The sequence below is a fragment of the Pelodiscus sinensis genome, chromosome 1, assembly GCF_049634645.1.
Source record: "Pelodiscus sinensis isolate JC-2024 chromosome 1, ASM4963464v1, whole genome shotgun sequence".
NCBI classification, from domain to species: Eukaryota; Metazoa; Chordata; order Testudines; family Trionychidae; genus Pelodiscus; species Pelodiscus sinensis.
In genome coordinates, this window is record NC_134711.1 from 217,965,622 (window position 1) to 218,037,710 (window position 72,089).

Below are 72,089 nucleotides of genomic sequence, written 5' to 3' on the forward strand. Positions count from 1 at the left end.
CCCCCAAAGCATAGTCAAATTCAAATTTCTTGTAAAGGACCAAATAAAATCAACAAGATACATTTAAAATGTATTCTGATCTAGATCCAATGGGCAGAATATAGATAAGAAAACTGTAACAGTTAAAAATCAGTAGAGTGGTCAATTTGTCTTGTGTGTAAGGACATGTCTACCCAGCAGCATTATTCTGGAATAACGTCAATTATTCCAAAATAATGTATTGTGCGTCCACACAGCAAGCCTGTTCTTTCAAAACAAATTCAAAATAATGGGTTCCTCATTCCAATTCCTGTAACCCTTATTTTACAAGGATTAAGGGAAGTTAGAGGAAGAGTGTTTTATTTTGAAATAAGTGCTTTGTAGACATGCCCAAATTTGAAATAAGCTATTTCAACTTAAGTTACACAATTAGCATAGCTCAAGTTGAATAGCTTATTTCGAGTTTAGCCCTGCTGTGTAGACACGCCCTTAGAGTCCAAGTTCTCAGTTCATAGTTCTCCCTGAGCCTACGCAAAGTTTTATCTTTGCTTTTCCCACAGAAGCATGTGAATCAGTAAATGGTCTCTCCCAGGTGCAGACCCCCTAATTCACAACATCACTGTGAGTCTGCTCCCCTCATAAGGCATTAGAGACCAACAGTTTATGGCGAGGAGGGGAATACCTTAATGTAAATGTTTCCAGTTAAATCTAGAGAATAAGGCAGAAGGAATATTGCAGGGATAATTGCCCAGTGAGATTTGGTCTTATATGCCTATCATGTCAAATGAAGCCTCCATTTTAAAATGCCAATGGATACCAGTGAGGGAACTGTAGCAGCAACAGCTCTGGTCAAAGGATATGTGTATTAACTATTAACTATTGATATGTCTATCTACATATCAACTCATTTGGCTGTCATTATTATATGTAATGTCTGTAGAAAAGTGCCTTAGGCAATGCCTAGACAAGCTATCTCTTTGGCCTTCAAATGGCACTTTTTTGACAGAGCAGAGCATTGAAACTGGAGCTAAATTTTAAATGTTCACCAAATATCTCCACAGGCATGTGACAAGTATCCTATTGTGAATTATTCTAGTTTTGAAAAGAAGAAAATGCCTCTCAGATAATCAGCTTTATTTTAATTATTTTTTAAAAAACTTGCCTACTTACACAAGTCTGATGAAGTTTCTTGCCATATACCCTACTATATGATAAGGTTTTTTTTATTGGGTTGGAAAAACCTAATCTCTTGGGCAAGGAGGATAAAACTTAAATATAAAAGGTATTCTAAGCATTGTTGTAAGAAAAGAAAAGAAAAGAAAAGAAAAGAAAAGAAAAGAAAAGAAAAGAAAAGAAAAGAAAAGAAAAGAAAAGAAAAGAAAACTAAACAGCTAATATAATGGTAAGGATGAGAAATTAAATTCTAAAAATGAAATTCAGAAGCAATATGCTCTGTCTTCCAAAAGACTATATCATGTCATACGTACAGTACACAATTTAAATGTAAATGTAATACAGTGTATTACTACTGACTGTCATCTGACCCTAATTATTTTAAAAAAGCTACTCCCTTTGTTTTGTTAATGTTTTTGCTGTTCATCTTCACATAATTTAAAATAAAATATTGAGTATTTGACATAATACAATACACATGTACTTTTGTACTTGAAGAATTCCTTTATTTTACTAGCAGCTCTTCATTTTTATAACCTTTACATGGTATTAACCTTGTTCTTCAATAGATACTCTTATTTCATCCTGTTGTTATTTGAAAAAATAAGAAACCATTATATGAAAATTACTAATCGAAACAAATGACTTGTGTGATAAAAATGAGGACTATTTACCAGATGGAGACAGCTTTTAGCTTATGGGCATTTCTCAGCAAAAGTAGTTCAGGGTCCCCAATGTTCTAAGTCAATAAATTTTTAGATCACTCATAAAATAATACAGAAAAATGCGACAGTGCATGCCACAAAAATGTTCAATGTGAACACTTGATCCTACTTAACCAGATGTTTTCCAAAAATGAAGTACTGCTTAGATTTTATTGAGATTTTCAAAATACTAAGTTTCATGTTTCGGTCTGCAGCTCTTGTTAACTGTGTGTCAGAAACTCTGTTCAGAACATCTGGGGAAAGGATGTAACTTGAGTGTACACATACACACAGTCTATTTGTTCAACTTGAAGTCACACTCAAGTGTTCGCAGGATCTGCTGTTCAGTGTTTGGAAGGTGAAATGTTCATGTAGTTGTAATTCTTGGTATAATAATTTTTATTTAAATTCAAGGGATGAAAATATTGCATGGAAAGTAATAATAATTAGCACTTCCATTAAATTTTTCATCAATAAATCTTCACTTTTTTACAATGTTTGGTAGGAAAGTATGATTTTTCTGGTAGGAGAACTGCAGCAAACAGAGGTATAACCTTGACTTTTAAACTCAGGTCTCACTGGTCTGACTCTTACAAGGTCTGGGATTTAAACGGCCTCTCAGCAAGTGCAGAAAATAAATATACCCTCTCATTCTTTGCTCACTTGATCAAGGCCAGCCATAAACTAGTCCTAACTTTTGTATTTATGTAAAATCTTGCTTTAACTGACTATCTATGGCAGAATCCAAGTTAGCCATCCAAGGGATGTTACAGAGAAATATTACAAGCTGAACTGGCATCTAGGAGTGGGTCTACACTGCAGGGCTTAACTCAAAATAAGCTATGCAAATTGAGCTATGTCAATTGCATAGCTTATTTCAAAATAAGGAGCATCTACACAGCACTTATTTCAAAATACAGCACTCTTCCCTCTGACTTCCCTTATTCATTGTACAATGAGGGTTACAGAAGTCAGAAGAAGAAGTTCTCCAGATTGACAGTATTTTGATACTATTTCGAAATAGCTGCCTGCTGTGTAAATGTGGACTAAGTTATTTCGGAATAGTGCTAGTTATTTCGGAATAGCGTTGCAGTGTAGATGTACCCTTGGTGACCTGGGTGAAAGTAATGCCAGTTAAGAATATGTAGCAAACTTGCATTACAGAAAATTAAATTATATTTCAATAAATTACAGTGCTACACCTACCCAATGTGTAATCAGCACTAGGTTTCAGCTAAAACATATTCATGTTTTGCTATCTGCATTAATTTGCAATTTAGGATCAGCACAAAGGGCTTTTTTGTCCCTTAACTGAAAGAGAAACAATATATTCTATTATCTAAGGTACTGTTTTCATAATGTCTCCAGTAAAGTAATGCATACAACTTCGTGTTATTCTGGCTTCTCACTTAAGGTCTCTGGAAAATCACCAACAGTTTGTTAGAACTTTATCTAAAGGCATTTGTCTTTTCTGGGACTGATGTCTGAAAATAAATCCAATACATCAAAGATGTTTCATACTTGACTTGATTAAATATACAGAAGATGATTAGGCTTTCAGGGAGAACAGCTGACATAAATAATATCCTGGTTCTAAAATTTGGACTTTAGGAGTGGGTTGATTCCTTATGAGGAGAGATATGAATGAATATCCCATTGCAGGAGATTATTTTTTAGACTTGATTAATAAAGTGTTTGTACCTGCTTTTCACCTTAAATAAAATCAGAGAAGGCTAAAAGCAAAGCTCATAACACAGACAGATATCTCCACTTTCAGAGTTTCAACTAAACACAGCTCTTGGCTCTCAAGTCAAATGCATTTTCTCAGTGCTCTGTGTCCCTGGAAGCTAAAATGATGGATGGTGGAAGATGTAAGTCATTTCAGCCTGAGTGTTGCAACAAATCCAGTCACAAAGAGTTAACTCTGAATTTCCTGATTTATGTCAGTTTGTTAACCTTCTTGACATTTCTGTACTGATAGAAACAATACCAAATGGTGGGTATGGAATCTATATCCATTCTGTTTTGCTTTCCAGTTAGTTTGCTCTTCAGAGTTGATGTGGTGAAATATTTTCCACTCAAATTCATAGAAGATTAGGCAGGCAAAGATCAGTTGGACAGAACAGTCAAACATACACTGAGACAGAAATACACAAATGCACAGACAAATCCATTTATCCCCAGGGTGTTAATGTACCACAGTCCTGTCCAATGAGCCAAGTGAGACAGAAGTGTTCTGTGCTCGAAAGGTAGACTAAAAACTTGAATACAAAGTCATTAATAATTTATGGACCATTTTGTACATCACAAGGTTGAGCCAGGAGCCTGTTTTCTTGATCTTGCACAGCTTGTAACTAATAGGTTAGAATGATTTCCACTTGGATTAGCCTGTATTGATTGCAGACCTTAAAGCTCAAATCTATTCAGTAGAAGCAGCAACAAAAATCTATTCTGTCAAGGTAACCCTCCATGTTATATAAAATGAAAATGAGTCTAAGCTCTGGATAAAATGCATGACATTTTTAAGCACATGCCTTTATAATTACAAGTATAAAAACTAGATAATCTTTCCCTGCACTACAGGTAGCTGCTAGAAAGAATACAAGGCCCTCTTTTTTTGTTCATGATTAAAATGAGTGTTTAGTACCATGAAATATAGTTCCTGCAAATATGGTCACTTATAGAGTATCATTATACTGGTGTGTTTCACTTGTGGCTTCCATAGTTAGCATTTTTTGGAATAAGTAATGGCTTGGGAATTAGGTTAGTATCAAACATGAAAAATGAGTGCTTTCCAGTAACTCAGAGGCAGCCAAATATCAGTATTAAGCCTTATTCAGACACCATGCACTTACCGCAAAACCCTGCCAAAACTAGCCATGCATCATTTCAAGCATTTAAAAATGTCTACAAAATGGTAAATAATACTGGAAACACTGAAACATTTTTAAGTGAGTTTGCAAGGAGAGAAATATTTCCAGTTTGAATTTCCCCTGTGAGACTATTCAGACTCCTGAACTGTGAAATGTGTTGCTCTTCCAATAATTCTCTGGCCTCCCCTGATTCTTCAGCACTCTAACTTAAAAAAATGCTAAAAGATAAAGGAAAAAAATGTTTGTTACCTATTTGCAGAAATCCATAGTAAAAAGCAGCCATCCTTTAAGTACTGTATTTAATAAATAAAGTTTTATAGGGAAAGCACATTGTTTATTAAAAAAAAAGGAAAAAAAAAAAAGAGACCACCTTAAGCTTGCCAAAAGCTGACTAAAAATGTTATCCTAAGAAATAAAATAGAAAGGTTACAATCCCCACATTTAATGGCTTATAATGTCTTTTACGTGTCTTATTAAATAATTACAAACTAAAAATCGGTAGTTTTTAAATACATAAATAATATATGCAGTTAAAAGAAGCTTTTGCATAAAATTCACACCATACTGCTCAGAGGAAATTAAACAGTAATAAATAGCAAAAGTACATTTTCTTAAGTCAATGTTGAGAAAAAAAGAAATAAATGATTGGCTTAATAATAAACCCCAGGGATAGCAGTATAACTTTGTGCAGTCATGCCAGGTGAAATTCTCAGTAGCCAAACAAATGCTAAGGAACAGTCACGTGGTGACAACTACCAACACAATGCTTCCTCCTTCCCACACTTCTTTTTTATAGCCATTCTAAAAAAAAATATCATTGTTTCTTCACAATAAATCTGTCTATAAATAATGGATTGTGCTGGTTGCAGAAAGTTAAAAAAACTAAACACTTACATTCCCCTCCCCCCCCCCAAAATACAGGTTTAACCTATATAAAATGGAACTCTCTGGTCCAGCAACATCCATGGTCCGGAAAGGTTGTTCCAAGGTCAGAGAGTCTTGGTGCACTGTGCGGGCTGTGGGGGCTAGGAGGCCGGCACAATGCGGCGGGGAGGGGGGAGGAGAGTGGGAGTGGGAGTGAGAGTGGGAGTGGGAGTGATGTACAGACCAGATGGGCTAGGGTCTGTGTGAGAAAGCCAGGAAGCCTAGTGAGTGGCTCAGCTGGGCTGCGGGAGGCAAGGGGTGGCAACTGGTGCGTGGCTCAGCTGGGCTGTGGAGAGGAGCCTGGAAGCTAGCATTCAATTCAGCTGAGCTGCAGGGGGAACCAGGAAACCTGTGGGGAAGGGAGGGGAGGGCAGGAGGTGGAGCCAGTAAGGAGGGGGGCAGAAATAACCTCCCCTGATCTGGCAAAATCACTCATCTCGGACCAGTCAGGTCCCGAGAGTGCCAGACCAGGGAGGTCCAGCCTGTATTTCTATGATTGTATTACTTCCAAATGTACTAGTAAAAAGATAACTTATTTATTTGTAGTACTCAGTTACAAATAATTCCATGAAACAGTTAAACTGTCAAAATTAAGTGTAGCTGTAAACTTATTAAAGTCTCAAGTAGCTAAGATAAACTCCCCCATGCCCTCCAAAAGCAGAAATGATCATTAAAAAAAAACCTCTTTGCTATAATACATCACTGAACCCCAGAGCAAAAAAAAACTATCTCACGTATAAAACCTTTTTCAAAGCATAAAACTGCTATATCTTTGAAAGAGTTTTTCTGTCTGCATTTGTCTGTCTGTTAAAGAACTTCTCTCAAGTGGTAACAGTGAGAACCACCAAATTTGGTATGCAGCTTCCTCTTATCATAATTTAAAGCAAGGTAACAGTTTGGTAGTAGGATGGAAAGTAGGATGTGCCTGGAATGGGACTGCTTCTTATAAAACCTCACAGAAAAAAAGGAAAATCACCAGAAAGATGAAAGAGACCAGTTGGGTTTGTGCCTCCCTGCCCCCTGACTGGGACTGCCACAGCATCAAACCTTCCATCTCCTCTGGTGCCCTTTAGGGAGAGGGAGGACTGAAGGCTTCCTCTCCCTGATTCATATGGGACCATTGTTGGTAGTTCCCCTTCATCAAGAAGCAAGGGGAAAAGGCAGTTTGCTGCATTCCTCATTCTCGCCTGGTCTACACTAGACCAGAAAGATGAGCTTAGGCGACACAACTCCAGCTACGCATTTTCGGTAGCTGGAGTTGGCTTATCATAAGCCGACCATTGGTGGCATCCACACTATGGGACACTGATGGGAACAAACGCTCCTGTCGGCTTTCCTTACTCCTTGCAAAAGGAGTAGTTCCGGACGCCAGTGAGAGCTGCCCTCAGTGTTTGATTTAGAGGTATATACTAGACCCACTAAATCGACCACCAGAAGATCAATCTCTGGAGCGTCAATCTTCCCTCTGACTAGGGAGCGCAAGGGGCAGATGAACCTGAACCTTCCACAGCTAGGGGAAATGTACCCATCACTTGGCTGTTTCCACTGGAGTTCCATAGGAAGACTAGCCCCAAGCTGCTGAGGTAGTCCTGTCCTCGGGGCAGCCTGCATACTGAATACCTCATCCTCAGCTCCAACCCAGAGTAATGATTCAAATGAAGCATGTATATTTTAATTTTATTTTCCATAAAAGAAAAAAATAATTGAGTTAAAGACCCAAGCAATACTGGGTAAATCTAGTACACAAAATAAAAAAAGCAGTTTAAAAATGTAAGCAACTTAGATGTGTCATCATAACTTGCAATTTATTTTAAAAAATCAGGAGTGTAAAACTATTTAAAAAAAAAAGCTCAACAGCTCAGATAGCTAAAACAAACCAAGTAAATTTAAGATCTATAATTTGTCACCCATAATGATTTGTTTACAACATCTGCTGTCCTTCCAATTCTCCCACCAGCTTCCCTTCAGCTGCCAGAACCCTGTTAGTAGAAGTCTCCACATATTGCTTCTTCTCCTTACTATTTACCTTCATACTTAGGACAGGCTGAACATAAGTTTCCCCCAGAAAGCCTTGGTAGTTAGTCACATGGTTTGGAAGGAAAATCAGGCACAGAAAAGACAAAGTTCAAACTCTCTTAAAAGGGCAATGTGGTAAAGAACTAGCTATATGAAATACAGAAATATGGTAATAATGATATAGATGATGATGACAGGCAGATGGTAAAGTGGAATGTGGGTAAACTGATATCAGAAGTAGTAGGAATTGTATGAAAGAACGCTGGTGAAACAAATAGTATGAATAGAAGTAAATTTAGGGGTATATGCAGATCTGAGTGCTATATTTTGGTTTGGGGTCTGGATTAGGGCATCAGTTAGGGTTTAGGACTAGGATCTGCTTTAGTACTTCATGTGGGATTTCTGCTAGGGTTATGGAGTAAGGCTAAATTCAGGGTTAGAGTGGGGTGGCTTGCTTTTGAACTATGAAGGATTGGATAATTAGTGTTTCCTAATGGTGGCCAAAAGAAATGCTTTCAAAGGGTCAGTAGTCATGTTTTTAAACAGGGAGTGAAAAGAAAATGCTCAAGAGAACTTCTTGGTTATCTGAAACTTGGAGACAAATAAATGTAGCATAATGTTGGGGGTTGTAAAAATCAATAGATTCGAAATGGCCTTTTGCATTAGTGGCCAGAGGTCAGCCACAGCATTTTCCTTAAACATGCTTTTTCCTTTGTTTTGTAGTTTGGGATGATAGGGTCCAGTTGAGACCAGTATTATGTTTTGATATATATAACCTTGTTCTTTCTCTGGACTCTCCCTTGGGGGATAAGGGATCGTTCGGAAAAGGCTTTATTTTCCGCAAGATCAGCTTCTAGACTGGTGCTTTTTTCCGACAAAGCTCCGTGCAGAAAAAAAGCGGCAGCCATTTTTATGCTAATGAAGCGGGGGAGATTTAAATCCCCGCTTCATTAGCAATTGCGATACGTCTAATTTACAACATTTTTACGAAAAAGGGATGTAGCCTAGATGTAGCCGATAAGTATGGAGCTACTCTACTTTGTTGTGTCTCTTGCTTCTCCTCATTGGCTCTGCATAACATTTTCAGGGTTGAAGCGCTTCCCCCCACCCCACCTCATAAGCTGCTGAATAAGACAGTATGCTGCAACTAAAAGCCAGTGTTACCCTGAGTGTAATTTCTATGTCAATAAGGGTACACAAAATGGGGTCTGTGAAACCGCCATTTTGTATAAGGGATATCTTTACCACAAGTGCGGCTTCCCGCCAGAAGAGCAGCATTGCACACAATACTCTACCTATGCACTCATCTCAACATCATGTGCACTCGTCACTACAGTATTGCACCCATCACCAAAACTGCACTCATTCCTCTAACTCTCTGCACATCACCCTAAAATCTTGTACTCAGCATGTTGAGCCCTTTTTCCGCAACAAGGCCAGTAAAAGGCCTGGGCTAAGGAGAGTTCAAGTTCCTTTGGTCCCTCTTGCTCTTTGGGTTCCTTAGGTTCCATATCCTTTTTGTTCCTGTCAGATTGAACACCATTGGATTAATGGTTGTGTGGTAAAGCCTTTTGGTTTTGACTTGTGTGCCACTCACGTGTGCAATCATCCCACGTAAGGGTTTTTGGGTTACAGTCATTACTTTTGAATGTGGACTCTATTAACCATCACCACCACCCAACTTCGAGACCGGACAGATTTGCTGACAGGCCATCCATTCCCGTATCCTGGAGAACCACCATCCAATGATCAAGGATCTTCCAGCAGCCAGAAGGCGAGGATACTGCATCGAGGGATCTCCCAGCTGGTACTCCCTCGAGGCTTAAAATTAGCCAAGAGGTAGTAGGTTGCGGACGCCAATTGCCTGACATTTTGTAACATATCACCTTTTTGTATTGGGATCTTTTCTACCTTCTTTATATCTTGGGATAGGGTGGGTTGCATTCATTGCTCCTGTTTTTGCTGTTTATATTCTAAAATACATGGTTTGGCCCTAAATCTTGTGTGTCCGATTATTGGATCAGTAATCCGCCGGTGATAGAGAAACGGATTACCAGGCAAGCCTCGCTTTTGATTCAGGGATCAGTTATAACTAGTCAGAGCGAGTCTAATTCTATTCTAAATTAACATTACATCATTCCCTGGGTAACACCAGAAAACAACAAACGGGGCGGGTATAATTTTATTAATCACTTACTTATTAATAGCCTGGTAGCACTTTAAAGACTAACAAAACATGTAGATGGTATCATGAGCTTTCGTGGGCACAGCCCACTTCTTCAGATGACCAGAGTGTTGGATGTCCAAAAGACATCCAAGTCTGTACAGGATAAACTTAGAAAACAACAAACCATCTGGTAGCAATTTGAAGACTAACAAAACATATAGTCATCCAACATTCTGTTCATCTGAAGAAGTGGACTGTGTCCACAAAAGCTCATGATACCATCTACATGTTTTGTTAGTCTTTAAAGTGCTACCAGACTGTTTGTTGTTTTCTAAGTTTATCCTGACAGACTAACTCGGCTACCCCCTGAAGCTACTTATTAATATTCATTGTATGGGAGTTAACATTACTAAATAAAGCTTTAGGAAAAGAAGTGCCAGACATGTGAATTAACATACTAAAATAGGTAAAAGAGTGTGATTAACACCAGGTTGTTGCCACTTTGACATTGTTTTGAATGTCCGAAGAAAACATGCGTAGGCAATAAAGCAGTCCTTTCTAACCTATCCGCTCCTGGGTTTCCTGTTTCTTCAACACATAAGAGAAGTGTGACGTGGTGTAATTTGTGAGATCACAAAATAGCTGTTGATGAAAAGTATAGTTGGGGTAATTTAAATTAGGGCATAGGGGAGAAGAAAATTTACAAAGGGAACGGAAGCTAAGAATTGGGTTCAGGGTTAGGACTTGTTTTAGGGTTTCTCCAAAGCTCAGAAATTTCATTCCTGGTGAGTAACCAGTTTAGTCAAAGCTCATCTATTCCCAAAGAACTGCATTTCCTGACTGTGCAACACAGCACCTGCAAGACTAAAAATAATATTCTCCAAGCATTATTACTGGACAATGAGCCCACAGATAATTATTTGAATTTAGTTGGCTGCATTGTTTTGCAACTGTATAACTTAGAAATTCTAATTCATGTCTGTCACAAGGTATCTTCTAAATTCAGTGGATTGATTGCATTAATCCTAGGGATATCTACTGTTCTACCTCATAGAGCTGATAGATGCTGACATCTCAGCCTCAGATGAACATTGCCAAGATGCCACATTTTTTCTGCCATTTCCATCATTCCCAATGGGAATTTCAAGTGAACAGAGACTCAAGACTTGACAGCAGAATCAATTTAGTGTATTGCTCTGGACTTCAGGTGTTACAGCTTGAATTGGGATGATTTTAGAAAGCTGGTTTGGTCACATCACTGGTTTCCTGAACCTTTTCTGTTTACAAAAGATATAATTCTAGAATCAAATAATACATATTACTTTCTGCTAAAAGTAGGGCTTTCTGGAGTTTAACACATCTGCTTGGTTTGTCTGACAATCATCTTCAGTAATTATTGGTTAGCTCTTCAGCTTCAATTTTAAGAAAAATGTATCTCCCCTACCATTCCAACAATTGCAAATTTCACAACAGATTGTTACATTTTGTATAAAAGAATGCTAGGACAGTTTTTAGAAATAAATTCTGTAGCAGATGACAAATGTCTGTTTCATATTTATGAATTAATAATTGTTTTCTATCTCCTTTTTTCTGAATTAATTAACTTACCATAGAGAGCATTTTTAATTTCAGCAAGATTTGGGTTTCTGCAAGTTATAAAAAGAATGAGTTCTATAAGGGTAACTACTGGAATCGTTAAAGTGGAGACTGAAAAGTAAGGAGAGGTACTTCTGTTATCTGATGTTGTGTGTGTAATTACAGCACTGCTCTACAAATCCAGGCTAGAAAAACAGCATCACCACCTAGTGCTTGGACCATATTTTTAGAAATGACTCAGGGCTGTGGTCAGACACCCTTGAAAAGATTTTCAGGGGAAATTATATTTAGACAAAGAGTAACTGAGGGCAGTGAGGGCGGGGGACAGCTATACTGCACAGAGTGACACTGCAAGGAGGCATCAGCACCAGGAAAAGAGTGGCCAGCTGAGGCTGGGCCACACCATCTTGCCTGCTATCAGACTAAGTACCCCCCTCGTTCCATCTGAAACCCCTTTCCCTCTCCAGCTCTTGGCCACAGCACTGGAGGAGGGAGAAGGAGAATGTCCTTCCAGCCAGAGAGGCTGGGGGGAGAAAGAAGGCCCCTGCTGGCTGGAGGCAACTGTGGGGGAAAAAGGCCCCTAGACAGCCAGGGAGTTGGAGGAAGAGAAGGCTCCTGCTGGCCAGGGGGGAGAGAAACACCCACCAGATGGAACCCCTCCCCTGCTCTGAGCCCCTCCTCTCACTCACCAACACTCAATCTCATACCCCTCAATGTCCCCAGTCCTCTGCCCTGAGCCCCTTCTCAACCCTCTCCCCCTTCCTGAATCCTGCATTCCCCACACTGCCAGACCCCTTCCTTGAAGGACCTGGGCAATTCCGGGTAAGTTTTCTAGTGTGGCTCTATATATCAGCAACAGCAGTGCACCCACTGAACTTGGATGATTTCCTGGGCTAAAACCCAATGACTACAAAAGGTGGCCACCACATTAACTTTTGTAGATTAAAGACCATGTTTATAACTGCTTCATGGAATAAAATAATATTTGAAAATCACTTAAATAGCCTTCTGGTAACCTATACAAAAAATGTTAACTGGAAAAAAGTCCATTTGAAAATTACCAGTTTACTAACTTTCCAGAGTGTAGTTCAGAAGCGCCCCTGAACTAGGGAAATATAATAAGACTTGATAACCTTTTGGACATCTCTAATGGAAAAGTAAAAAATTGATTGACATTTTGAATTTTTTCCTCTACTTAGTAGCTCATAATGAATGTGAACTTAAATTCCAAGATACTATTCAATGGAAACATTGGCACACACTGTCATTTAGCCCATTAAGGAATCTGTGCAACACAAGATAATTATATAGGATGAAATTCACCACTTTGTAGAGGGCACCACAAGGCCATCACTTGAGGCCACTTTTTAGGACTTAAATGATGTAGAGGCTTTATGATAGCTTTCTGCATAAGGAAAATTTTGAGTCAGTGATTATGCCAGACACTTCACTCCAATTGATAATGATGGCCATAAGTTAAGGGTTTCAAACATTGTACAGGACATCTACAATCAACCAACCTAAAGGGAAATACATGAAAATGAAGTACTGATTAAATAATGTAAAACACTGCTGCACTTTTAGTGGCAATTTTATTTCTGTAAAGTACCAGTTATATTCACTTTTCTCTATCTTCTTAAAATATCTGTAGATAAAGAAATTATTACAATCTCCTCACCTTAGGAAAATATACATTTCACTTTTTAAACTTTGGCTTCAAGTCTGCATCTAGGCCCCCAACCTCAAATTTTTCCTGTTTTTATCTGATTTCCAATTTTGTCTTTTTTATTCCAGTGATGAAGAACCTGAATGCAATGCTCTTGGACCAGGTTCAATTGACCTATAGCTAGAAAGAGATAATGACTATGATCATTTGACTCTGTAAAAGATGTCTTTGCATACAATGCCCAAAATTTCATTGAATTCTTTTGTTGCTTTCTTGCATTGTAAACTTGAGTCTAATTTCATTTCTATTATGGCATTAAGTTTCTTTGATTTATTCCATTTTATTACTCTGTTTTCCAAATTATTTCCCTCCAGAACAGAATACAGGCCAAATCTTCAGTCCTTTCATCTAATATTTCCTTAATATTATTTCTCTGACTTCTTCTGCAGAGAAGAAGAGCCATCAGTCTATTTCTGAATCCTGTCTTTCACTTGCTGTACCACCTGGATCCCCGAGCCAGTCCTGTTATGAGGACAGCTGTGATAGATCTGTGGACATGGCAGAGATGTAATCAATTTTCTATCTCACCTACCTGGAGCCAGCCTGGGAGGAGGGAGCAAAGCTCTGACTGTGACAGCTAAAACCCGAGTTTCAGCCCTTATTTTTATCTATGAACTGAGAGTCCTTGTAGTTATATTTAATACTTAACCTATGTTTATCCTTAACCTTTGTTAATTGTTTTCTAACCAATAAATTCACTCCTGTTTGCACCTTACCTATATAATTCAATTTTGCTGTGGGAAATAAATCCCCTTACTGATAGATGTAGGACAGAGAAAATGATCCTGAGCACTGGTTCCTATGTCAAATGAAGAAAAATCAGTCAACATTTATTCATCTTTTCATATCTTAATATGTTACCGTAAATCTATACACTTTTTATGGTGCTTCAATTTTTAATCTATGTATCAGTATTTTAATCCAAGCCAATGAGTATTAATGTTGCAAGACAGAGCATTTAATCTTTTACTAAAATCCCAACCCATGTATATTACATCCATTGTATGTAGATTTACTATGCAGAGTTCAGAAGTTGTTGCTCAGTGGATGACAATGTAAATGTATTAACTTTTGAATAATGTGTCTAAGAGCTGTCAGTAAAAAAAGGACTTTTAAATTAAGTCTTTCCTCACTGATTTACTCTCTTTATATCCCTCTTGATTTTTTACTTGCAGTCTACAAACGTTTTATAGATCATGCCAGCTCTTTGTTTGAAATTCTTTGAAAACCAGCAAAGGTATTTTGACCAAGAAAACCCTTATACTTAGACCCCACACATTCTTAAAATAATCTTTGCACAAAATATGCCACCTGAGATAATACAGTAGACTTCCGATAATCCGGAACCTATGGGACCTAGGTGGTGCCGGATTATCAAATATGCCGGACTATCAGAAGGTACTATAAACTGGTTATATATATACTGTATACATTATATACTGCATATAAAGTGTTCTTAACCCTTTTTATTGTACATACTGTATACAGTATACTGTAATGTTTTAGTTTTTCTAAGCCTTTTTTACACCCTTTTTGCTCCGTTCAGCTGCTGCCGCTGTTACCTTGTGACTCGTTTTTTGCCGAAGCTCATGAAAAATAGCATAACACAGTTGTACTGCATTTAGAAATCACATAGTAAGGTAATGCACTAAGCCACACAGATCACATTGCAGAACACGATGTTGAATAATATGGCATGGTAGCTTGGAGTGCTGCAGCACCTCTGGGCTCCTGGCTAACTGGAGAGCACAGGTAGTGGCTGCACAGAACTTTTCTTCTTTACTGCTCACTCTTGCTCTTTTCCTGCTGGTGTCCTCTTGCTTTCCTCCATACCTAAGCCTGTCAGCTAAACTCCTTGCCTTAAACATAATGGCTGTGTCTAGACTGGCAAGTTTTTCCGCAAAATCATCTGCTTTTGCGGAAAAACTTGCCAGCTGTTTACACTGGCCGCTTTAATTTCTGCAAAAGCACTGACGATCTCATGTAAGATTGTCAGTGCTTTTGCGGAAAAACTATGCTGCTCCCGTTCGGGCAAAAGGGCCAGTGTAGACAGCAGAGATTTCTTTTCCGCAAAAAAGCCCCGATCGCGAAAATGGCTTTTCCGGAAAAGCATCCTGCCAATCTAGACGCTCTTTTTCTAAAATGCTTTTAACGGAAAACTTTTCTGTTAAAAGCATTTGCGGGAAATCATTCCAGTCTAGATGTAGCCAATGGGTGAGCAGTCGCTTTTGCACAAAAACTTGCTGTCTACACTGGCCGCTTGAATTTGTGCAAGAGCACTGACTTTGTAATGTACAAAATCAGTGCTTCATGCGCAAATACTTTCACGCTCCCGCTCGGGAAAAAGCCCTCTTGCGCAAGAATACTTGCGCAAGAGGGCCAGTGTAGACAGGGAAGAACTGTTTTGGGCAAAAAAGCCCGGATGGCTAAAACTGCAATTGGGGCTTTCTTGCGCAAAATCATGTCTAGACTGGCTTCGGATGCACTTTTTGCGCAAAAGCATCCATGCCAATCTAGACGCGCTTTTGCAGAAATACTTTTAACGGAAAAACTTTTCCGTTAAAAGTATTTGCACAAAATCATGCCAGTCTAGACGTAGCCAATTTTTCGTCTTCTCTGATTGGTTGCTTTCTCAGTTCCAACTAAGGATCCTCTCTATTGGGTGATACCTTCTTAGACAATCAGCTTTACCTATCATTTGAGCTAAGCCTAGCTGAAAACCTCTTCACTTCTTTCTTCAGGCATTTTGGAGCAAGCTTAGCCCCATCTTGCCCTGAATTTTATGTCACCCTAATCTCCTGTATGCTATTTGTCAATTTAGTCAGAATCCTCCATCTTGACATCTCTAACAAAAAATTATGATAACCATTTGGGATTTCTAGCTATGAACTGTCATTTACTTCTTAGAAGCCTTAAACCTCAAACTACATTTCTATGCATATTTAAGCATTATGATACTGTTACCCTCACTGTTGGGAGAAGTGATTTCTGCAATGTTTTCTAATCCTCTTTGGCTATTTACAGTTGCACGGACTGCCTGCTTTCAATAATACCGTTGTTTTCCTTGCAGAACATACCAGCTAAAAACCTCTTGTATCATTGGGAAGGGGCCCAGCCACACCATGTGACCCTACTCCAGTGATCACCAACCAGTAGATCAGCATCTACTGGTATATCTTGGAGCTTCTGACAAGTGATCCCGACTGGTTTGGCCAAGAGGCTATCAAGTCCAATCCATCTTGCAATCCAAATACCTTAATCCAAAACCAGAGCCTGCACCCCAACCCACTTCCCCTGCCTGGTGAAAGTGGATGGGGGGGGGGGAGGTAGGGGGAAGAGATGCAGGATGGAATGAGCAGGGGAAAGGCCTCGAAAAAGGGGAATAAAGGAGGCAAGACCACCAGCGGGCACACTCCTGCCTCCTTTCCCTCCCCCTTTTATGGAGCCAGATGCGGGGAGGGGGGGGGGGCATTTCAATATAAAAGCAGAGCCAAGGTGCCCGCTGGGAGGCACAGGCTGCGAGTCACCAGCCCCGCAGCGCCCCCTGCTGCAAGGCACCTAGTTCCAGTGCCAGCAGGCTGCGCGCGCCGGACTAACACGCACGTTTCCAGCCCGCCGCGGCCAAACGCAACAGAATTGTCCCGAAGATCCCGCCCGCCTCGCCTCGCCCCGCCTTAAATGGTGTTAATTCTGCCCCGCCCCCTTGATGCGTCACAGACACGCGACTCGAACTCCGGGTGGGCGCGCCCTCCCCGGCGGGTGGGAAGCGAGATCTCGCGAGGTTTCGACTAGGTCAGGCGGGTGTCGCTCGATGCAAGCGCGGGGGGGGGGGTATCTTGCGTTTGTACGTCGAACTCTGTAACAACAGGCACGTCAGCGGCCGGCGATTTAGCGCCTGCGGGAAGCAGGGGCGGGTACGTGCGGGCGTGTGTGTGTGTGCACGCGCGCGCGCGCGGATGGGGGGGGGGTGAGATTCCCCTGTGCGTCTAGGGAGCTGGGCCCGAGCTCGCCTCGCGCCGACCTGGCAAAGACAGAGCGCGTGCAGTTCCAGCCCCGCCCCCTGCGTCATTGGCCTGGCGCGTGCGGCTGCGGGGTTGCCCTGGGAAGCGGGGCCCCCTGCCAGCCGGGTTCGGGCGCTGCCGGGCCCCTTGTTGCTTCCGCTCTGACACTGGACCCCCGCAGGGGCTTACGCTTCTGTGCGCCTCGTGGCCTGCTGGGAATCCCGCCCTGGCCTAGCGCCCCAGTCTAGGGCTGTTGTTGGGTGACCCTGTGCGTACGGGCCGGGCAGGAGTGTGAGGCGATAGTAGCTCCCCCCCCCCCCCCCCATCGTTGGCAGACGAATGTGTCAAACACAGAGGCTACATCTAGACCGGCATGATTTTCCACAAATGCCTTTAACGGAAAAGTTTTTCCGTTAAAGGGATTTGTAGAAAAGCGCGTCTAGATTGGCAGGGACGCTGTTCCACAAAAGCACTTTTTGCGGAAAAGCGTCCGTGCCAATCTAGACGTGCTTTTCTGCAAAAAAAGCCCCGGTCGGCATTTTCACGATCGGGGCATTTTTGCTCAAAACAAATCTCAGCTGTCTACACTGGCCCTTTTGCGCAAAAGGACTTTTGCCCAAACGGGAGCAGCGTAGTATTTCCGCAAGAAGCACTGATTTCTTACATGCGATCATCAGTGTTCTTGCGGAAATTCAAGCGGCCAGTGTAGACAGCTTGCAGAAGAACTTGCCAGTGTAGATACAGCTAGAGTGTGTGGGCAGGGGCACCCTAGTGAGCTTTCATTCCCAGTTGGGCTGCCATGTGAAATTGACTCCTGATTTTCTTTCTTATATTATCATGTTTTAAGCACTTAATCGTGGCTATCTCCAGCCAAGGAACGCATTTTTAATGTCTGCATACTTGTGTAGCACTTGTATTTACGTAGCTGTGCTGGTCTCTCATGCAGGGGAAGCAGAGCTGTCCCATAAATAGAGGGCTGGGTTATGCATCCTGCTCCTTCTGCCTGAGGTGGATCTGCCCTGGATGAGGAGCTGTGGGATGGGGACATAGGCCTGGGGTTCCCATGTCTGCCCAGGCTCCTGTCTGGAGGGTCAGGGACTCTGGGGGTAGAACAGGAGTGAGCCCATGGCCTCTTGACTCCCTCTCTCTTCCAAGAACACCTGATCCCAGGATATTAGGAAGACAAAGTAGTTGAAGAGGTATTATTTTATTGGATCAACTTAACCAGAGACAAGGTTACACAGAGCTCTTCAGCTTAAAAGCTTGGCTTTTACACCAACAGCACTTGACCCAGTGAAGGGTATTATTTCACCCATGTTGTCTCTGTAGAGCTTGTATTGTCACTTGCAAAATATGGCCTGATACTACAATGTGATTTGTTAAAGCAGAGTCTTTATGGATCAGCTTGCATGATGTATTACTGATTACATTGTCGGTCTGAAAATTTGTGTGTCCATCTTGCCTTACAATGTTAGGTTTTTCTAAATTAAGACTATGTTGTTCATGAATAGTTTAGTTTAAGTTAATGAGACTATTTGTTTGCATGGCCATTAAGCACATTTTTTAGAACCAAGATTTAAATTGTGGGGAGTGGATATAATGGACACTGGGTGTGATCCACAAAGGATCTTGTTGCTGAAGCCTCATTTTTAGCATCAGTACCAGCCACAGAACTCCCACACAGCTTCTGCCTAACCTTGTAGATTCCTAGTTGGGGAGAGAGTATGTTTTTGCTTGTATGGCTCTGCTGCCTTGTTCTAGGCCTCTAAGTGCCTCAGATTAAGGATTTTAAATATTGGTTAATTCAATAGTCGATTAACCTCATGAATTCTTATCGGTTACTTGACTCGGGGGTGGGGCTGGCAGCCAGTATGCTCTGGTCTGCAAGGGGAGCCAATTTAAAAATCAGCCCCTGTCTGGGGAGGGGCGTTGAGCTCCTGGACCCAGCTCAAGTCAGAACTGAGCTGTGCTTCCTGCCCACCTGTCTCCTAATACACTTTAGAAGCAAACAAACAAAAAACCCTCAAAGACCTGGCTTGTAAGTGAGAAGGGAAAAAGCCCTCCCCCAACTGAAAAGAAAAAAAAAGAGACTTCTCTGACTCCCTTCAAGTTCCTGCACCAAGGGGAGAGTGGAATGCCGAGGCTCAGGGCTTATCCCAGGGAGCTGGGGCTAGTAGAGTCTGTGGGGCCCCTAGGCTCTGGGGTAGGGCCAAAAATGAAAAGCTCAGTGTGTGGGGGAAGGGGGCTGTCAGGGATGGGGTCTGGGTGGCATGTAGGGTTCAGAAGCAGGCTAGGGTGGGGGCTGGGTGGGGTGCAGGAGTGGGCTGGGAGAGTGGGTGTGTGTGCAGGGAGGGTAGGAGTGCAGGGCCTAGGTGGGAGCAAGTAGGAGGAGAGGGTCTGGGAGGGTGCAGAATCTGGGCAGGAGATAAGGTGCAGGAGTGAGCTGTGTGGGGTTTGGGCAGAAGGTGGCAGAGTATGGGGGCACCTACCCGAGGAGGGCAGGTAGCTTCACATGGCTCTTAGCTTGCAGGCGTTGTGATCCCTACTGTCCCATTGGCCATGGTTCCTAGCCAATGGGAGTAATAGAGGTGGCGCCTACAAGCCATCACAAGGACAGAACTTCCCAGTGCTGCTGTGCAGAGCTGCTTCCTCGTGCCAGACAGAGCACGCTGGCCAAATATAGCCCGTGACTTGTCTGGATCCACACTGTGAGGCTCAGAGCATCTCCCCCCAGGAGTGGTATAGCTTTTCCATCTCTGCTGTAAGGGTTAACCATATCACTGGGATTTCACATGGCTCCCATGGGAGGGTCAGGGCCTTGACATACAGCATCTTTTTTGTCACTCAACTTGGTTTTGACTTTTTCTGTTTTCACCAGGTATTTTGAAGATTATTATTGGATGATGGGACATCTCCTTTGCATAGCCTTGTAATGTCCAGCAATAAATTCATCTGGTGGTGTGATAGCTCCCTCATTCATTACAAGTCTATGTCAGTAAAATGCTCCCGCCTTGAGCTCATCCATGTATTGTTACACCACCTGGATTCAGGGGCTACATTATAGAGGAATGTGGGCCACTAAACGCATGTGTAGCACCCAAAAGCAATGGCCTCCATTGAAAGAAGATGGACTGCATGGTTGCGTATTTTTAAAAATTCAGCAGTTTTGGACTGGTGTTCTGGATTACTGCAATCTAAGATCCACACATGTTAAATCCACACACAATGTAAGTAGCTACTTAATTTATTTTTTTGCTGGTGGTATAGGTATTCATGGTGCAACAAGACCAGATTCCTTCCTCTAGAGTTTACTATCTTAGGTTTTAATGAATTGAGGACAATTCACATCAAGGATTGCAAGTTAGGACCCTAACTCGGAAAAATTACCCAACTAAGGAGTGGAGATAGGGAAGTAACAGAAGATAGGTGACTTGCCATATAGGTTTCTTATATGTCTGGTTTTGTTAAGAGAAAAATAAAATCTCAGTGCAGTTATAATGTAGGGAAAATATGATTACAAGCAGAAGACTAGCTGAAAGAAATGAGTGTTTAGGAGAGAATTGCCTGAGGGCATGTACTGAGGTGATTTTATTTACCAAAGAAGGGATCTAGTCCACATGTGGGGGTTGAGGCACAAACACTACATGTAGAGGTAAAAGATTTGATAAGGAATCATAGAACTTTTGTATGACTTAGGAAAATATCCAAAGAGAAAAGCCTACAGTTGTGGAAAGATTGAAGCAGTGGAAAAGATCATTTAAAATATAAATTTTTCTGGGCCTATGCACATCATGTTCTACACAAGCTGTCTGTAAGTGACAGAGTATATTGTACATAGTTTTAGACATCTACTTTGATTAGTTCCAACTTTGAAAATGTAAATTGTTACATGCTATTATGTATCATAAATAGTAGCATATAACATGTTATACAGTAATTCCTCATTTAACAAGGAGATACGTTTCAGAAAATGATCGTGCTAAGTGAAAACGTGTTACGTGGAGTCAATTTTCCCATTGAAAATTATGGAAAAGGTGGGGGTTGCGTTTGTGCTCACGGCTCCAGCCTGCACTTGTTAGCAGCTGGGACAGGGACATAAAGTTGGGGGAGAAAGGGAACTGGGTTATAGCAGGGAGGGGAGGTGTTTAGCTCCGGGGAAGGAAAGGGGAGGAGAGGGGAGGGAGCTTGCAGCCGGCGGCTGTTTCCCCCTCAGCAGCTGCACGGGGCTTCCCCTGCCTCCTTGCAAAGCGGTGGAGGTTCACCGCGCCGTTCCCTGGCAACCCCCTCTGTTCAGATGCCTCGCTTCCTCTCCTCCGCCCCCCGCTTGCAGCCGGCGGCTGGGTTTCCCCAGCTGGCCGGTTGCCGGCAGCTACGCGGGGCTTTCCCTGCCTCTTTGCAAAGCGGCGGAGGTTTGCTGCTCGCCGCACTGTTCCCTGGCGACCCCTCCTCCGCACAGCTGCCGGCAACCGGCCGGCCGGTTGGGGAAATCGTGTTATTGCAGGGACGGTCGTGTTGTTCAAAAAATGTTCCCTAAAAAAAAAAATTTTGCTATTGCAAAAACTTGTTTAGTGGACACGTGTTAAGCGAGAAATTACTGTATTATGGTAGTACGTTAGGGACTATACAAATAGGCAAATGACACAGAGCTTATATTCATCTTTCTAAGGAAAACATCCCCAGCCAGTTTTAAAGAACACATTGTCACTTTTCACAGCATTATCTCAAATATGTCAGATAATAAATAAGCTGAGAATTTCCTGCAACCATTTATTTTATTCTTTCCTTCAAAAGATTAACCTTTGATTGTCTGAATATGCGTGTCCCAGGTACAGAATGAATGGCTGATAAAGGACATGGCAATGGCTGTTAGTGCTGAGGAAGTTAAAACAGCCTATGGGAAAGGGCCCAAAGTAACATACGATGAAAGACAGTTCATGATGGAAGGTATTTAATACTTTTTTCCCCCCTCAGTTAAACCCAAAACAAAATGTGTTTATCATCAAGTTACTGTGTTATAGCAATTTAAGGGGTTTTTTAAAGCCACTTATAGGAATTTTGTATTGGTAATTAAAAAAAATTGTATATTTTTTTCAACAATGCACTAAATAATAATTGTCATGGTTCAGTGTGGTACGTTCTGTAATTTAAAAAAAATAAATCCCAGTTTTATTAACCCCAGACACTACTGGTTCAATCCAGATGAAGTCAGCAGAAGATTTTTATATATAGTTTGGGGCTTGGCTGATTATTCAGAAGAAGCTAGAACAGTCTAATGAATGAGTAGGACTCATTCTGATATTATTTTCTAGCCAGAAAAGTTGACAGTCTTTATGGGCCCCTGGGCAAGGTGAGGGGGTGGCTCTGTGTTCCCAGAAGGGACAGGGCCAAGGGTAGGTGGCCCTCAGCTTTGCCCAAAGTGTGATGAGCCTGTCTCTAGTTGTTTACTAGAAAATTTTAGCTTGTATAGTGGGAACGCAAGATGATTTAGTAATGGAGTCTTTGTTTGTGTTTTGGGTTCAATCCAAAGCACACTGAAATCAGTGGAAGTACTTGTTTGACTTCAGTAGTTTTTTAATCAGAGCGTTTGCGTTTTGGGCTGCCCACCAATTTGGGACTTCTGTGGTTTTGAAGGTAAACCAAGAGCAGACTTTCATAAGTACTTACTCCTATATGATTTCTTGGTGCTTATTAAATTGATAGATATTTATAATCTCTGGAAAGCTGTTTCAATGTGAGTATAAATTTGTAAATACGTTGCATTTTTTCCTTTCATGTCTTTGCTTATTTTCTTAAGATAAATTCTCAATTAAATTATAAGCGTATTTATTCTACTAGCAATGCACTGTAGCTAACCATTCTGTGTGCTAATGTAATATTTTAAGTCTTTTCATTTAATGCCAATACAAGTTGGACATCTCTTATCTGGTTCCCTTGGTACCTGACTGGTCTTAAACCAGGGAATTAGCCTGACTAGAGAAGGTTCCCTGCCACAGCCCTTAGCCACCTATTCTGCCAGGTGGTGGGGGCACTACCTCTAGTCCCTGCAGGGTTGCTTGCTGACCCTACTGCTGCTGGCCCAGCCAGGCTGCCTGCTGGGCTCCAGCAGCCCGTGCAACCCAATGCTGCAGCAGGCTCCAGCTCCGCGCTGTCATGGGCTGCCCGGGAGGCTGGCTCTGGTCCTGGTTGGGTTCCTGTGTGCTGCCAAGTGCTCGGCTCCAGTCCCAGCCCCGCAGCAGCCTACGGGTTCTGGCTCCACTTTCGTGAGCTGTCCAGTGCTCCAGCCCCACACTGCTGGCGGCTGCTCCAACCTGAAGCCAGTGCCACAGGCTGATGGGGGCTGCCAGGAGCTGCAGCCAAGTCCAACCGTGCTGCTTTAGGCTAATGGGAGCTGCCACCAGCCCTTGCCCTGTCCTTCTGCTTCAGCCCGACTCCTCCTGGGTTGCCCTTCTGCCCCTAGGCTACTGGGATTCTCTGATCCAATAAACTCCGTGGTCCTACTAGACCAGAGAATTCTGGTTTGGGGAAGTGCAACCTGTATTTATTTTATCTTACATGTCTGATAGCTCTCATTCAATATATTGCCCATTTGTTGGCAGTTCCTTTTTGTTATTTCTTGTTAAAAATTTTGGTGAAAAAAGTCTATAGCAAAGGATAGACAGTGGGAGGTTATTTTGAAAATAGTATGGGGGCGGTTTGTGTTTTTGTTTCTACTATTTGGAACACAATTATCAGAAGCCCCAATAGAGACTGAGGCCCCATTGTGCTAGCTGGTGTACATATACATAGTAAGAGAGCGCCCTGCCCTCAAATGCTCAGAGTGTAGAATACTAGAACTGGAAGAGACCTCGAGACGTCATCAAGTCCAGTTCTCTGCCCTCACGGCAGGACCAAGTACTGTCTAGATCATCCCTGACAAGCGTCTGTCAAACTTGCTCTTAAATATCTCCAGCGATGGAGATTCCACAACCCTCCTAGGCAATTTGTTCCATTGTTTAACCACCCTTACAGGAAGTTTTTCCTAATGGCCAACCTAAACCTCCCTTGCTGCAGTTTAAGCCCATTGCTTCTTGTCCTAAAGGTTACCGTCATGTAATACAGGCCGTCCTCGCTATAAGTCAAAGATACGTTCCAAAAAGCTTGGACTTATAGTGAAACAATGTAAAGTTGGGAATTGTTTTCCCATTGCTGACTTCCACTTGCACAAATTGGGGGGGGGGGAGGGGGAGGGTTGAGTGACGTAAGAGCAGGGAATGGGAGGACTTATAACGCATTAGTTCCTACGAGCATCAATGCCTTAAGTGCAGAATGGATGCATACCGGAGTGACTTATAGCGGGGACGCCCTGCATATGCATATTCAGTGAGTAAGCAAACATCCTTCATCCACCCACATGTACTACATTGCGGAGTCAGGGATTAAATAGACAAGATAAATTAAGCAAAGTAATACCAACTCTATAGAAATTGATTTCTCTTTGGCTCTTAAAATAATTAAAATATACTTTCAGTCCAAATTAGTTTTGCGCAAATAAGTAGCTGCATCCTCACTACTGGTTCCACTTCATTTAGGGTCTCTGCAAGTCTTGAAACAATTGTTCTATGCAACACTTAAGAAAAGGGCTTTTGTGGCAGTCAGCTCAAGCTGTTCTTTTGTGCCTCTGGCACTAAACTCTCTTATGGGCTTGCCAGCCTTTCACTTCCAGCACTAAGATTTTGAACTAGTGACCACTTTTATCAGTCAGTGGTAGGGATGTTAAAATGTGTTTATTCAGGTAAACGTATAACTGCAGTGAGGGGAGGGGGGAAAGAGGCGGAGAAGAGGCTCCCCAAGAGACCCCACAGAGAATGTGTTTTTAAGCTGGCTCCCCTTGTCCTCTCTTCCGGCACTGCTGCTGCCTCTGTATCAGGCAGGTAGCTCTGGTATGCGGCTGATACAGAGGCAGCAGCATGGGGTGGGGCCTGCGTGTAACCGTGCATGTTAGCCAATTATGTACACGTTTACACTTTCACATCCCTTGTCAGTGGTCCGATGTAATAACCAAAAGCCCAGGTAAAATTGCTGCTATTCTTACAAAGGAAGTTTTAAACAATTGAGGGGAGGAGGGAGAAGAAAGGATAGTTCTAAATTTGAATTGATTTGATGTATAGACAGAAGGACAGAACTTTAATAAACAAAGGCTTATTAATGATTCATGAGTGTTTTTTTATTGTTACTACTCCAGTGCTACAGATTTATAAACCCATGTCGTTTGACTCTTACTCTAACCAGAAGTGTATCCTAAGGACCCAGTTGTGGCTAGGGGTGTAAAATCTCAGTTAATTGGTTAATCGCTTAAACCTTATGTTTAACCAGTTAACCAATTAAGTGGGATTCCACTCCAGCTTCTCTCCCCCCTGCCTTTGGGGGCTTTCGCTGCCAGCCCTTCCTCCCCCTGTTCCCCTCCTCCTCCCACACACAGGGTGGCTGTTTTCTGCTCCCAGGCCTCCCACGCAGGGCGACTGACTCCCAACTCATGCAGGACTGCTCCTGGATACTGGTTAACCGGTTACCCATTCACATTCCTAATTGAGGCACACAGTAGCAGTCTTTATACCCTTCCTACTTGCGCATACATTGGGTGCCAGGTTGTCCACCATTTTGTTTTCCCAGCTGGCTGTCTTCCTGGGGGGTTGCAGCACTTTGATATGGGGCTGGCCATATCAAAGTCTTCCCATGCTGTCTTCCCAGCTCAGCATCCAAAACATACGTGGTGGGGGTGAGGGAAGTGGCACGGGAGCAGATGCTCTAAATTAAAGGGGATGCAACAAAAGTTCCTGGCATGGTGTGTGGTTGTGTGTTTTGGTTTTGGGGTTTTTTTTGCTCAACAAAAATTTTCTCTAGGGATCGTGAATGAAAAAAGGTTGAGCACCACTGACCTAAAGTGCAAAGGAGCCTGTGTAAGACCAACTACAAAAAAGGCCTTGCACAGAAGACCCCCTACTTCAAGGTATAGAGTCTGCTCTTTCTGCTCACGTCTTGTTTAACAGAAGATTCAGGAATGCTTTTGATGCATGGGAAATGGGTTAGCCAAAGGTGGGAAGGGTTGATTTGAAAGTGACCTGGTGTGAGGCCAAAGCAAACTTCTCTTTCTGCCTTTGCAATGCCTCTTAGGCATTCTGTGCAATAGGGGCACCAGTTAGCATACCCCATGGTATTGCCGTACTTTGTGCCATGTGGCAAACCAATCCATAAAAAGTCTCTGAATAGAGAGAAGTTATCTTTTCTCTCTTGTTGAAACAGCACTAATATTAATCTCTACTTGAGTCATGTGTATCTCTTTTTGCGCCCCTTACATGCAGTTATGCTCTTTGAAAATGTTAGCAAGCAAGAAGTTCCTGATGTTCCCAGATACAACAGTCAACATCAAATGTAATATAAATTAAACAGGAGAAATATTTGTTAATTAACAGACAAAACAAAGAGAAAGCAAAAAAAAAGGGGGGGGGTGAAATGCACATACCTTATCTTGGAAACTAAAGTAAAGCTCTGTAAGTTGACATTCAGGTTATGGAGAAATGTAGAGGAAAACAGATGCTCCCATTGAGTTCCATAACAGACCACAGTTTTGATTTTATTTAATCTGTTATCATTTTCATACCTCCTTTTCTGTATCCTGTCATTTAAAAAAGCATTGGTGTCACCTTTTCAGTAAACTCTAGGGTTAGATTATCTTTTACATATACGGGTGTTTTTTTAATATATCCAATTTCAGAATAAACAAATCTTTATTTTGCTCTCTCCCTTTTACATTTGTTATCTTCTTGAAATACATTTTCAATGGCGTTTATTTTGTCTTAGTATTGTCTTAGCAATGCTACATAAAATATTCCTGTATATTCTTCCATTTCTTTTCTCACATATTACATAATTTGCTCGTTATACAGCTAATTGGTTTACAATATATCTCACTTTTCTTGAAATAGATATCTACTATTTTGAAAATTACAGCTTCATACTGGTGTTTTGTGCCACAGAGAATAAAGTTCTGTGAATTAAATATGACAGTTATAACTAAGTTAGTACTATATAGGAAAAATAGAGATTAAAATACAGATAATTATCACTCAGTCATGTTGATTTCTTCCTGTCTGCAAAATTTTGTTTCTGCAGCAAAAATGAAACATCTCAACCTGTCATTTGCAGCTTGTGGATTTCTGGGTATATACCACTTGGGGGCAGCATCTGCTCTTTATAGGCATGGTAAAAAGTTACTGAAGGTTGTGAAGGCTTTTGCAGGAGCTTCTGCAGGATCACTGGTTGCCACAGTTCTGTTAACAATGCCAGAAAATATAGAGGTAATTGAAGAGTAACTAATTCACTTTGACCATAGATTTTTTTTAACTTACATTTCTAAAGTAAGGTTTTTAGATTGGCACTATTTTTATTTGGTGAACAGTATTTTTAAGTTCTTGTCTAGGAGCAAAGCTTATAATTCTTTGTTTTCCCTCATATAGAAAGTGTGTGCGTATATTCCTCATACAGTTTTAAAAACACTTATCAGCTTTTGATGTGCCCAAGTTACATCAGAAGATTGCACTTTAGCTGTATAATAAAGTCATATGGCATGCATACACATATACTGTTTGTATCCTTAGAATTTAAGACAGTGGTTCTCATCAGGGTGCCTATGGTTCCCTGGGAGTCCATGAGCCAATTTCAGGACCGTCTGCAAGCTCTAAGCCTAGTGTCCTATAGAGAAGCCTTGACCCCAGAGGCAGAGATGGAAAAAGGTTTGGGGATGCATTGACTCCCAAGCTGCAGTGCCATAACGTAAGCAGGCAGTCCCAGCAGTAGCTTCATAAACCTCTCCACCTCCAAAACCCTGCCCCCTGACTAGGTGGGCTGTGGGAAGCTGGAGCTGGAAAGTGTGGAATAACTGCTGTTCTAGCTGAGGTAACAGAGGGTGTAGTGCCGCACTCCATCGTTGTGTCCTAGTGCCCAGGGCTGTTACTGCTCCTTAGCTTCCAGCCCCCTTTGACTGCTTACACAGCCAGGAAGAGCCACCAGGGTTCAGAGACTTGGTTCCAGCAGTGCCTTCAGGGAGCAGCAACTGGGGGACAGGGTGGCCTCCTGGCACAATCTGTAGCTGCCCCTATCCCTGCCCCATGAGCTACCCTGGCCTGTATATAGTCCCTAGTAGACCTCTCACTGCACCTCAGAAGTTTTCAGTCTTTTTGAGCTGAGCTCCTACTCTTTGAGTTATATTTTTTGTTTGCGCCTCCCCCTTGAATGGTCAGTTGAGTTGGATGGGAGAGGTGACACTCCCTTCCTGAGGCCTGCTGTGTCAAGGTGGCCCAAGCATTGCCCCCACCCCATATAGAAGTCAGTTTATTACTATGCCCAAGGTCCCTGGCCAGTGGCCAGATGCCATGGCAGGGCAGAAGCCCAGAGGGCCCCGCTGTAGGTGCTTGAAGCCCACAGTCCGTAAGCCTCACCACACCTCTGCCTCAGGCCCTGGAGTTTTTATAGTATGTTGCAGGGGCTACAGAAAGAAAAAGGTTGAGATCCCCTGGTTTAGGAGGTACTATGAAAAGGGAAGAGGTGAGTGAGATTTGTATTAGTTATAGCTTTTAATTTTTTTAATGTTTGATGTAGAAAAGTAATAAGTTTCTTTCCTAGGCTAGTTGTTACAGCCACTGCTGATACTGTTCAGTAAACATGAAGTGCTGTCTTTGAAAGGAAGAAAATATAAGAAACAGATAATATCAGTCAAAGTGATTCTCCATTTTGTCCAAGGTCTACTTTGGTAGAACAAAGGGGGGCATATTAGTAAGAATCCAGGCCTGCACAATTTGCGGCTGTCCTTGAGAACTTATGCCAGTAGAGGATGATGCATACCAGTTGTAGAACTCTGCTCTACCACTCTCCTGCCCCACCCAGGCCTTACCCTCCAAAATAATCCCCTCCTCCTTAGGTTGGAAGTGGGGAGGGAGTGGTGAAGCAGCAGAACTATCTAATGGAGCGTTCTCTGCAGCAGCAGTTCTCCGTGCTATCTAGGCTCATTAAAGATCATTTTGCGCTTCTTATGCAGTCCAAAGTGGCCTTAATAGACCAGAGAATCCAATCGATAATGTAAAATAAAACTATAATGCACTGAATACTAGCCAGTGTTCCCTCTATTTTTTTCCATTCATGTGCAGGGTACGTGTTGTTATGTGCACTGGTGCATGTGCTGTTGTGCACCACCAGTAAAATCAAAAATATCTCTAGATTGAAAATATATATTTTTTAAAGTTATCATATGAATAATTACTCCAACCAGGACAGGTTAGAACTTACTGTTTTGACCTATAAAAATAAGTTGGTCTCAGACTTGTTTAAAGTCAAGATTTGTTTCTAGTACAAAACAGTTGGCATTAATTCACATACATACTGGCAATCTGGACAGAGAGCCTGATCAGAGAGACTAAATTGTTCTCTATCACTAGGGTGATTGTTTAGGTGGGCCACATTTACTGTGAATAAGAAGCCTTCTTTTTTCACAGTGGTCAGTCTTTACCTTTTCTGAGTACTGATTTTTATTAATACATAACCAAAACAAACAACAAAACATCTGTAAACTGATGTCTCCAAGTGGTTGAACCAAAATTTTATTTTTTTATTTACTTATTGCAACAAATTCAGTATTTCACCATGCAGGAAGCTATTAACCGAAGAAGTCTAAACTATTTATATACCATTCTAATGTGTAACTGAATACTTACATGGTTTGGGGGACATGTTTCTTAAAAAAACGGTTTTGAAAACTGGATTGCAGGTTCTTTAAGACACTAGAATGGGAACAGCTCTTTTCACAAAATGTTATTGGAATTCATACAGATACAGTTTTTCTAATGTCAAGAATTCAAAGTCCAAAGCTAGATCTCCCTGAAAATTATTTTAAAAGCAAATAAATATTGGGTTCTTTTGATTTGCCTTCTGACAGTTGAGCTTCTGGTATTTCAGGGTTCAGATTTCCAAACTTTGATAGCCAATTATGGGGTTTGGAAACTTTCTTTAAAAAAAAAAAGTGATACTTTTTCCCTTTTTGTATGTGACATTAAGACCTGGGAATTAAAACATTGGGTGCTGCAAGACTTGTCAATAAACTGATGAGAGATGGCAGTATATTCAGTATTTGCATGCGAATATTAATTGAATATGTTGTGACAAATATATTTACTATACATAAAGTAATTGTGTTCAGCAACTTCAGAGATCTGGTTCTTCATTACATATAGAAAATGAAATTATTGGGGTGATTTTATAGGATCAGAATTGTGGAAGGCACTTAGGGGTATGTAGATTAGTCTCTTGTGAGTCAGAAACTCTGTTCTATTTATTCCATTTCAAATTGATTGTATTTACTGCAGATTAATTCTCAGAGGGCATGTCTACATAGCAGGGCTAACCCAAAATAAGCTATGCAACTTGAGCTACACTAATTATGTAGTTTAAATCGAAATAGCTTATTTCAACTTTTGGTGCAGTCTACACAGCAGTTATTTTGAGAGAGGGCACTCTTCCCCCATCTTCCCTTACTCTTCATACAATGAGGGTTACAGGAGTTGGAGTAAGGAGTCCTCCAGCTCGACATTGAAATAACTGCCTGCTGTGTAGACACAGACTAAGTTATTTCAGAATGTCAGTTATTCTGAAATTACACTGCTGTATAGACATACCCAAAATGTCCTATATGCATCAGTTTTGCTTACCCGCTTCAGTTGTTACCAGCGCTTGCCAATTTTTCCCAGTAACTGCAGAAATCTTGGAGTTAAAGGCTTTTGCATCAATGAGGAAGGAACCTTTAAATACCTTTTCAGTATTTCTTTTAAAATGGTTGTCTTAAAGTACATCATCTGTATTTGTATCATTTAAGTGAATTTTAAGAGGACATTGTCCATTGAAAAAATCTCTAATATAAAAGCTAATTTTTGCATTGTTACATGTCCATGGATTCCTCATATAATGGGTGGGTCATAGAAAACAGCATACCTCTAGGTCTAGGACAGTGTTCCCTGTAAGTCTTTCTACCCATTTGCAGAATAAATTTTATGTGCACCAAGACACGTGTGGATATGCATCACCAATAGTAACACACATTGCCAGGTGTACCCGGCTGTGGGCACTCTGCTAATGAGCCCGACTGGCCTGGGTGGCTGCCCAAGTGCTCAGGGAACACTTCTCTGGGATTTTTCTTTCACCTGGAAACATATACTATGTATATAACTTACACATTATTTTCCACCACACACAAGTGAGGTGGGTGTGCTGTAAAGTAGTTCTTTATCCACATCTGGTTTATCTGTAATGGGATATGAGCAAACATAGACTTTATCAATTATCTTATAACTCGTTTTTGGTAAAGTGTAAATTCTCATCAATTAATATTCTATGGGAAAACCATTTGTTACACTACAATTACCATTTGGTGTAATTCAGGTACATATATTTTTTATTAACAATAGAATCTTTTAAACTAAACATTTTAATTTTCAGGAATGTGAAGAGTTTACCTATAAGTTTGCAGATGAAATTAGAAAACTGTACTTTGGTGCAGCAACACCAGGTTATGATTTCATGACAAAACTTAGGTATGTATCTTAATATACTTTTCTAAGTTAAATTCAATATAAAAATCAAAATAAATGAAAATAGTGAAATTCAGCTTTCTTCTTCTGAAATATTTCAGAAGCTGTTCAGTAATTAATTGTGAATAATGTTAATCATTTTCTTTATTACAGGGCAGGTATAGAGTCTTTTCTACCGTCTAATGCTCATGAGATAGCAGAGAATCGTCTCTATGTATCAATCACCAACACTAAAAATGGAAAAAATCATTTGGTTTCAAATTTTGGCTCCAGGGAAGACCTCATTAAGGTAACAAAGTTGCATATCACCTCTGTAAATGAAATGAATGCCTGTCTCCTCAAGTTTGGGGCATCTTTTTTTTTTTAAATTAATTGGACTAATTCTTTTTACTGACTTGAGTAATCTGATTGGCTTCAGTGGGATTGCCAAATAAACAAGGCACTCAAAATTATAGAAGCTTAGTAACACCATTGTGGTTAAGGTTGTGTCAACTTATGTTTAAAGATAAGAGCTTAAGTCTTCTAAAATCAACTTACTTAATTCAATTCCTTTCAAATGTGGTGTGCCTCATGACGGTGCAGAATAAGGTTAGTGACCCAGAGTTGGGCTAGGAGTCCAGAGATACAAACCATGAAAAACACTACACATTTTTCAAAAAAGTTTCTAGGTAGTGTGGCTTTGTAGCAGTAGTTCAAACTAGAGCAGTAGTTCAAACTATTGATGTGATGCAAATCAAATGGTCTATTGAGTTTTACCCTCAGTTGTGCATAATGCCTGCTAAATCTTTGCTGGACCCAAAATGAGAACAGTATTTAAGAAAATATATATTATGTTCAGGTTGCATCAACCATACAGAAAAATCCCTACAAGATTTCCATTCCTGCAATTTTATGGGCTTTAAAGTTCAACTCTTGTACAGGCAGTCCCCGGGTTACATGGATCCGACTTACATCGGATCCCTACTTACAAACGGGGTGAGGCAACCCCGCACTAGCTGTTTCCCCCAGCAGACTAGGGAGACGCGAAGCTAGCGCCTCCCCCAGCAGACCAGGGAGACGCAGAGCGGCTTTTCTCAGCAGACACCTCAGCTTGAGAATAAAGGACTGAGGGAAGTGAGGTGTGGGAGAATAAAACTGAGCTCTGGAAAAATGTTTGGCTAGAGTTTCCCCTACAATATGTACCAGTTCCGACTTACATACAAGTTCAACTTAAGAACAAACCTACAGTCCCTATCTTGTACGTAACCCGGGGACTGCCTGTATATGAAAATAGCCATACTGAGTCAGACCAATAGTCTAACACAGTGTTCTGTCTTTGACAGTGGACAGTCAATGCTTAGAGGGAGAACAGATCAGAGCAATTTATTAAGTCCTCTACAGGGCATTCTTACTATAAATCACCTTGATATACATCCGTTCCGTACTAAAGTTGTTGACGCTTGTAGGAATTGATGTGTTATAGTCCTCTCATTCCCCGCTTTAAGTTGCACGCACACAAAATATTGCGCAAATGGAAGTCAGCTACAGGAAAAAAATCCCAGATTTAAGTTGTTTTGCTATAAGTCCAAGTTTTTTGGACCATATCTTGGACTTCTAGCAAAGACAGCCAGTATCTCCTGACATCCAGTTTCATCTTTGGACAGCCAGAGGTTTAGGGACTTCCAGAGCATGATTACATCCCTACACATCTTGGCTAGTAGCTATTGAGGGTAGTTATCCTCTATGAACTCACTAATTTTGGCCTTCACGACTCATGGCAGTGACTTACACAGGTTGGCACAAGTACTTCTGCTTGTTTTAAATCTGCCTGTTATTTTAATCAGGTGACTCCTAGGATACATCTACACTGTACACTTATTTCAAACTAAGCTATTTTGGAAGAAATACTTCAAAACAGCTTATTTCAAAATAGCACGGCTGCACTACAGGGAATCCTCAAAATTAGTCCAAGGCAGGCTTCCCTAACGTGGACATGCTACCTCGATTTAGAGCCCCAGGATGCACTGCAGAGTAATTACTTTGAATGGCGCTGGGGAGGAGCTATTTCAAAATTGCAGCAATTGAGCGTCCATACTACAGATATTCTGAAATAGTTATTTCGGAATAGGCATTATTCCTCATGTAATGAGGTTTACAGAAGTTGGAATAAGCCATCTAGTATTTCAGAATAACAGAATTGCTGTGTAGATGTTCACATTGTTATTTTGAAATAACGTGAGTACAACTGTGCTGTGTAGACGCACCCCTAGTTTATGTTGTGCTGGGTCAGTCAGAGATCCCCTTGAGGCTGTCACTCGATGTGGTGAAATACCACTGAGCCAATCTTCCCGGGTACTTCTTTTATTCTATCTTGCTAAAGTAGGCCCTCTGGGCTCCTTCAGCACTGACAAAGAGTTGGTTCACACCCTATGCAGAATTATATAGACGTTGAAATCAGGTCAGCTCTGGGAAGGCTCAGTAAAAGGGACATGTGACAGCCTCCAGGTGCACATAAATCTGTCCTTCTCTATATACAGTTTTATACAAAACAAGCCCATATCACCTGCCCTCTTTCTTATGATAAAAGAGATATGCACAGATGCTCCCCTCCTCTACAGGTAACAATTGTTTACAATCGGTTTATTAATAGTCAAAAGTGATATTATGAAGTATAAAAAGTAGGATTTAAGTAATTGTAACTAATATCACACAAAGTAAGTTACTAAGCAAAATAAAACACCTCAGCTAACCCTAACACACTAAAAAAACTTGTTACATGATATTCTTGCGCCGACTATACGTCCCGGATTTTCCGGGACTATCCCAATTTTAAATAGTCCTGTCCCAGTGTCCCCATCAGGTAGTGAAATATCCAGAAGGACATTTTGGTATTGGTGCATATTTATGCAGTGTTTCTAAATGTCCTTCTGGACATTTCACTACTTGATGGGGACACCGGCCACTCTGCCACCCGTTGCCCCAGGGCCGCACGACCCCTTCCTTCCCTCCACTGCACTGCCCCTGGCACGTGGAGCCATTAGTCTGGCCTTTCTGGGGCGTTTGGCGGACTGGTAACATTTTATTTGCATAGTTTCACAAATATGTAATCGATATGCAAATATATATAAAATATTGCCAGTCTTCCAAAAGTTTGTGAATGGGGTTGCCGGTCCACAGTATAAAAAAGATTGGGAACTATGCACTGGGCTAGGTGAGGCCAAGGACTGTGCTACACTTGGCCAGAGGAGGTATTGTTATATTCACACACCATCCCATACTCCACCTTTTTCTAAAATAAAAAATTGTTTTTTTTCTGCTGCCTGAACTGTTAAATTGAGAGATACCAATAACTGGAGGAATCACAGACCTTCTGGAAACAGATGGTTTTGACTCTTGAATTAACACTCTTCAGGTCATTCTTAAATATGTTATTTAGTCGCAAGCCTCCACCTAAAATAAAAGGAGTTATGGACTGAGTTGGAGGTTGACTGTCGTGCTAATTCTTCTGCTGTATTCACAACAAACCTCCCCTTAAAATAAAAACATGTTATATTTTGACAGACGCAGCTGGTTACAAGTAGATAGTTTGGGGAATGTGCCAATGCCATTGTTGTTAGTGAACACCCACTGATGTTTCTGTGCAGTAAAGATTTAATAACTCATGTTATTAGCAGCTGGTCTAACCAAAATGATTGTTTCTTCAAGTGGGAACTACAGAGGACTCTGTGGTAGGAGGACAAGAAAGGGATTGCTGTTGTTGAGGTAGTAAGGAAATAATGATATATAAACAAACCGGCTACGTCTACATTGGCCCCTTTTCCGGAAGGGGCATGGTAATTTTTGAAATCGCAATAGGGAAATGCGCGGGGGATTTAAATATCCCCCGCGGCATTTAAATAAAAATGTCCGCCGCTTTTTTCCGGCTTTTAGAAAAGCCGGAAAAGAGCGTCTACACTGGCCCCGATCCTCCGGAAAAAGCACCCTTTTCCGGAGGATCTTATTCCTGCTTTAAAGGGGTCAGAGTCTCTTTTTCTCAAACATAAAACTATCAGTATTTTAGAACAGAAATCCCACCTGTGATTTCTCTTGCCATCCCTGGCCAAAATCCACTGTCCAACCATTCTGAGTCATGAGTCATGCTAAGTATCTACATGTATCTGTGCAACTACAGACATGACACCTGGCACATGGATTGGTGCTTGAATTGTTCCATAAAGTGGCCGTGGCACAGCCAAGAGCTAGCTGCTGATCCACATATTCATCATTCTCGCAATGAGTAGTTGGTCCTGCTTCCTGTGTGTCCTCTTTCTCCAGGAACTTCTGGAGCAATCTCTCCCCATGGAATGTGTCCCTGTCTTTCTTGGCTCTCTTAATAACAAAGTGCTGTTTGTGCCTCCTTAGTGGTCCTCTTTCTGATTACATTATTAGCTAATTGTGGCATTCAGGCCCCTAGGTGAGAGGGTTGGCCCAGCAGGTGTAGAAGTGCCTGCTGATGGAATGAAACAGTAAATTATTTATATTGCTTTGGGACAGGGGAGGAGAGAATCTCTATTTTGCTTTTTTTTTTCTGTATTCAAGCTACAACATTTTGGAATGCTTATATAGCATTCCTTCATGAATTCTCATGTATAATCACTCTCTTATATACCATTGGGAAACCCATGCATGCATGCTGGGGAAAGTAAAATCAATTTTACTGTAATAAAAGAAAAAAAAGTCATGTCTGAGGAATATTTACCAGTGTGGGCTTAGACTGTGTTTCATGCAAGGGAAGCTTTCTCGTATTTCAGAAATATGAGAATGGGAAAAAAATGTAATTTTCTTGCAAGTGACAGGATCCGATCAGTGTGTGCAAAGAACATACTGATTGTGAAGGGATTAACTTGCTACAGGTGTGTTTCCTTGGGGCTAGGTCTAGTAGCTGGTTCCCCATATAGCATTCCTTGCTAACAGTTACTCGGTCAGTGTAGAAGTCTCAGTTCCCACAGCTTGGCCCTCCATCCAGCTCAAGCTTTCCTCCACCCCATCTGAGTTAACAGAGATGCCACTAGACTGAAGTTAGGTTGGATTTACAGACAGTTTTCTGTCTGTGAGCTGTGTGTTCCTTATATCATTTAGCTCAAGGGGTTTCACCCCAACTTCCTCAGTGACTGTTGGGGAGCCCAGACCCTCCCTGGTCCCAGAGCTGGAATCCAGGAAAGCTGTTGCTCAGGGGCGGGCAACAATTTTTGAAGTGGGGAGTCATTTCACAAATCTCTAAAGTGGTCTCGGGCTGCCCTGGAAGGGGCGGGATCTCAGTTTGAAGAGGTGGAGTCAGGAGACCATGCTCCCCTGCCCACGGGCCCCTGTTTTGAGCAGCTGACGATTCCCTCTGGTGCCATGCACCTCTGGTGGGTGGGGAGAAGACTTCACACGCTCCCTGTCCCCGGTCTCAATTGCTCTCAGGGTGAGGGAGCTGCAGGGCAGCTGCAGGCCGGATTCAGCCCATGGACGCTCTCTTACCCACCCCTGCTGTAGCTAATAGCCAAGGGTACGTCTACACTACAGCGCTAGTTCGAACTAACTTAGTTCGAATTAGTTAATTCGAACTAAGCTAGTTCGAACTAACGCATCTAGAACTAAAAACTAGTTCGAACTAGCGTTTTGCTAGTTCGAACTAGTAAGTCCACATTGAGTGGACTCTGAACAGGGCTTAAGGATGGCCGGAAGCAGTGCCGGCAGGGCATAAAAGGAGGACTTAGAGCATGGAGATACTGTCTCAGGCTAGCCGAGGGCTGCGCTTAAAGGGTCCCGACCCCCACCCCGGACACACAGTTCTAAGGGGTGCCCCGCTTGCAAAGAAGTTCTGGCTTGGAGTGCCCTGAGTGCCCACACTGGGCACATCACACCACTCGGCCATCAGCCTGGCTGCACTTGCCGCAGGCTGCCATCTGGGGAGAGGGAGTAATTGGGGGGCTGCAGGAGAGCTTCCACCCCCAGAAGCCCGCAGAGCCAGCCCAGTCCTCCCCATCGGGGGCTCGTACCCCATTCCTCCCTCACCTCCTTCCACTTGCCCTTCCCTAGCCCCCCTTCTTCTTGATGTACAAAATAAAGATAACGTTTCTTCCAACATTGACTCTGTCTTTATTGAAAAAAACTGGGGGAGACTGGGAAAAGGAGGTGGGAGAGGGGAAGAGAAAGGCTGGGAGAGGGGAGGGCAACTAACATGATCAGGGGTTGGGAACAGGTCCCAGATGAAGAGAGGCTACAGAGACTGGGACTGTTCAGCTTAGAAAAGAGGAGACGGAGGGGGGACAGGAGAGAGGTCTCTAAAAGCAGGGGTTGGGTGGAGAGGGTGCATTCAGAAAAGTTCTTCCTGAGTTCCCATAAAGAAGGACTAGAGGACACCAAAGGAAAGGAATGGGTAGCAGGCTTGAAACTAGTAAGAGAAAGTTGTTCTTGGGAAAAAAAAAGAGCAAATAGTTAACCTGTGGAACTCCTTGCTGCAGGAGGCTGTGAAGGCTACAACTAGAACAGAGTTTAAAGGGAAGTGAGATAAAGTGATGGAGGTTGGGTCCATGGAGTCCTATTAGCCAGAGGGTAGGAGTGGTGTCCCTGCCCAAAGTTTGTGGAAGGCTGGAGAGGGATGGCACGAGACAAATGGCTTGGTCATTGTCTTCGGTCCATCCCCTCCAGGGTCCCTAGGGTTGGCCGCTGTGGGCAGACAGGCTACTGGGCTAGATGGACCTTTGGTCTGACCCAGGACGGCCATTGTAAGCTCAGGGCTCAGTGTCGGGGGTCTCAGTGGACCCCCTTGATTTTCATGCACACCTGGTCCTGGGTGGCCAGGCTGGCAGCTCTCCTGCCCTAGACGGCCACTTTCCTGTGCCTAGTGCGGAGATCGTGGACGAGGTCCACGATGTCCGCACTAGCCCAGGAAGGTGCCCGCCTCTTGCGGTCCAGGGCAAGCTCCCGGGAGCCGCCAGCCTGGTCCCGGCAAGAGGGGGTGGGCTGGGGGGCATCGGGTGGGTGGCTCTGTGCCGTGCCAGGTGCAGGGTCTGCTAGCTGGGTGCTGGCAGGCTTGCACCTGGCACGGGCACCGTAGCCAGCCCGTGCCCCTTTAAGGGGTCCGGGGCCGGGAGGGGGGCATAGAGTTTCCCTGGTGTTGGCCAGAGTGGCCACCAGGGAAACCTGGGGAGGGCTAGCCTCCCACTAGTTCGAACTAAAGGGCTACACAGCCCTTAGTTCGAACTAGCTAGTTCGAACTAGGCGTTAGTCCTCGTAAAATGAGGTTTACCTAGTTCGAACTAAGCGCTCCGCTAGTTCGATTCAAATTCGAACTAGCGAAGCGCTAGTGTAGCGCATAGGAAAGTTAGTTCGAACTAACGTCCGTTAGTTCGAACTAACTTTCTAGTGTAGACATACCCCAAGATCTGCTCCTCACACCCCTTGATGTTTCCCTGCACTTTTCTATCCTCCAAACAGTGATTCTCTTCCTGCAGGCCTCTTCTGCTACCCATTTCTTGGCTTTATAATCACCACCCAGCCCCTCCCCAGCTCAGCTCCATCATCAATTAAGCTTGGCTGTCTCTCTCAGAAGGTGTTGCCAGGACTGTATGCCAACAGTCTCCCTTCAGGGCCTGTGAGAGGTAACCCTCATCCCAATGACTTAGTAGCTCATCAGTGAATGTAGTATAGGGGTTGGCAACCTACAGCACACATGCCAAAAGCAGCACGTGAGCCAGTTTTCTGTGGCATGCGGGCAGTAGCTCAGCCCTGTCCCACCCCCTGCACAGTGGGGAGCCTGTGCTGTGTCTTGAGCTTCAGCCATGCAGCTTCAGGCTGGAGCACAAGCTCCAGCTTCCTGCTGGGGGAAGGGAGGCAGTAGAGGTGTGCGCACAGCCTGGGCGTGCAGCTCTTGGAAGCTAAGGGGTTAACACCCCCTCTTGTGCTACTGCCTGTGCTTCCTGCTCTGGGATTGAGGCAGGGCTGAGGCTGCTAGGCAGATTGGGGTTAAGCAAACAGTTACATGTGGGGTGCCGGGCCCAGGCTGCGCCATGCTGCTACCCATGAGGTGCGGGGGGGGGAGGAGTCCCTTCCCCAGAGTACCTGGAGCTGTGGGCTGCAGGTGATGGGCGAGCCCTGGGCAAAGGACTGGATCAGGCAGGGAAGTGACTCTGCCCTCCCCTCCCCCCAGCTCCTCCTTGCTCTAGCGCTGCTCCCAGGAGGCTGAGAGTCACAGTGCTGCTTTCCTTCCAGTGAGTGCACTGAAGAGAACAGGGATGTGGAGCGGGGGAGGAAGGAGGATGCAGGAGGAGGATAGGATGGGGCAATGCAAGGGGATCAGGCTGCAGGATCATGGGGCTGAGGGGAACAAGGCTGGAACAGAGAGATGTGAGAGGGGTAAAAGTTTCTTTTGCTGAAGCTGTACTTTCCTTTACTCCCCACTCTTTTGCCTCCCTTTCCTCCCCTCCCCCATCACAGCACAATCCTCTTTGCACCTTATCATTCTGTGTGAATGAGAATTTCAACCAGTTTGCATAATAATCAATCAGTCACAAGGGTATTGATGTGTAGCTACAGTAGAGTCTCAATTATCCGACCTAAATGAGACCAGAGGATGGTCGGATAGCAGAAATGTCGGACAATATGGAATACTAACCAAAAACATTAGTACAAATATGTATAAACTCAATTTATTACTAATTCTAATGAAAAAATAAAAAATATTTCAACAAACAAAAATAGAATTTACAACAATTTTCTGAATATAAAAACGTTTAAAGAAATGTTTTTAAAGAAATGAGTGATCAGGGGTTGTTTTGAGGCGTCCTTTCTTTTCTTCCTGGCAAGATCACGCCAGCATCTGAACAGCAGTAAGTCTGTAGCAGTCGCTTCTTCTGTTGCTCAATGTAAATTAGTGCTGCGTCGAGAGCCTTCACTCCCTCACTGTGTCTCAATCTATCCACTTTCTCTAGTTCATCTTCCATGTCGTCATCATCACCACGATTCACAAAGTCAATTAAATCTTTATCAGTCAACTCTTGTTGCTCATCTTTTTCCATCCATTCCTGTACGGCATCATTGCTTACAATCTTTACAGCCAGGAATCTGTTTCAATAATATTAAAAGATTTTCACAATTTTCTTGACTTGTTTCTTCATTACATTCATCTTCATTTATTCTTTTTTTGGCATCCGTGAAAAACTTTTCCCATGATCTTGCCAGTGGGTTTTTTTTTTCATTTCTTTCCAAGCTTGTGCAACCCCATAAACAACATCTTTCAGGTTTATTTTTTTCAATTTATCTAGCATGCTATTTCTATCGTCAGTAACATCTGTAAGTGATTTAAGAAGCCGCCGTCGATATATATTTAAAGGTTCAAGAACATAGGTTGACACAATGAGGTGACATTTGGTGGTAAAAAAATCACTCATGTCTCCATCCTTCAGTTCATCTGCATTAAGATGAGATGGCGCATTATCAATAACCAAAATAGCTTTCATTTCTAGATTTTTTGAATTCAAGAATCTTTCTACCGAAGGAACGAATTCATTATAAAACCAGCTTCGAAAAATTTCAGAGCATACCCATGCATTCTTTTGGTTTTTATACCAAACTGGCAGTGCTGTAGGAGCTATGTTTTTGAAAGCATGTGGATTTTTAGATTTTCCTATTAAGGCAAGTTTGAGTTTATGGTTACCTGAGGCGTTACTGCAGGCAAGAATGGTCACTCTTTCTTTGCTTCTTTTAAAGCCAGGAGCTGAATTTTCTTGCCAGGAAGACAGAGTTTTTGATAGAAGCATTTTAAAATTTAGGCCCGTTTCATCACAATTGTATATCTGTTCATGCAATAACCCTTCGTTATTTACAAGAGACAGAAAGTGTTCTCTAAATTTAATAACTGATTCTGAAACTGCTGATAACTTTCCTCTGCAGATGTTGAGCTGCCTCACTCCATAACATTTTTTCCAATGATCTAGCCAGCCTGTACTATCTGTAAAGATGGCTTTTCCTTATTAAATGCATTATGAAATGCCAGTGCTTTTTCTTGTAGAATAGGTCCAGTTATTGGCATGATGTTTTGTCTTTACTGAGTGAACCACAAAAATAAAGCTTCACTCACCTTTTCATACTCACATTTTTTCATCATCTTTCTTTTTTTTCAGACCTTAATTTGAAGCCCTATCAGAGCACCATTTTTTCGATGTCATTTTTTTTCTCTTCCAATCGCCAATGGTAACACGCACCACACCATATTCTGTCGCCCCTTTTTGCATAGTTTCACCTTTATCTAGTCTTTGTAAGGCTTCACGTTTTTGTTCCATTGAAACAACTACTTTCTTTCTCTTCATTTGCCATGCTGATAAAGAAATTTCAATCTACAGTACTGGTATCATCAAACAAAAGCATTCATGTGCATGGTGTGGGTGTGTAGCGCTGATAGTTGTACACGCTGCATTCTTATTCGTCAATTCGTCACATTGGCAGGCAGCACACGATGGTGGGCGGTGCATCGGATAAGACAATGTCGGATAACCGAAGGTCAGAAAATCGAGACTCTACTGTATTTGGCTACATTCTCCACCCTCTCACCTTTTCTGCTTTACTTTCCCAAGCCCCTCCTGCCCCCAAACTCTCTCTTGTACCCCCACCCACACCCTCTCCTGCTGCCAAACTCCCTTCCAGACCCTGCCTTCCTGCACCACATCTCACGCTGAACCTCTAATTTTTGTCCCCACCCCAGAGCCTAAGGGGTCCCTAAAATCCACTAACCCTGGCACCCCAGAAAAGTAAATCTGGCCTATGGGAAGCCAAGTACCTCAATCCTCCCTGTCCCTTCCCCTTGCCTCATATGGCTGGAGTGCCAGAAGAGTGAGGTGTGTCAGTCGGGGGCCATATCCGTGAGGGTTGCGGGTTTTGGGGGGAGTTTTTTTGCTTCTCATTTATGTGGTCCCCAGCTGATTTTTAATGTGGGTCAGTGGCCACTGACCCAAAATAGGTTCCACACCCCTGCCTTTCTTAAATAAAGAAAACATTACAACCTTTTGGATGGGACATAATTTAATATTTTATTTTTTAAATTAAGTTTGATAAACTTACATGAGAAAGTTAAAACACCTAGTCTGTTTAATAATTTAAATTAAACCATTCTCCCTAGCTTCAGCACTAGCAAAATGGCTCAGGCATAATTATGTAATTAACGGCGAGTTTCTATTAGCAGCTGGTAGTCCGTGGAAAGTTTAGGATTGAGACAGGTGGTCCACAGGCTGCATGATGGAAAGAGCTTCTCCTTCCCTCCTGGGAGAACAGCATAGCCCAGGGCAGGATGGTTAAATCTTTGCATGCCACTTCAGAAAAGATGATGATCCCTGAGGTAGTAGTTTAGTAACCTACCAGAGGGTCTCAGAAAGTCTCTACAAAGAAATCTAAAAATTGTATTAAATTCCTGCTTTATAAAATATTGTCATATATCACCTTTCAAGCACGGGGAAAAAAAACAGGGCAAAATTAACACATTTTTGGATTAGAATGCAGACTAGTGTATATGGCAGAGTCAATTTCTTCAAACTCTTCCTCAGCATGGAAAGAGAAAATCTAAGGTGAGGCTTGGTAAAAGAATGCCTGCTAAATGAAGAATCGAGGAGAAAACACAATGAAAAAATACTTAAAATAGACATTATTATTGCTCTATGGGATAATTGCTACTCAAAGCATGTATCTGTAGCGTTACATAGACATTGCCAATACAACAAAAAACTGTAACTGCAAAAATATGCAGCACTCTGCCTGTTAGCTTTTAACAGTTATGGAAGGTTTAACTGAAAGCCAAGTTTGAAAAAAATTATCCTCTTGGCATCCATTTTTGAAACACAGTGGCAGATATGGGCTTAGGAATGGATATTATCTGAGCAGCATTCAAAATGGAGGGTGTCCATCACCTGATCTGTCATCTAAGAAGAGACCCAGACCATCTCCAACAGGATCTCTCCCGATTTCTACCCATAGCCGAGTCAGCCATGGTGATAAGCCTGGCACATCGGGCACGGCGGCATCGCACTCTATATCCTCCACGAAACCGCCGCCTCCGGCACCCCGAGTAGCTTCGGTACTGCCAGCAACTAAACCCTCAGCACCAAGGGATGCGGTACCCAGGGCATCTTTGGCACCAATAGTGTCGGCACCGAGCACCATTTCGACACCAACCCGGGAAGTGGTGTGGGGGCAGACACTGCGCGGAGGAAGCAGCACTGGGCGTACCGGCACTGTCGAACGTCTCCCACCGCTCCATTGTCAGCGACACTGATGTTCGGGCACCGTCTATACCTGTGCACCAAAGCGCGTCTCGCTTGCCCATTTTCTCGCCGGCACCATCGCCATCCCCTCCGGCACCGTGCTCCCTGAGCTATCTCCGAAGCCCTCATAAATCTCCTGATCCACCAAGGGATATTCTATCTCCCTTTCTTGCGGCATTTCCCCGCGCGAGATACTAGACTTTATAGACAAAGCTCCTTCTCTCCTGTGCCTTCAGCAAGTTCATATCATCGATCAAGATCCCCTGGTTCCCCACGCTTACATCACTGGCAGCGTCACCCATCTTACTACCCTGAGAGACGATCGCCCTTGGATAGATAGACTCGTCACTCGGACAACTGCTATCTCTGTGACCCCCAAAATAGATATTCCTACTACTACCGTTGTCGATCACATTCCCATTCTTGATATGGCTACGACTCGGCTAGACATTCACCTCTCTCTGCTCCGTTTACTCCACCACACCGGAGCACACCGCCTCTTTGCATGACTTCACAGGTCTCTCACACGCCTCCCGATGACCGACCAACCGAGATTTCGGCACCGAGCTTTGCCGGAAAAAAGCGCCAGTCTAGACGCGGATCTTTCAGAAAATAAAGCCTTTTCCAAAAGATCCCTTATCCCTTATTTTAAGAGGGATAAGAGATCTTTCAGAAAAGGCTTTATTTTCCGAAAGATCCGCATCTAGACTGGCACTTTTTTCCGGCAAAGCTTCATGCCGAAAAAAAGCGGCAGCCATTTTTATGCTTCTGAAGCGGGGGAGATTTAAATCCCCGCTTCATTAGCAATTGCAATACGTCTAATTTGCATCCCTTTTACGAAAAAGGGATGCAATCTAGACGTAGCCGGACTGTGTTATTTCAGAATAACGTTAGTTATTCTGAAGTAACACTTCTGTGTAGACATATCCTTGCAGTAGCCAGTGCTGAAAAGTGTAGTCAGTTCTCTAGGCATGTGCTGCATTGCAGTGTATTGCTCTAAGCTGGAAAACTACAAACTGTTGCCTTGGGAACTGCACTGCTCTTGTCATTGTTGACTAGTTATATGCTTGATGTGAACATAACGACCCTGATTATTGTAACTACTGTTATCAGTGAAAAGGATTGTAATGATAGATCATAATAGTTACAAAAATTGCTTAGTAGAATGCAAAGGTATTATTTTTGACTGTTTTTTCCCACGAATATCTCATCACATATTGAGTTATATATTAGGGATGAAAGAGGTTAGCTGTTTAAAGGGGTAACCAATAAGCATGAGCTTATCAGTTATCCAAATGATTACACGCTGTTACTAGACTCGATCCGGGGGAGCTGGCTGCCGCAGTACATTGCTGTCTCTGAACTAGAGGCAGCAGGCGGGAGCTGGTACTTACTTGGAGCCAGCTGCACCACGTGCTACGTACAATCAACATAGATTTAAATGGATATTAAATTGTGATTTTGCAGCACGTAAAAGAATAAAATAAATCTAAAATTAATTTTGATTCTTCTAAAGCAAACATAATCGATGTGTACTGTTTGCTATCTAAGATTGCCATTTGTAACTTAACTAAAAAAAATTGTGAACTCTTAATCACATTTGACATACTCATCCCAGTATTTGCTATGTATTGTATGCTTTTAACAGATATTTTGAAGTAGATGGGACTAACATATTGAATAATTATTACTGCATTCACCAGTAAAGATTAAATGACACAGAAAAGGAAATATTAATATTTTCAGACTAATTTTATGTTCACCTTTTTTTTCACTCCTCTTTAGGTTCTTCTAGCCAGCAGTTTTGTGCCAGTGTATGCAGGAATTAAACCAGTGGAATATAAAGGAGAGGTAATACTGTGATGTTTGAGGACTTGGGTATTTAATTATAAAAACACTCTTCATTTGTGACATCAAAATCTCAAAATGGATTTTAGGGCATGGAAGGAAAGGGAGAATCACATGTCCATTGTTTTGTTTTATATTTGTTGTTTATTTTATTCTATAGATAAAAGATCACTAGAGGAAGTCATTGCAATTCATTCTTATACAAACAGTGAACACCAGAGACACTTCCAAATGCATAGTGATAGTGACCTGCAAGCAGCATTCTTAAAATGTTAATACAATATATAATTGCTTATCTAGTCTGATGAACTAAGTACTGGTGCTTGACTTTTTATGTCGTCGGAGTGTGGAATGTAGTGGGCCATCCAGTTAAGGTCTTTGTTTAAACCTCTATTATAGGTGTTATGTTTAGTGTTTTTTTCCCATTGTATCTTTTCCACAATATTTTCAGATAAATCATTTTGCCTGTCGCTGAAATACATTCATATTTGATAGGTTAGTATCTGAATGCTAAAAGAGAGTTTCAGTTCATTTCTTGTGCCAAAAATCTGGCTGGTTGTGGGAATGATGTAGTAGTACCTTGTAAAATTCAACTCCACTGACATTATATCTGACACTTAAGAATACCACCTTGGCCAATAACCCAAGTCAGAGGCATCAGATCATGATGAGAAGTCCCACTGAAATTCAATAGAAGCCTCACTCTTTGCCAGATGGAGTCATTTGGTTGTTGATCTTGTTTGTACAGTTCAGGATACATACGTTGATGTGGAATGCACCACTTCATCACTTGAATGAAATGAAATCTCTTTGTAAATCTAAGGCTTCACCTATGCTGTACATCACTTGTGCTGGCACGTAGAATATGTGTAACAATGTGCCACAGTGGAAAACGAGCTACATCTACACTGTCAATGAAAGGCTCTGGCGGGAGCAGAGGGGAAAAGCTCCAGCAGTAGGGATCTGGCAAAGCCTTTCCCTGCTACTGGAGTCTTTCCCCGTTGCCCGAGTCTTTTTCTGTAGCACGGAAAGACTCCAACAGTGGTGAGAGAGCAGGTTACTACACTCCTAAAAAGAACAGTATAGATGGAAGCCACTGCTTGAGAAACTAAAAAAACATGTAGGTTATATTTTCTGTTACATACACACACAGGTTTCAGCTATATCTTTACTTGCCTAATCAGTCCCTCGATGTCTGCCCTGTTCTTGAGCACTGCTAGGGGACTAGGTGTGTATATTCTCTACATGCTCCAGTAAGAAGTTTGCAGTGTGGATGTATCTTAGGTTTTTTTTTCAGTTCAGAAGTAACCTAATGTTGCTCAGTAGTGTTGTCCCAGAAGACTTAAATCCCATTCCTGTATAGCAGGGGTTCTCAGACTTAATTGCACCACAACCTCCTTCTGACATGAAAAGCCCAGGAGGGGAAACCAAAACCTTAACCTGCCTTAGCCTCTCTGCCCTCGAAGGGTGGAGTGTGGGGGGAAAAGCCAAAGCCTGAAGACTTCAGTTCTAAGCTGGGGCCTTGTAACCTGAGACCTCCCACTGAGGGCTGAAGTCATTCTCAGGTTTTGGCCCTGGGCCCCAGGACGTCTAACAGCAGCCTTGGCAACTTCATTAACATGATGTCACAACCCACTTTGGGGTTCTGAACTGCAATTTGAAAACTGCTGCACTAGAGAAAAGGTAGTCACTGATGTTTGCTTATATCTTGAAATGTGCACCTCCATTGCTTCGTGATCATTTCAGACTTTTATGTAGTTCTGTTCTCTCAATTCAGAAGCTAAATCTGTGGTGTACTTCAGGTGTTTAGGAGTACTGAGTCTTCCGCCTGAAACTTGTCACTGATCTGAAGTGGAGAGCTTCAGAGACAATTTCTTGAGGAGGAGAGAAATGGCTACTTAGCATTAAATGTAGCCATCCAAATGTAGTGAGTCTTCATATTCACACTAATCTCGCTCCCATCTTCAGAGATGATTGCATTTGATATTGAGGGGAATTTACAGGCAATTAAAGAGTGTAGAGACTTTCACCCTGTGCTCCAAGATATTTAAAGAGTGGATGAGATGTACAAAAATTTTACTACTTGGTGATAGTTCTTGGCTCATGAACCAAAGCGTGTAACTCTTAAAGAATGGCTCTGCAGAGGCAATATATTTAGAGAATTGCATTTACTAGTATATATAGATTCCATTAAGCCCAGCCCTCATGCTTTACATCCTCAATTTGAGTTTCTGGTTTGGTTTTCATTGCACACTATTTCAGAATTTCCCCTATCTTTGCACATTGAGCCTCTTACAATAATTCAGAAATTTTTGTATTTTCAATCGGCATTCTTAGCTCCAAAGATACTGTGGATAGGGATTGTGATGCTTATGTCTGTAGGATAAAATTATTTGTAATTCAGCCTCTTGTAAAAGTGTTGTGTCTGGTCTCTCAGATGTTGAAATCAGTTTTAAGGAAGGGTATTTTGCAATATAAACAGAATTTTTAAAAAAGTTGAAAGTTTGAGTCGTGAAAGTGCAAGAGATGTTAAACTATTAGAAAAATGGGAATTTAAAGAAAATGGAATATCAGATTGTTATTAGAGGTACAGTCACGTAACTAATATGCTATGGACACAATCCAGTTCTGGTGAACCAGCAAAAAGACAACTGTCACAACACGTGGGCATGTGAGTATGGTAGCAGTCTTCTGGAATTGGCAGTTTTAGAGGTGGCTACAGATGAAAGGCAGATGGGTTGGACCAAGGGCAACTGCCCTTTTAGAGTTGAAAAATAGGCTGGCACATAGCAGAGACTTATACATGACGGAAGTAACTGTGCAGCCAAATGATGGAACATAGAGATGGAACAGCTGCTGAACCCAGTTGTTATAGCCAGAGATAATGCTGTTAATCATCTCATTGATTGCCAGGGTCTTGTAATGTAAGGACTGGTTTCACTTCATGTGACAAAGGCTATAAATTATTTCCTGACAAAGTAGAACTAATAAGCTCCTTTTGAAATCTGTCACAACCACTTTTTCTGTGACGGAACCATAGAGGTGTCTTCATCTGCCATTAAGTTTACAGAAATTTGTGTTGTTTTGCACTTGAATAATGGGCACTTACAACTGCGAACATGCCATCAGCTCATTCCTACTGTGAGGACTTGACACCTTTGTTTTTTGTGGAAATATAATTTACAATTAGAAAAATAACAAATTTATAATGTTCTGAAAATTCTTTCAGACAAATAAAATTATTTTTTGGGGAGTTGGGGGGTGGGCAGAGCTTTACTCACATCTCCCTCTAAGCACAGAATAACAAATTTAGTCTAGGTTAGCAGGCCCATAAATTCTGACATTGATTTACACTCTAGCTGTCAAATTAAGGAAGATAATTGTGTAGCTCAGGTTAATATTTAAATATTATAGTAGTATGGCAGTAATATGGTACTCAGAACACTGTTAACATAATGAAACAAACTGCTGTAATTAAATTGGGAAACTTAATATATTAGTACTAGAAGATTTACCTGGTGTTGTTTGAGTCTTTCAGAGCAAGAGGTTTCAGGTATGGAGGTGTGGGAGTCAGGACAGGGACTTGGGGATGTGGGAGTCAGGGGGCTGGGTTGTATGGGGTGTAGGACTCAGGGCAAGGGGATGGAAGGTTGGGAGGGATTACTGTAGCCACCCATGATTACAAGAGTAGTGCTGCTAAGCCTGCCTGAGTGACTTCTAATGGAAAGAATGGGGCTGGGCTGACTGGCAGCTCAGGAGGAGTCTGAGGACAGAGGGGGCACTTACATGGGCCAATGACTGGCAATATGGAGAGCCCCCAGCCTCAGCTGGCCACTCTGTTCTTGGTGCAGCCGCCACCCTGTGGTCACTCTGCAGTATAACTGTCTCCCATGCTTGCTGTCCTCTGTGGTCATTTCGGAGCATAACTGTCCCTCCTATCCGACCCCTCCTTTTCCATTTTATGGAAAACAATCGAATTCTAGGTGTAACAGCCACCAGGCAGATTTGAACCTGGGACCTCTGAAGTAGAGTATAGGAGCCTCTACCCTCTGAGCTAAAAGCTAGCTGGCTCCCAGCCCATGCTGTAGAGGTCTCTTGATCTTAACTGTTGCTGTGGTACCGCTTGCATTGCTCAGTAACCACACTAGGTGTGTGGGTTACATAGGCACACCCCATTTTCCTGGCACAACCAAACTGAGACCTTCCTTTAACTTAAGAGAAAGATGCATACCTAATTTGGTGATCCATTTTTTGAAGACCTGATACTCATCCCTCATCAGCATTCTTTGTCATTGATTTTTGTAGGCAGAATGTATGTGCTTTTGTCCTTTGAATGGTGTTATCCAAATTGTCTTGGTGTTGGGCAGGCAAAGAATAAATGGCATACTATATTATATTTTTTAAAGATTGCTGAGTGCTTTATGTAACAGTGGGTTTTTTTTTACATCTAGTGGTTTACCTTTAAATTGATTATTTCAATTGTTGTTTTAATAGTTAATACTGGACTTTTGATGTATACATTCTGGTCAGTGTTCAATTATTTGTTTGAGAACCATGAATCTACCTCCAAATGTATATTGGTACATACACACTTGATACTAGTTTGATGGTGAGTTGTATTAGAGCACTATGACACTAAACACTTTTTCTATGATAGGTACCAATGAGCTGCTTCTCTGGAGATGAGAAGTCTCATGAGTGAAGTAGACGTGTTCTTTTACATTGCCAGTGTGTGTGTGTGTAGGGGAGGGGGAATGAAACAGGTGGCACAACGGGGAGTTCTGGCCCCAGCAGTGACCGTGGAGCTCCGGCCCTGGCTCTCCGCCCCAGCCCTGGCTGTGCAGCATGGCTAAGAAAGCCACGGAACCAGGTGGCTGTGAAGCTCTATCCTGGCTGTGGAGCTCCAGCTATGATACTTCTCCCTAGCAGTAGTGGGACTGGCAGCATTTAGAGAGCTGGGGTAGAAGCAGGGGCAGGCTGGAGCCTAGTGGCAGCACAGGCCAGGAGGGGAAGGACTTCCTCTGGTCTGGCAAATCTACTCGTTCAGGACCAGTCAGGTCCTGAGGGTGCTGGACCAGCGAGGTCTAACCTGAATAAAGCCCTGCTATATCTTAGAGTTGTTTCACTGATACTTGCACATACTTATACAGAAAACATTTCTCTTGTTTATATATATTGTACATGCACACCTCTACAAGCATGCAAAATTATAATTATTAGTATTCTAAATTTTGTATAATCTCTGAGGCATTTTGAGGTTTTTATTTTACTGATTTTACTGTGTTCATATTAATATGCTAACTAAAAAACAAACCAAAATTAGCACTGAGTCAAGATTTCAAGACAAGTTCAGAATATCAAACATTTACTAATAAAGTAAATCATGTTTACAGTGTCTCCAGTGAACAGTGAATTCTTTGTGTTGTTCAGACTTTAGCATTTTGTTTCATTGGATATTAACAAAAACATAACGCTTTTATAATGTGCTAAGAAAGACAGTATGTATTCAACACTATTTTTTTAATTTAATTTAATTTTATTTTATTTTATTTATTTACGTATTTATTTATTGTGATCCAAAGAACCAGTGATCAAGGTTAAGCTCTTTTCAACACTAGAGCTGGCAAATACTTGGTTTTTCTGTCTGTTAGCAGGTCTGAAAATTTGAAAAAATATTTGATTTGGGTTGAACTAAATTCAAAACTTGCCAAATAATTGGCAAATTAAATCTTTTTCAAGTCTCCCATAGATGAATATCCTACAGAACTGATATCCTCTTTCTGCCATAGTTACTGTTCATTGTGAAAATATTACTGTAGCTTGGTAGTTAGGACACTCATCTATGATCTGGGATTCCTAAATTCAAGTACCTGCTCCAGTGACTACTTAATTGTTTATACACAGCGGAGAGATTATCACATATTTCCTCCCAGAATATCCCATGGTCCAGTGCATAAGGTTCATCTCTGCAATGGGAGAGAACAAGCTCAAATCCCCTCTCAGTACCAGGCTGATGGGAAATTTAAGCCTACGGGCTCATCTAGACTACGGTAAAGTGTCGAAAGAGGATATGCAAACTCTGCAGGAATTTGCATATCTTCTTCCAGTCTCACTGTCGAAAGTGAGAGTAGTTTAGACGTCTCTTTTTCGGCGAACCTCCCCCCCCTTGTCGAAAAGCTGCTCTTCCTCAAAAAATGAATTCTTGCTGAACTTGCGTATCCTCTTTTGACACTCGAGCATAGTTTAGATGAGCTCTGGGTCTCCCACATCCCAGGTGAACCCTCAAAGTATTGGGTAGCACTTATAAGGGAAAGGCTGCTTCTTCCTCTATCCAGAAAAATATATTTAGGAAGAAAACTATTCATTGAACTCATGCAAATTCCATGAATTGTTTTGGGTCGACCAAAATTGCATTTACAACTACTAAAATATTTACTCTGAAAAATTTCACCCAGCTCTAGTCAGCATGTAACAAAGTTTGCTTTTTTTCCCCAATAGAAATGGATTGATGGTGGCTTGACCAATGGCCTGCCTATTCTACCTGTGGGACGAACACTCACTGTGTCTCCTTTTAGTGGGCGATTAGATATCTGTCCACAAGACATAGGACATGTTGATCTCTATATTAAAGTTGCAAAGCAAGACCTAATGGTAAGTGACCTGTTTTAGCTATTTTTTGTGATCTCTATAAAAAATAAAAATGATTATACTTAGTTTTATGTGATTTTTTTTCAAGAGCAGTTTAGAGAGTTTAGTACCCAACACCTATTGACATTTATGGAGTTGAGTACCTAACATTTTTAGTTGCATTTTAAAAAACAAAGTTTTGGATTTTTACTTTATAAAAAATTAAATTTTGTGTTCGGTGGGCATAGGCTACAAATGCCTTACTATAGAGCAATGTTAAAAAAGAAGTAGAAGAAGATATAGAAGTTATCCTATCTCAGTTCAGTTTCTCCAGCAAAGGCCTGGGAAAAGATTAGCGTGTCCTACAGCATTCAAAGTGGAATAATTATAGCAGAATAATGTGATTCTTATTCCAAAACACTGCCCACACAAGGACCTGTTCTGCAGTAGCTATGCCAGAAGGAATGCTACCTCTGAGGTATAAAAATCCAAGACATCCAGGATGTCAAAAAAGGACAGCTGGCAGTGTGTATTGAGCACACACACAGATTGTCCAGGACAGCTACATCAAAAAAGGATGATCATGGGAAAACCTGAACAGGCGGTAACCTTATGTTTGGTTACTTACCAGGTGTATGAAGCCTAAAGTCCTTTTTCATAGATCAATAAGGTCATTAGATCATTTGATCTGGCCTATGTATTACAGGTCATTAAATTTCACCAAGTTACACTTGCAAAGAACCCAGTAATTTGATTTGGCTAAAGCATAAATTGTGTTTGGCTAAAATATGTCTTCCAGAAAGGCTTCAAGGTTTGACTTGAAGACCTAAAGAGGTGGAAAATCTGTCATCCCCTTGGTAGTTATTTTCAATGGTTAATTACCCTTACTTTGAATACTGTGAAAGATTTGCATTTGTCTGACTTCAGCATCCATTCATTGGTTCTTGTTATTCCTTTCTCCATTAGACTACAGAGCTTTTAGTACCAAGTATTTTATGTCTCTGCACTTGTGTTGTGCTTAGAAGGAGGAAAATCAATGCACCATGTTTATTAAGAATATAGTAGTAAAGCAGCTAGCATTTGCTTCTAGACAATCACACACACTGACCCACCAGTTGATATTATATTTACCTGTCTACGGTCCATGTCTCTCTGGTGGCCAACCAGATTGATCATGGATATGAGCAGGGCTCCATAGCTCTGGGCCGATGCTTCAGTCTTGGCAGGATGTATCCAAAATTTATGACAAAGCAGCTCATTTTTATAGCAGTTTTCCTTCACTGGGATCAGTAAGTTTCACAGCATCATGCTCTAATTAATTGTAGTTTGACCAGTGCTTGTTTTCTTAAGTTGTTTTCATATCACAGCTATTTTGTCCCAATTGATAGATGCTTGCCTTATCTTTTAGCCTCATCAATCTGCCCTTCATCCACATCTCGATAGGGATATGCAGCCATCACCTGGCACTTTTACGTCTGTCCTTGGTTTCTCCCTAAAACATCTGGCCTGGTGATGGCCTTAACACTTAACTTCTAACACACTTCTAATTCACACATACAAAACAGAATTGATTTCTTTGTTACACAGACACAATATGTACAAGAACATCAAATCACAATTTAAAGAAAACAATCATCATACCCTTTTATTTATTTCACAATACTAATTTTAAAATGTAAAACAAAAGCCATAATAATCTATTCCTACCTTAGAATCAGGTTCAGACACAAAATTCTGGCTGGTGTACCTTTACCAATAGTAAGATAAAAGTCCTTTCTGCTTTCAGAAAGGGTGGCTGGCAGGGTACACTGAGACACATTACATTGCATAAAGCTACATTTTAGCTACATGGCTGCATGTGTACTATAATGATGTCACCCCTCAATCTTATTTTTGATGAATTAACCAGGTAAAGTTTGTTTAGTCTCTCACTGTAAGACTTTTTCTCTAGCCCTCATAAATGTTGTGGCTTTTTTCTGCACGCTCTCCAGCATTTCAATATCTTTTTTAAAATGTGGACACAAAATTGAATGCAGTATTATAGTATATCTTGCATGTATACACAGCTAAAGTCACTTCGATACTCAATACTGCCTGTTTATACATTCAAGGAACACACACGCTCTTTGCCAAAGCATGGTACTGCAAACTCATGCTGAATTGTTTCTATATCATTTTCATAGTCACTAATTTCCAGGATACAGTACCCAGCTCTGTTGTATAGCCATGTTCCCAGTTCTTTTTTTTCCCTAGAAGTATTACCTTCCTTTTGACTGTACTAAAACACCTTTGGTTTGAATAGGCCCACTGATGAAGAGATCCAGATTATTCGATATAATTGCCATCTTCTCATTATTTACTACCCTGAAAGTTTTAGTATTAAATGCAAATTTTATCAGCAGTGATTTTTTATTTACCTCCAGATCAGCAATGAAATGTTGAATAGTGTCTGGATTAGTTCTTATCCCTGCAGAAATCTACTAGAAATGTCCCATTCAACATGAATTCCCCAGTTAGCCAAATCTTAATACACTTAATGTCTACTTTATTGATAATGTGTGCTGTGAATTTTTCATCAGAATGTGGAGCAGTATTAAGTCAAATGTTACAAATCAAAATATATTATGTCTATACAGGCAGTCCCCGGGTTACGTACAAGATAGGGACTGTAGGTTTGTTCTTAAGTTGAATCTGTATGTAAGTTGGAACTGGCGTCCAGATTCAGCCGCTGCTGAAACTGACCGCCAGTTCCGACTTACGTACAGAATCAACTTAAGAACCCCAAGCGTCCCCAAGTCAGCTGCTGCTGAAACTGATCAGCAGCTGATTCCAGGAAGCCCGGGGCAGAGCAACTCTGCCTCGGGCTTCCTGTAGTCAGCCGCTGGTCAGTTTCAGCAGCAGCTGACTTGGGGACGCCTGGGGCAGAGCTGCTGGGTTGCTCCAGTAGCGCGGCTCCTCGGCGCTACTGGAGCAACCCAGCAGCACCCCATCTGCTCTGCCCCAGGCATCCTGATTCAGCCGCTGCTGAAACTGACCAGCAGCGGCTGAATCAGGACGCCTGGGGCAGAGCAGCTGGGGTGCTGCCTGGTTGGTCCAGTAGCGCTCAGAGCGGCACTGCGGGACCAACCGGCAGCGCCCCAGCTGCTCTGCCACAGGCGTCCGGAGAAAAGCCTAGTCTGCTGGAGGGGGGGGGGGGGAGGGGGAGCATACTAGCTGCGCCCCCCCCACCCACACCCCAGCAGACCAGGAAGATGCAGGCGGCGCACCGAGACGCACCGCGGTCCCGCCGCCTGGGTCCTCTGCTGCTTTGCTCCCAGTCTCCCTGGTCTGCTGGAAACCAGCAGACCAGGGAAACCGGGAGCAAAGCCTCTGAGGATGCCAGCAGCGGGACAGCCGCGGGGCTTCTGGGCTGCTCCGCTGCCGGCTTCCCCGAGGCGTTGCAAAGCTGCGGAGGGGCTCGGGCAGCGGGGCAGCCCAGGCACGCCTGGGCTGCCCCGCTGCCCGAGCCCCTCCGCGGCTTTGCTCCGCGTCTCTCTGGTCTGCAGACCAGGGAGACGCGGAGAAAGCCCCGGAGTACACGGATGGCAGGACCGCGAGGTCCCGCAGTCCGTGTCCTCCGGGGCAAGCCCCGTTCGTAACTGCGCATCTGACGTAAGTCGGATCCGCGTAAGTCGGGGACTGCCTGTACAGTTAATTTTATCAACTAAACTTATAAGCTCTTTTAGGAATGAAATCAGGTTTGTTTGAAAAGACATACTTTCTGTAAAACCATGTGGACTATCAATATTTATATTCCAATATTGTAATGCTTTATCATTTAAATATCATTTTCAATTTTCTATTATTTTGACTGAGATCAGGCTAAGTATCTATAGTTACCTGTCCATTTGCCCTTTTTGAGTATAGGCACAACATTAACACTCCTCCAATTATATGAATTTTCCCCCTCTAACAAGACTTATGTCAGTGGGCCAGAGATCTCCCTAGCCAACTTTTCAGGACACATGGGGTCAAGTTATTTGTGATTGCTAATTCAAAAATTCCTGGATGATTATATTTGACTAACTTCCTTTGTTACTAATGGGCTGGAAAGTACACCATCAACATGTGAAATGATTACTTCATCCCCTTTCTTTCAAAATACAGAACAAGAATATTTATGGAACTTTTCTACATCATTATTAATGATTTTACCATATTCATCTAGGAACAAGGCAGCAGGGGGTAGTACACATTTCAGTGATTTCTTTTGTTCCTATTATACTGCAAGCCAGACCAGTGAGGGATTTGTTGTCAATTGCCCATAACCCTTAAATGCTCTGCTGATGAGGCTAAGCCTGAATACCGACAAACCATGCATCGAGGATCCTGTAATAAGCAGCTCTGAACCAGCAACTCGGATTCCAGAAGCCTGCTGCAGTTAAACCCCAGCTTTAGTTATAAATTGCAAAATGACCCCAACACTCCTCCCCAATTTGTTTTTCCGAAAAACATGTTCTCTGCAATGTCCAGTTCTTCCCCGGATCATTCATTGGAATAATGTATATTTTGTTCCTCTGAAGATACAAATGCATGGCTTTATCTCTTTAACAGATGCTAGAAATCATGTTGATCCAAACACAGTAGTGGTTTAGTATAGATTGAAAGTAAAACAAGTTTATTAACAAAAGGATACGGAATTTTAAGCGAGTTCAGGTGCAAAAGGCATTGTTAGAAATGGTTACTACCAAATAAAAGTGAAAAATGCTTTCTAATGAATAAGCTGCAATATTTCACCAAGAATCCATCTAGAAAATAAGATGATATTGATCAACTGAGTCATCTATCAGAGATGGTATAAATAAAATTTGGTGCTTCCTCCATACATGCTAAAGAGCTTATTTGGAGGACTCTTTTTTCTGTGATTCTGCATCTGTGGAGTTTCCCACTGACGTCACCTCCTGCTCCACAGTTGTGTTCCAGAATCTCAAGTATCCCTTGAATCAGTTTCTATCTTGATACAGAGACAATGCTGATCATTTAAAAAAATGAAAAGTCTAGCAGCACCTTAAAGACTAACAAAACATATAGATGATATCATGACCTTTTGTGGGTACAACCCACTTCCTCAGATGACTGGAGTATTAGAAGTCCAGATCCAAGAATAAATAAGGGAAGGGGTGGGGGAGGGAGGAAAAGAAAAAAAAATAGCAAATTGGATAGTTTTGCACTTGGATAGGAAGATGATGTCTGTTTGGATCTGTGCACGTTTCTTTGTGTAGTTGATGGATTTCCACTCCATATGGCTGAATATGTGTCTGAATCTGCAGACAGCCTGGAACAATAGTTCTGGAAGTTTTGAACTATCCTATTCAACTTAGATAAGGCAACAAAGACTTGATTATTCCATAGTTGAAACATTTGATTATTTATTTGAAATGAAAGGTAATTTTATTTTATAATTGTACTGCACTATTTATTTAATGTGTAGGAAATAAAATATATATTCAATGATTTAATTATTTAAGCTAATAATATTCACTATTGAATTTAATGTTATTTCTAGTTTTATTTCTTACTGGATTAATTAAATTATCTACACATAAACACATCTTTACACTATTAGGATGATCAGCTGGTGTCTTGAATAGTCTTAGATTTTAGGAAACATCATTTATCTATCCTGAAGAGTGTTAGAGGATAGAAAAAGACAGAGAAAACAAGAAATCAAATGTAATAGTTTGTCTTCACAGTTATTTGACTTAAAATACTTCTTTGTTGCAGTTGTCGGTGGCCAACCTGGTAAGACTTAATCAAGCTTTATTCCCACCAAGCCAGAAGAAGATGGAATCACTTTACCAAAATGGATTTGATGATGCAGTACATTTTCTATTAAAGGAAAACTGGTTTGAATAGATTATGTGCTTGGAAAATTACCAATGTCTCTTGGTTGTCAAAACTAAGTATACGTGTTATGCAGAATCCAAAAGATTGCTGCCATGATTTTTGTTTATTAAAATACAAATGTCTTAGGTATTGCATCTGTCAAGAAAATATATAGGTGCTTTGCCTGAAATTTGTCAGCATGTCAAAATGCATAACTATACTTACATAGTAAAAAGATCTGCTCTTTCAAATATGTGTAATAGTAAAATCTATTAAAATTAAAAGGTTTTATTTTAGGATGCATGGTTCAGACTAGTGTATTGCTTTGTGACATACTGAAAATGAGATTGCTGATATTAATCATATAGGAGGTACTCATTCATTTTGTGTCCTGATATGTGTGCTGTATTTAGTTCTCTTAAGCTTTGAATACTTGTGTACCTTCCTTGTTAATTCTATTTTTGTGCACAGCAATTGTAACTCTTGAAGCGTGAACTCTTGATTACAAAGAGACTATATTTCTTTAATTATAATACATATAGTTTTTTCACTATAGAACTTCTTGTCCTTAAAATTGGTTTCAGAACTTTAAAATCCTGAAAATACTCCATCTCTTTCAATATTTAAAAACTTTTACAAAATGTGTAAAATATGTTAGAAGATTGAGACAGATATAATTAATTTTATTTGTGCACTGGTTCTTTGTCTACTAAATTTTAATAAACTAATTTATTTTTGGAACTTTAGTTATTTGTAAATTTCTCAATACTGTGGTGTAATGTTTTATTGATCCATTTTGGACAAATGATTAATATTTTTGAAAAAAGTTTACATAAATTCCTAGTTTCCACCTCACTAAGGGCATGATCCTGCACCATTAAAGCTAATAGAAGTTTTTTCCCTTAAATTAACTGGGTGCAAGATGAAGTCCCAAGGGCATAAGTTACAAAAGGGTCTCTAATAACTTTCCAGTGAATAATTTATAGAAATTAAGAGACAACATTTTGGAGATCTAATCTGACATGTTCCGCTGAGATCTCAAATATCCACATTTTAAAAATACTATTTGACATGAGGCTAATTGAAGAAATTTTGAACTGATTTCAGTAAAAGATCTTTGAAAAGCTCTTACAGTGGGTTTTTTTTTTCTGTAAGAACGTTTTTCCATTGGAGTTAATGGAAATTCAGATAACTCAATAACTAACCATTTCAGATTCTGAAGGCTTTTCTATTGATTTAATTGTGTGGGTCAAGCTGTTAGATCCTTATATATTAAAAAATGGTTGTGAGGATTTTTTTATATTTGTTGGCATTTTCAGTAGCATTTCTTGTTCAAAAAATATGCCTTTGGTCACATGCAGTGATTAGTCTATTTGCACGGTAAAAAGTAAACTGTGTATAAATTATATAATATTCAAATAAACAGTGACAAGTACCCTGCAGTCTTTGTTATGGAAAATAAATATAGATGAGAATTTGAAAGAATCTATTACAGTTGTTCATAAACCAAGACCTAGCAAAGAAAATGCCAGACAATCACAAAATTTAGGTTTAAAGTTAGACTAACTGAGACTGGAGTTTGCAAATAATAAATTAATATCTGGAAGGTGCAACATAATGTTGTGATTTACATACTTGTGTTGCTATCTTTATAGAACAAAGAAATTACTTTGACTCGAAATAAAATGCCATTAACTGGAACATCAGCTTAAAAATAAATATCAGGGTTGCTTATATGTTCTTTAAATCAACAAATTTTATCCTTCATAGATATGTAGTGGTCCTATGGATAGTATTTCAAGAGTATTATATCGTTAACTCATTTAGAATAGTGATAGAGATGCAGCCGTGTTAATCTGGTGTAGCTGAAACAAAAGACAGAACTATGTAGCATTTTAAAGACTAACAAAATGGTTTATTAGGTGATGAGCTTTCGTGGGCCAGACTTACTTCCTCAGATCAATATGTAGAAGAAAATCGGCACAACCATATATACCAAAATGATACAATCAAAAAAATGAACGCTTGTGAAATTGACAAATCAGTTAACTCATTTAGGTTGCTTTCCTCAATAACCCCCATCACTTTTTCCGCTATACAGGCAGTCCCCGAGTTACGCGGATCCGCCTTATGTCAGATCCGCAGTTACGAACGGGGCTTTTCTCGCCCTGGAGGATGGGAGCGGCGGGACGCCCAGATGCACCGCGGTCCACCGCTCCCGTCCTCCAGGGCGAGAAAAGCTGCTCCCCGTCTCACTGGTCTGCAGGGAGACGGGGAGCAAAGCCTTGGAGCACGCCCGCAGCGGGACAGCCCGGGCGCGCTTGAGCTGTCCCCCTGCGGGCGTGCTCCGCGGCTTTGTTCCCCGTCTCCCGACCAGCAGACCAGGGAGATGGGGAGCAAAGCCTCGGAGCACGGTAGCAGTGGGACAGCTGCGGCGCGCCTGGACTGTCCCGCTGCCCGCATGCTCTGCGGCTTTGCTCCGCGTCTCCCAGGTCAGCAGACCAGGGAGACGGAGCAAAGCCGTGGAGGACTTGGGCGGTCCCGCCACCGCCGTCTCCCTGGTCTGCTGGGGGGGAGGGGGCGTGCAGCTAGTGCCCCCCCCCCCCAGCAGACCAGGCTTTTCTTGCCTACCCCTGGGGTAGAGCAGCTGGGGGCTGCCGGGTTGGTCCCTCAGCGCCGCTCAGGACCAACCCGGCAGCACCCCAGCTGCTCTGCCCCAGGCGTCCTGATTCAGCCACTGCTGGTCAGTTTCAGCAGTGGCTGACTTGGGGACGCCTGGGGAAGAGCAGCTGTGATGCTGCTGGGTTGCTCCAGTAGCTCTGAGGAGCGGCCGCGCTACTGGAGCAACCCAGCAGCACCCAAGCTGCTCTGCCCCAGGGATCTCCAAGTCAGCTGCTGCTGAAACTGACCAGCGGCTGACTACAGGAAGCCCAAGGCAGAGTTGCTCTGCCCCAGGCTTCCTGGAATCAGCCGCTGATCAGTTTCAGCAGCAGCTGACTTGGGGACGCCTGGGTTTCTTAAGTTGAATCTGTATGTAAGTCAGAACTGGCATCCAGATTCAGCCGCGGTTGAAACTGATCAGTTTCAGCAGCGGCTGACGCCAGTTCCGACTTACATACAGATTCAACTTAAGAACAAACCTACAGTCCCTATCTTGTACGTAACCCAGGGACTGCCTGTACTCCTTCCTAGGCTGTCATTTCCCATTTTGTATAAGTATAATCTTGTCCTTCAAAGTGCTTGCAACCCTTCCAGCTTGGTTTCCTCAAATATACTGAGTGTATTCTCTATGCCATTATCTAAATCATATATGAAGATATTGAATAGAACCGGATCTAGAACTTGTCCCTGTGGGATTTACTCAATATGCCCTTCTAGTTTGACTCTGAACCATTGATAACTACTCTGAGTATAATTTTGCAACTTGTACACCCATCTTAAAGTAGGTTCTTAGCTATGTTTCTCTAGTTTGTTTACAAGAAGGTCATGTAAGACAGCATCAAAAGCCTTACTGAGGTTGAGTTACAGCCAACATTTCATTATTACTGTCATCCAAGTTGCCTTCTACCTTTAAAGTGCGCTTTTCCCATTCAGAAATGTTTTGGTGACTTTTATGTTCAGATCCAGAGTGCTGAAGAAGGTGAAGCAGATCATTAGAATTTGGCAGGAAAACTGCCATTAACTGAACCATTGAATGTTCCAATTACAATTGCTTTTGATTCATCCTTTGAGTATATCTAGTTGATTGGGTATGAGTTGTTAGCACTTTTGACAACATTCCTCTGCTTAACCTAGAAGGAATGTAAATTTGTATTCAGATATAGAAGCCAGGAGATTTTGAGTTCTAGTGACTAGCCCTAATAATTCACTGTATTTCACAATTTCTAGTTAGGGAATCATCACTCTAGGATATAGGCTAATATTATTCCCTTTTCTCCATTTTGAATAGATAGATGCAACAGATCTCTGGTCCTATAGCATGTACATATACAAAAAAAGTGCCCTGTCTGAAGGCTTTGTCTAACTAACTGAGTCAAGTAGCCAAGGTTCACGTGACTATTTGGAGGCAGCACTCGAAGAGTAAAGAGCCTGTTCAGACAGAGGAGATTGGCTTGGTTTAGGATCGTTGGTCCTCTGTGCGCAGGAAGGGGGGAGGTCTACTAGGAGATAGATGCAGAAAGAAACCTTTAGAAAAGGCCAGGAGGCTGATCCAGGGTTTCAGGAAGGAACTACAGAGTCTCTGAAGCATTTCACAGTCAGTTGAAGTGTTTTGTTAAATAAAGAAAACTTTGGAGAAAGACAGAAATTTCAGAAAACTTTAGGGGAATACATACAAATCTTATTGTTGTATCTAATCTGCAGACTTAGATGGTTTCAGGAGTTTTCCAGACACAGACAGCTGCAAGGAAGAAGTCCTATAAAGAATGAAAAGGGGAAATGATTAATAAATGGTTAGTTGCAGTGCTTACATGGAGAGGCAGACAATGAAAATAAATGAGAATAGAGAGAAAAGGGAGAGCTGATTTATGAATGGCTTTGAAGGTAAGGACAGTTTACCTAGATGTGACATGATCAAGTGCTGGTCAAATATTTTAATGTGGGGATAGATTGATATTGTAGCATAACTGAGGAAATCCCCTACCAGTCTTGTTGGTGAGGAGGCAGATGGGAATGAACAGTTGTCTTCTTTACTAGCCTTTGAATTTTGGAGGGAATTAGATGCAAAAGGCTGATGTACCCTATCAAGTTACTTGCCTATCGTGCTAATAATATGGTAGTGTTAATTTAGATTAATTAGATAATAAAGAGCTGTAATGCAAAAAAATCTGCTAAAATCTGTTCTGTAGCACAATGTGCCCTGCCTGCCAGTGCCTCAGACTGGAATAACTGGGGCAGGGATTGCATATTTACCTGGCCAAATGGTTACACTCAGGAGAGTGGGAGGTAGGTATTGCAAAGCTGCTCTCGGCATTCCTGCAGACCCTTTGTGTTAGCTTAACTGATGTCTGGGTTGAGGTATAATACACTAGGCCTTATGCCTGCCCATTGCATTTTGGGAAGACCCACTGAATACTAGCACAGCAGCACTCAACTCCTTGGGGGGGCTTTGCCATCGACCTGCTGGGTACAGGTCCATACACTTTCATAGCTGGGGCCAGGGCATGTTTGTAAATAAGAGTCTAGCAAGAGCCCCAAATTAGTGGTCCTGCTGCTTGTACTTGTCTGTGTGCATATGCTGCTTACCTCCTCCCCACACAGCCAACCACAAGCCTATTGGTGCCATGCACTGTCTGGGCTGTGTGGCAGTCCAGATGCCATTATACGTAGGAGCAACTTGGGTGCAGTACAGCCCTGCCCAAGGGCTGTCTGGTGAATCGGGTTCCCCTGCAGTGCAGTGGTTCCTGGTCTAGGATATAACAAAATGGTTCAGCCTCTGAATGCACTTTCCAATGAGTGCCATGTTTGCATTACAGGTGATTAGAGGGCAAGGTTGCACTTGAATGAAAAAACACACATAAGCTCAAAGTCCAGGTCAGGTAATATGGGGCTATATTTTATCTTTTGTCCATGCTGCAGCAGGCCGTTTGCAAGATCAGCAGAAGTTAAGGTTATCAGATTTCCATGGTTGAGACATGGTCTCACCCAAATATGGATCATAGCTTATTTATGGTTTCCTGGAACTGAAAGGGAGAACTTAAGTCTGTGACCCTTCACCCACATAGGATGGTAGGAAAAATTTCCTCAGACTCAGCAGATGCATCATTATATCAAAGTCCTAAAATAATTGGTTCAGGCTGAGTTGAGTAATCAGGACAGGATGTCATAGATGACCACAAAGGACCATGGTAACGAATTAATGTATATGATAATAAGTTGAGAGCAATGATACACTGATCTATAGGGAAAAAAAGCACTTCAACATTAGAAACATGCATCAAACATGTTGTTATCAGCATCACATAGTATACAAATGTGACCCCAATCTAGGAGCGAGAGAGAGAAGAAGATGTAGTCCTTGGAAGGGCTGGAATGATGGCCCCTGGTGATGGGGAAGGTGGCAATAATGAGAAAGATGATGGGCTAACCTAAGATTGTTCTAGAAGGAATGATGTAAGTATATGGTATGGAAATATGGATGTACCGTATTTTCCGGCGTATAGGGCAACTGGGCGTATAAGACGACCCCCTATCTTTTTAATTAAAAGATAGGGTTTCATCTTATACCCCAGCGCCCTTCCGCCTCCTTTGCTCCCGGTGTCCCTGGTCTGCTGGAGATGGTCCCCAGCAGACCAGAGGCACCGGGAGCAAAGCCGCCAGGAGCGCCTGGGCTCCCCCCCGCCGGAGCCCCTCCGCGGCTTTGAAAGCCTCGGGGGAAGCCGGCGGGGGGGCAGCCCATGCGCGCCTGGGATGCCCCCCCGCCGGCTTCCCCCGAGGCTTTCAAAGCCGCGGAGGGGCTCCTGCGGCGGGGCATCCGGCGTACAAGACGACCCCCGATTTTTGGGGGATGTTTTTTAACTTCAGAGGTCGTCTTCTACGCCGGAATATATGGTACATTCCCTAGGTAAATTGGGGTGTTTGTGACACTGCTAACTTTATTAATAAACTATATTTGTAAATAAACAAGAATTTCTATAGAGTGAGGGTTGTAACTGTGCACATCAAGGTTCCCAATCATATAATAAGTGAATACTGGGCCTGATCCTGGGACAAAGAACCTGTCAACCCTAAAGGTGGGTAATTAGAAATTTAAACGTAATATTAGATCAGATAACACTGAGGGAAAAAGCAAATGACATGCTGAACGCTATACAGCCTATGAGGAGATATGAGTTAACTGTGTGGTTGATTAGACAGATCTAATGGTTTGTGGCCTGTTGTCAGGCCTGATGACACCATAGAGTCTTGTTCTTAGCTCCTGACAAGGTAATGCTTCTTAAACTATGGTATGATAAATCATTTCTGTCTGCTAGGGTGCTTGTATTCACTGTAGGGTTCCTCAAAACTTTTTTCAAGGGACAACTTCATTTAGAAGCCTTAATGACCTATTAAATATGTCTAGGTTTGTGGAAGAGATTCCACGAAGAAGAAAATTAGCCTCTGAATTAGAGGTGATAAAGCAAACCTGGGAAATGACATTGCTCTATGATAAATGCCCTCAAGCTATAGTCAGTCAGCTGGATTTGGGGATAGAGGCCAGAGCTCCCAAAACCACTAGAGAATAAAATGTATTCAAAGGATTAGGAATAGTTCTGGAAGAAAACTGGGAACTTGTGGTACAGGACTACATGAATACACAGCTGAAGAATCCAGTCTCTCTGGGAAATCCCATTTTTTGTAACCGACCTTTTTTTCAACAGACAATTATGGGCTCAGTTACTGTGTTTTGGAAATCTAAGAACCTTATTTGCAGTACACAGAAGCGTATATTTCACTCCATATCAATTAAAAGAAAGTGGTTAGGACCAATTGACTAATATTAGACCAATTGACTAATATTAGATGGAAAATCTGATTGTATGTGATTTACCTAGTATTACTTTGGAGAAGATAAGTCTTCTCCCTCCCTTTGACTCAGTACTTAGGCATTTCATTTTCCTCTTCTTTTCCCAAAACGAGAATTCATTATTCTGCGAGTATATCAGACAGGAGCTATCCCAAATAACAGCCAGGTTCTCAATTTAGTTATGCTTAAACCAAAGTGTTTTTATTGGCAGGTTAACAGATAGTGTCTCATTAAATAAAAGATAACATCTAAATGCCTAGACAAATATTACAGAAAGCCTCGTTTGACTATCATTAAATTTAATGTTACAAAATACTACAGACTCACCATGATTTAAAGCATGGTGGGGATTTCTTTAGTCTTTTACCCTGATCATAGCACTTCGAGAGTTTGCTGAGAGGAAGACACCTTGGAAAGAATGTCTGTGGTATCTTCTGCCTTTTAGGTACAGCAACCTCCTCCTTTCACCCAAGGTGGTTACTTGTCTTTGTGCTATCTACTCATCGATACTGAGTCAGAAGAATACTCAAGTTTGAATACCAGTTTATGAAAAAAAATCCCTTTTTTTCCAAGATAATTTGAGTAGATTTTGTCCAGAAGTATTAACTCCCCCTAAGTCATTTATACACAACCATTATCCATTCTGTTGTAGGACCATATCAAGTCCATTTTAATCACTATGCAAATTAAACTATTTCTATGCAGCCTCACTAAATTATGTATACAGTCTCTACAAGTGTGCTAGGTACCTTATCTGTACATATACATGACATTGTCCCTGCCCCAAGAGTTGACAATTTAATTTTGGACATGACACATGAGCGGGAAAGAAGAATCAGGGAAGAAAAGTTAAAGGCTATAGTAATGAGCTCATGCATTTACCCAGGTACATTATGTGCACATCAGTATGTTTCTAGTAATTTTAAAGTAAGATTACTCCCCCCCCCACACACACACACAAGCTATATTTTGTTGTTTCATTTTGTTGAGAGGTGTAGATATGCAAGGTGATGAGAGTGAGAGAAACAGCTGGATATCTGAGCCTGGGAAATGTTGAAAGGAGTCAAGAGACACACATGGCACAAAAGCGGGAAATAGAGGTGGGACAAAATGGTAGGATGGGGATAAGTATGGGATTTCCTCTCAAACACAGTCCAACTCACAACTCTAAATGTGACAACCTTCTTTTCAATAGAAAAGCACATTTGTAGATTTCGCCACCACATTTGTGCTCATGTGGATTGGGGAATACAACTTAATCTAATCAAAGATAAGAGTTCATGCTGTACTTTTGTTCTTGTGATTAAGAGGAATTAGATTTGTCCAAGAATTCTGAGTGCTTTTGGGTAGTAAAAATACACCAGGAGTGAGGAACCTAAAGCCCATGGGCTGGATCCAACCCTGAATTACTTTGATCTGGCCCACGCTGAGGCCCAGGGCTTGCCCTGCAATGAAGGAAACCAGCACTCACACTCTAGCCACACACAAGTCACCAAACCTTCCTCTCTTTCACCATGGAGCTGGAGCATGAGTGCCAGCAACCCCATTGAGGGGAGAAGCACCGAGACTTGGTCATCCCCCCGCGGGGCCAGAGCGTGAGTGAAGAGTCTCTTTTTTTCCCTCCTCACCCCTTCTCAGATGGAAGCTAGATCGAAGACTTTGGGGGGGTTACTTGTTGATAGCCTTGTCAGTGATGTTTGGTTTGGTTTGTGGTTTTGCCTTTCTCTTGTGTGTGGGCCCCAACCAAAAAAAGGTTCCCCACTCCTGACATACACAGTGAGATGGGCTTTGATTTTTATGTTGCCTTAACTGGTAGTTTCTTTGATTTTTAGAGATTGTGTTGGGATGAATTCACTTCAGCAACACTAAATTAACCAAATATTTTTGTGTGGATAGAAGAGAACTTGCTACATGTGCTAATGTTATTCACTTATGAATGCATCCACATTTTTCATATCTTCCTTTCATTGTGAGTGAAATTCCTCATTAACGTCATATCTTCATATTCTTGATTAAATCCATTATTAACAGCCCTGGATGGTTTATCATAAGTCCATTCACTTGGCAAGGTACTGATGTCATCCGAATTTCTTGAGTTGATCCTATACTTTTTACAGCACCGAAGAATCTATTAAAAATATCATTAAGCAGTAAATAACACATTGTCATTAAATACATTGTTGCCTTAGAAACCATCAACCAGACTTAACAAGAAAGGCTCCACAAGAGTTGTGTTTGGATTCTGTGCTACTTGAAATGTGCGCAGGCATATGACAAGTGTAATAAAAGTTACCCAGCTCCTTTATGCAGTGAGTAAATTTAATCTTTAGAAACTAGCAGAATATTAAGGTTAGCATGATAACTTTAGAGTGATATACTGACTACCATACAGTGGCTAATTTGTATATAAATTTTCTGACACCACAAGGAGATTGAATGGATGAAATCTGGAGACTTTGTGGGATACTTTTACTTAAATTTGTGAAAAAAGAAAAGCAGAACACATTACTTAAAACTGCTATTGCTTTAAAATTTTGCAGTGAAATATATTGCATTAATCCAACAATATATTACCAATCTTAAAAGCAAACCATTTCCAGGCAGCAGAAAAAGTGTTTGCTTATATTCTATCTTTTGAATTGCTATGAAATGAATTAATATTCGGGAGGGTATTTGTGATATTATTAAATATTTTTCTCCCCCACTTAGTATTTTAAACATATTTCTGTACTGTCATTTTTAAAAGGTAAGGTTTGTTTTGGTTTTTTTAAGGCCCCTTAAAAACTGTATTTGGAAGAGAGCAAGGAATTGATTTAGGGCTCATGGAAGATGCTGGATTGACAACCACAGGCTTGTATCCACCAAAAGATACAAAGGCCTCTTGTAGGTATTCCTGTACCATTCCACAAATCATCTCAGACTTGATCTGGTGTGACTCATGAAAATTCATTTCTAGGCTTCTGATGGAACTGCCAGAAAAGGTTGCCAGATGTGACGGTGAATTTCTTGTGGAAAAAGTTTCATCCAGAAAACCAATCCCAGGAGTGGGCTTAGCCATACCACTGGGCCAGGGCAGAAAACTTTTATGGAGCCCCTTCCCTGTCCTATCTCTCAAGCTAAAAACACCCACAACCACAAAAAATCAACCACTTACAACCAGCCAGTCAGTACAGGAAAAAAGCCACCCAGTGACAGCATATTTTTGTTTTATAACTTACTTTGATCTGTCTGTTTTCATTTGCAGCCACTAAAATCCTAGTCTTTGTACTTAATAAAAACAATTTTGTTTACTATCAAGCCCAGTATAAATAATTGTTACCTGGAGGGGGGGAGGGGGTACAGCCATTTTGCATATTACTTTATCATTGATAACCGGGACTTACCTGATGAACTTTCACTGTGGAAAACTTTTTCACAATGAAAGATGCATTTATTTTGGGGCTTGATCCCTTTTGAGTGTTGGTTTCCTGGGTACTGTGCCCTAGCACCTGTATCCTCCCGGAGCTGAAATTGTTTAGTGTCTGCATTGCTCTGCAGAGGGGTGGTAACCCCAACCCTGCGCCTTTTCTGGCGGAAGACCAGAGAATCTGGCCCAGCAGGACAGCGTGGTGGGGAGTTTTAGAGAACAAGAAGGTGGGTGTCAATGGCATGCTCAGCGCGCTGGGGAACAATTCCAAGGGGGCTTCTGTGACCATACCCTGGCACACTGTGTATTCAGTTGAAGCATATCTCACCAGCCAAACTAACCAGCTGTTATGTGTCCTGACTCTTTGGAAGCTGTAAACTGGGTGTTACTTCAGTAAGAGAAACTGGACACTGCAGATAAGAGGGGTTTGGGAAGATTCAAGACCAGACAGTTTATTGGGGTCACCCTTCAAGGAAAGCTGGTTTGGTGGAAGCTCAGGGTGAGGTTTTTATGCTATGGTGATGCTACTGACATCCAAGGTATCAGAGCAGGTTGTGACCGTACCCCATTTCTTTCACAGACATGCCCTGGTCTTTCCTCCAGATCACACATGAAATGGGCAAAGAATCTAGATTCTACTTGTAGCTCTTCACCTGCTGTAAATTAAAAAATGCTTTTATGCATGTTTGAAATATACTCAACCATCTCTTTCAATGAGAAATATGCTAGCATAATATTTAGTTCTATAATACTTATTTGGGAATGGTTACTTACACAGAAAAATATGAGAATACTGGAAGAACAGATGCTATATCCAAGGAGAAAGAACCACACCCATGATGTTTTTTCATGCCTGATACTGCTATTGCATTTGGATTCTGAAATAAAGCAAAGGACATTTAAGTATCTAGAAACCAAAAAGGTGTTTGTTTTCCAGATGAGTGTTTTATATGATAAGTTAGATGGGGCTTGATCATGGTTGGCTTTCTATTCATATGTATCACATTTTCTTTGACTAATGATTTCAGGTTAAAGGTTTGAGCTTCTGGAGAGAGTTATGAACAGTTTCACTTGAAAAGCATGAAATGAACAGAATGATAGCTTGATTATAAAATGGGTGAAATCAGACATTTCCAGTGAATTCACATATTCCTAGGCCAGAAATGAACAATGTGATAATCTTGTCTGACCTCCTGTAGAACTCAAACAGGGGTGGCCAACCTCACTGACCCTCTGAGAATCTTCAGATTTTCAAGAGCTGAGGAGCACCTGCTGTGGCTCAGAGCTTCAACCCTGTGGAGTTGAGGTGGGATTAGAGACGTTAGCCCCATGGCAGCCATCTGCCGGAGCTCTGTGAGCCACACTACAACTGTAAAAAAGCCACATGTGGCTCATGAGCTGCTGTTATGCCACACATAAGGCCTCTGAAAACCTCTTTGGAATGTGACAACAAATTGCTATAATAAAGAAACAAACCATTTTCATGGCAATGACTACTTCATTTAATTTCAGGCAACTTATTTTCTAAAACAGAAGTCAAAAAGTATTGGTGCTCTAGTATCAAAGAGAATTTATCTCAGCAGCCATTGAAAGCTGAAGGAGCCTTAGCAAAATACAATTGGACAGTGAATATAGTGGGAAATCAAACATTTGGTAGTTGGTCTGGGATCTACTGGTAGTTCTTGGAGTCTCTGACAGGTGATCTTGCCTGGTTTGGGCAAGAGGCTCTCAAGTGCAGCACTTCAGCTGCCCCTCCTCCCACTGCTGCGCAACTCTTGCCCTTTCCTTGGAGCTTCCTCCCACCCCGGGAGCCTCCTGCTTGTGGTACAGAGTAGGGAAGGGAGAGGAGGGTGCTGATGTCAGGGTGCCCCTTCTTCTACCCTGTATTCTATCTCCACAGAATGAGGAGAGGGGGACAACTGGGCCTGGGATGGAGGGAGTTTGCTGGCTGGTTTTGAGAGTGGTCCAGGCCAGGGTGAATCTGCCTTAACCCCACTGCACCACCACCCAGGAGTGACCTGTGGTAATCAGTGTCCAGCTGGAGCCAGCTCCAAACCCCTGCCCAGTCATGTACCCCCCTCTATACCTGAAGCCCCTGCCCTAGCCCTGAGCCCCCCCAGACCCAAACTCCCTTACAGAGCCTACACCCTGAACCCCCTCCTGCACCTCAACTCCCTGCCCCAGGCTCAGCTCAGAGCCCCCTCACATTCGAAATCCCTTAGCCCAAGACCAGAGCCTGTGCTCCAACCCTCTGCCCCTGCCTGGTGAAAGGGAGGGAGAATGGAAGGATGGAGAGAGCAGGGGCAGGGCCTCGGAGAAGGGGCATGAAGGAGGTGGGGCAAGGGTACTTAGGTTTGAGGTAGATCCTGGATTGCACTTAAATTCAAAAAGTGATCTTGTGCTTAAAAAGGTTGGAGACCCCTGGAGTAAGGGCTGGCGATAGCAAGTGATGGAGAGAAGGGAAACAGAGAGGGCAGGGCCTCAAGGAAGGAGTGGGGTCTTGGGGAAGGGATGGGGTAGATTTTGGCTTGTCCTGACATTTAAAAAGTGATCTTGGGTGCTTGGATGTAAAAAGGTTGGAGACTACTGAGTTAACCTAATGTCCAGTCTGATTTGTTTAGAGAATGCAGATGGGTGAAGTATCTGTGTTGTTAAAGAGAGGATTTCTCAACTGATGGGTCAGTAGATCCTATGTGTGTCATTAAAGTCAAATGGGCAAGGTTCACAAAGCACTGAAAATATTATTACAATCTAAAACAAAGACACTTTCACTCCCCACTCTCCTTGACCCTTCAGGGGCAACCTCTTGAAACACAC

The 72,089-nt window shown here is 42.0% G+C and overlaps 2 protein-coding genes across 4 annotated transcripts in view; one reads left to right on the plus strand and one right to left on the minus strand.

The window, feature by feature from the left end:
- Positions 1-16,925: 16,925 nt before the first annotated feature.
- On the plus strand, positions 16,926-59,103 carry PNPLA4 (patatin like domain 4, phospholipase and triacylglycerol lipase). Of its 3 annotated transcripts, none has more exons than XM_075915329.1 (9): positions 16,926-16,950; positions 20,038-20,386; positions 21,986-22,103; positions 27,309-27,493; positions 31,677-31,771; positions 31,922-32,057; positions 45,808-45,873; positions 52,369-52,521; positions 58,261-59,103. In XM_075915329.1, exons 2-9 carry the CDS (start codon positions 20,183-20,185, stop codon positions 58,390-58,392), a joined length of 1,089 nt encoding a protein of 362 aa, XP_075771444.1. In that variant the 5' UTR covers positions 16,926-16,950; positions 20,038-20,182; the 3' UTR covers positions 58,393-59,103. The 3 variants fall into 3 exon arrangements, with proteins under 3 accessions (XP_075771444.1, XP_075771431.1, XP_006114182.2); XM_075915316.1 differs by having other exon boundaries at positions 16,937-17,072; XM_006114120.4 differs by lacking the exon at positions 16,926-16,950 and adding an exon at positions 17,164-17,427.
- Positions 59,104-64,858: 5,755 nt separating this feature from the next.
- LOC106731380 (uncharacterized) overlaps positions 64,859-72,089 on the minus strand; it is a 15,502-nt gene continuing 8,271 nt past the window's right edge. The window contains exons 3-4 of the mRNA XM_025180208.2: positions 70,047-70,150; positions 64,859-67,994 (exon numbers count right to left, since the gene is read on the minus strand). Coding sequence (XP_025035993.2) covers positions 67,818-67,994; positions 70,047-70,150 — 281 coding nt within the window. The 3' untranslated portion in view covers positions 64,859-67,817. The remainder of the gene's footprint in view (positions 67,995-70,046; positions 70,151-72,089) is intronic.

Bases quoted from the DNA above. Each gene is read 5' to 3' on its own strand.
- PNPLA4 (XM_075915329.1), top strand. From the start codon at position 20,183: ATGTATTGTTACACCACCTGGATTCAGGGGCTACATTATAGAGGAATG. The intron at 31,772-31,921 runs GTATGTATCTTA...TCTTTATTACAG, and splicing joins GATTTCATGACAAAACTTAG to GGCAGGTATAGAGTCTTTTC. The intron at 52,522-58,260 runs GTAAGTGACCTG...TCTTTGTTGCAG, and splicing joins TTGCAAAGCAAGACCTAATG to TTGTCGGTGGCCAACCTGGT.